We start from the raw sequence: 71,588 nt of genomic DNA, 5'->3' as shown, positions 1-71,588 counted from the left end.
TACTGAGCTCTTGACCGATTCAAAGTGGGAACATAAAATACCAGCTCACAAAACCCTGCTATGAGCAAAAAGGGGAACTATTTCATAATTATTTATATGGATTACATATTAAACTTGAAAAAATTGTAGCAGTGTTATGGTTTGAACTTGACCACAATCATGTGTTCTGTGTGCTTTCCCCTTAGATGGTGGTAAAATATCGAAGGCTGTGGAAGCTTTAGGAGGCTGGCCTAGCTTAGTGGTTCTGAACCTGTGGTTCTCATATCAGATATCCTGCATATTAGACACTTATATTACAGTCCATAACAGTATCAAAGGTACAGTTATAAAGTAGTGACATAAATAACTTTATGATTGGGGTCCCCACAACGTGATGAACTATATTAAAGCGTCATAGCATTAGGAAGGCTGAGAACCACTGGCCCAGCCAAACCCAGACCGTCCACACACTTGCCAAGTGCTCTATTCACTGAGTCATGTCTCCAGTTTCCAGGGTAGGTCTTTGAGGATTATAGTTCATCTCCTGGTTCTGCCTGCTCTCTGTCTGGTCCTCCACGGTGGAAACAGCCTGTACCACAGGCCTCCACTGCCACAAACTCTACCGTGGCAGACTGAGACCCTCTAGACCTGTGAGCCAAAACCAGCCTTCCCTCCCTTACGTTTTTATGTCAGGTGTTTTGTTACAGCTATGCAAAAGGAACTAATAGAACTAGGTGAAATAAAAAAAAATTTTTTTTTAAATGTGACTACTAAGTTGAAACCATGCATTACTTGCATAGTAATCTTTAAAAAAAAAAACAAAAACAATAACAAAAACTAGACTACGACCTTGTGCAGGCTCCTCTCTCTGAGGAAGAGTGTTGATGAGCATAGTCTGTGGATCTTGGCTTATTAGGTTGAAACTCTGGGCCTCCCATCAACTAGCCATACAGTTTAATCACACTGTTTAATTCCTCCACATCTCTGCTGTCAAGTGTTAGCACACAGTAGTGGAGGCTTAAGCGAGGCGTTCCCCAGGCGCATGGAGCCGTGGTGGGCACACGATGAGCATTTCACACACATCCATCACCTACATTATCGGGTCTTCAGTGTTTTTCATAAGAACTGGAAAAATGGGGATGAGGAGGCTCTGGGTTGTTTGCTCTGCAGGCAGCATCTACTTTGAGCCATCTGTCCTGACGTAGTAACTAGTGAAAAGAACCTCCCCTTCAAAATGAGATTCTTTGATGATTACTTTAGAGACTGAAGATCATAGAAGCGCTCTCTCTCTCTCTCTCTCTCTCTCTCTCTCTCTCTCTCTCTCTCTCTCTCGTGCTGTGGATCGAACCCAGGTTTTCATAATTAAGAGGCAAGGACTGTCTCACCGAGGCATACCCAGCCCTCACCGGCTTTCTTAGCAAGGCAGAGTAAGTTAGCCAGCTCAGAATAGGAGTAACCTGCAGCGGACTCTCATGAGTCCAAACCGAGCATAAGGTTCTCTTAAGGCCTTCTCCTCTCTCCATTACTAGGGCACCAGGTGTTGTAAACATCTACTTTGATGTGTTTATGAAAAGATGAAGAGAGGGGGACATGTTCTATTAAGGTGTGAAATATGGGGAAGGGCGTGCTTCAGCAGGCCCATGCTGAGGTATTCCTCCCCAGCCCCCACCCAGGAACCAGCCACAGGATGGTTTAGTATAGAATAGAGTTTATTTGGGGAATGGAGAAGGGAGTTAAGAAGGTAGTAAAAGCAGAGAGAGAGAGAGAGAGAGAGAGAGAGAGAGAGAGAGAGAGAGAGAGAGAAATAGAGAAGGCCATGAGCACGTGGAGGGAAGGGAGGAAGGGAAAGAGGAGTGTCTTAGTTAGGGTGTTATTGCTGTGAACAGACACCAGGACCAATGTAAGTTTTTATAAAGGACAACGTTTAATTGGGGCTGACTTACAGGTTCAGAGGTTCAGTCCATTATCATCAAGGCAGGAGCATGGCAGCACCCAGGCAGGCATGGTGCGGGAGGAGCCAAGTTCTACATCTTCACCCAAAGGAAGCCAGGAACAGACTGAGTATCCTCAGGCAGCTAGGCAGAGGGTCTCCAAGCCCACCCTCACAGTGACACACTTCCTCCAACAAGGCCATACCTTCTAATAGTGCCACTCCCTGGGCCAAGCATATGCAAACCATCACAAAGAGAGAGTGAGAGCAGGAAGGCAAGAGAGAGAGAGAACAAGAGAGGGAGGAGGGGACAAGTAGTCCCTTTTATAGTGTCAGGCCGCTATGTTGCCAGGTCGCTATGGAGCACAGCTTAGACAGAATGCTAATATACTTCAAGACAACAGTACAGAAATCCTGCCTGTTTCCAGACCCAAATCTGTGAGATCAACTTTTAAAACAATCTCTCTCTCTCTCTCTCTCTCTCTCTCTCTCTCTCTCTCTCTCTCTCTCTCTCTCTTTCTCTCTGTGTGTGTGCGCATGCCTGTGCCTATGTGTATGTAATGTATATATACGTGTCACGGTCCACTTTGGAGGTCAAAGGACAACTTAAGGTGTTGGTCCTTGCTTTTTGGCGTATTCCTGGCTGGCTGGTCCATGAGCGTCCAAGGATTCTCCTGTATGTCCCTCCCACCTGGCCCAGGCGTGCCAGGATGGCGGGCCTGTGCTACTGCCATGTGTTAGGGAGATCTGAACTCAGGGCCTCATAATCGGCAAGCACTTTTCCCAGAGCCATCTCTCCAAACACCAACTCCCACCTGAATTATTGTTTCCCCACAGATTTGCATGCCTTTCCCAGGTTCTCCTCGCATAGGTGATGTGAGGCTACCTCTGTGGACCCGGCTGGCAGCAAAGGTTCCATTCCAAGATTTATACACATACCTATTGGGATACAAAGCTGACATCATAAATACATACGGTGTTGTCCACAACATATCTGGGGCACTCTGATGCCATCGAAAGCTTCAGTTCTTGGCCTGCATCCATCCATGACTGTCCTCTGACTGAAGTACTTAGGTCCCACCTCACCCGCGGCTGGTTTTGGTACGGTTTGACTGGTACTATGGAACACATGCTGTTGTGCTAAATCATACATGTGCTGTGTCAGAAACACAAACAAATGTATTTCCGTTTTTCCACAATGCCAGAATTTATCGAATAACAACGGAAAAACAAACGTCAGTGGTTTTTATGGGCATCAGTTTGCTAGATAGCCCCTCTTTCCTCCATAGCGCTGGCTGAGGTAAACATAGGTTCTTTGATTCTAACCTTAATTGATAATATTCGCCCAGATCATAACTCATACAGTAAGAATATTTATATTATCTGTATGTAGGCTATGGCCTATGAAGGGTTCAAAGGTCAGGGAATTTCAAAAGCTTCCGTCACCCAGGAGTTGGTGAAATGGTTTTAGTGGGTAAGAGTGTACTTGTTGCCCAAGCCTGGTGACCTGAGTTTAATCCCCAGGCTCTTGCAAAGATGGAAGGATCAAGCCTAACTCCTTAAAGTTGTCCTCTCCCTCCCCCTCCCCCTCCCCTCTCCCTCTCCCTCCCCCTCTCCCTCTCCCTCCCCTCCCCCTCCCCCTCTCCCTCTCCCTCTCCCTTCCCCCCCCCTCTCTCTCACACACACACACACACACACACTAGTGAACTTTTAAAAAGGAAACGAGGTCTATGAGGCCCAAGCGAGGAGTCTGAGAAACGGAGAGCTGTCTTGGGGGAGGGGAAGGAGCTATCTGGAAGGAAGCCTGGGCCTGGTAGGAGTGCAGCTGCTGTTCAGAATCGGGCATGGGCCTGAGCTGAGCTTCAGGAGTGAGCTGAAGGTTAGCACAGGACAGATAGACGGACACAAGACAGGAAGGCAAGCAGGGCAGGCAGAAAGCCTCGTAGGAGGCCAAGCAGAAACCTCTGGGATATGAGAGGATCCTCTGCCTGTCAGTCCCTTGACACACACATACCAGGTGATCAGATGGGTGGTTGTCAAGGCCATTGGGGTGACAGACATCTACCTCTTTATGGTGTTCATGTTGCAGTAAATATTAAAAAATAGATAACCTTTTACCTCGTGCTAACGTCAGCGTCCATAGGGCCACATGGCACTGTGGGTATCTTTATCTCAGCCACTCACCCTGCCCCCAGGTAGTCCATGGGCCAGACTCTAGACTTAGTTCTGGCACCTATGGGTCCACATGGAACTAACCATAATTTATCTCTGGTTAGTATCTCTCCTGGCGGCTCTCTGCTAGCCGCAAACTCTGGTTCCAGCTGCCCGGTAAAATCAAGACTCAACAAACTGCAACCCAACAGTCAGATTTAAATCTTAAATTCTCAGTCCACAATACATCCACACAGTAAACCCACAACCAATTGATAAGGATATAAACTGCTGACCTAGATAAGATAAATTTGCCTATAGAAATCCATCCCTTAAGAAATATGTGTATGTGTGACCCTAGAGTCTCACCTCACTCTGACAAACGTACATGAGTAGCTCCATTTCTACTCCCCAAAAGACTGTTCATCAGTCTGTGATGTGTGGAGTGCTGGGCAGTTGGTACTATCTGTGGTTCTATGTAGGTGCAAAGACATCCTGCATCCTCAGAACTGACTCAGGAGCTGTTTGTTGAGTGCCGGAGAGCAAAGCCAAACCCACAGAGCCACTGTGGAGGAAGCCAGGGTGGGCTCTGGTGCATGTACAGCCTGGGTGAGCCTCAGTCAAGGCTATGGCTGAATAAAGGCATAAGATGAACACCGTTTCTGTCAGTGATGGTGTCGACCCTCTCAAATGGGGAGATTGAAGTTGTAGCCCAGTGTCAGAAAATGCAGGACTTGGTACCCCAACCAACCAACCAACCAACCAACTAACCAACCAACCAACCAACCATGCTTCTTAGAGATCAGTGAAACCCAGGAAGAAATAAAACAAACGTTTGTTAACTTTTAACTGAGTAGTGTAGAGGGTTGGGAAGGCACTGCAAGCCCCCAGAAACCAGTAACCAGAGATTTTCTAAGTTATTGATCTTAGCACAAGATAATACCAACCAGAACACATTAGGGTCTAGGAGCACTGTGCCAAAGAAACAAGCAGTGTGGTTCTGACAGCTGTCCACGACACAGGAACGTTCAGGAATTCAGTCTGTTACCGCCTCTGGTATCAGCACTGACAGGCTGGTCAAGTGGCCAGGCCTAAAGGCTTGGTCTCTGTGAAGGCTGCCATGGTTTAAAGTAACTTTAAAGTCCTCAGCTCTCTCAAAGTCTCCCCCTGAGAGTGAGGTAGGAAAGCAACTGACTCTTAGTGAGCATGTCCTGGGAATTGTGACTGACTCTTGGGGCCTCCCCGCCATAATCCGAGGAGGAAAGTTTCAGTATGTCTGTCAAGATTCATTTTCAGTTCCCTTGGAGATTCTTGGTGGCAGCACAACGTTTCTTCCTGACACCTTAAGTCAAATTGGCATTTAATAAACTAAAGATTAAACCTTAGTCCTGAGCCTGTCTCTATTTAGGGCGTGAGGATTAGCACCAGGGTAGAGAAACGGAACCATGGCTCAGCGCTTCATGTCTGCAAAGTTCTCAGCCAGTGCACGGGTCTCCAAGGCCTTCATTTTCCAGCCATGCTTTTACCTGTGTACCTTTCCTTGCAAGCTACATTGAAAATCAAACCGGTCACTAATCCAATTCTTTCCTCAACCGTGCACATTTAATTTCCCGTTAGCCCCAGAGCATTTCACAGCATAAATTGGCATAAGGAGACGTCTACTCTGGAAACAGCACTGTTGCCTTGCTGCCGGCGCCCCATTGTTGTCTGCCTCTCTGACAGTGGCCTCTGTGTAGTGACTTTGGGGAAAGAGGGCACGCAGATGCATTCATTTCTTCTCACATCACAGGCCTGAGGTGGACAAATCAGCCTGTGAGCTCACCACACACTCACCTGAGGAAATTAACTTGCTGTATTATCAAGGAAAACATTTGTGGGGGGAGGGGCTCATATAGCTCAAGTTGATCTTCCACTTGCTATGTAGTCAAGGCTGGCCTTGAACCCTTCATTTATTCCTCTGTTTCTTCCTCCCAGGGACTGGGTTTACACATATTCACCTCTGTGTCCTGCTAGATTACCAACAAATTATTGTCCTCCTCTTCCCCCTTTTGGAAACGGGTCTTCTCGTGAAACCCTAGCTGGTCTTGAGTTTACACTGGGATTACGAGTGTGCAATCCCACCACTCTGTCAGTTGATTTTCTCTGTCAGTTTGACTGGATTTAGGATCATGCAGGAGACAATCCTGTCTGTATCTTTGAAGGAGTTTCCAAAAGGTTTGACTAAGCAGGGAAAAACCTCGCCCTGAATGTGGACCAAATCCATGATGAACAGAAAAGAGAAGGGACATTAGGCACCAGCACTCACTTGCCTACTTGTGACTCTAGATGTGTGACTGCTGCCTCCTGCTTCTGCCTGCCCACCATGATGGGCTGGCTGCACCTTCAAACTGTGAGGGAAAATATACCCTTTCTCCCTTCAGTTGCCTTTTGTTGGATAGTCTGTCATAGCTTGGGCTCTTTTCGGTCCTTTAAATTTGAGTAGCAGATTTTCAGCTGGTTGATTTCTCTGTAAGACATCTATTCGTTTCCATAGTCATTTGGCTAATAGTAATGTAGTTGGAGCCTTTTACACAGAGACACCATAAAATAAAACTCAGGGTGAGCACCACACAGTTTCAGATTCCCTTGGATCCAGGAGTCTCCAGTCAGCAGACCCCACCACTATCCCCTAAGAGGTGAAGCCAAAGCCAGACTTGTCTCCAAATAGCAGCAAAACCACCCTTCTGAAATCCCAAGTGAGAACTGTGGAAAGAGATGTGTTGGGCTGGAGGGAAGGAGCTTCTCTTCTCTATCACTCGAACACTAGCAACAGGCCAGATTTGCTAAGTACTAGGGAGATATAGAACAGCCAACCACACATCAACATGTAACCCCGGTGGACACCTCTCAAGCATCTCTCTGGGTCGTCACGCCTTCTCTGCAAACTTTCAGAGAAGATAGGCGGAGTTCTCTGTTGTCATTCAGGAAACTAACTTGTAGGACAGGCAATGGCTACAGAAATCAGCTCTGGAAAACGGAGGGGCTCTCATGCCTGAAGTGTGTTGTTGCTATTGATGTTAAACTGGATGGAGGTGCCCTTTCTAAAAATGATGCTAAGTTCCAATTACCTCAAAGTGCACAGACAATATGGTACTAACTTTGGAACTAGGAAAGATTTTTGCCTCCCAAAACAAAGCTGGGTACCTTGACAACATGCTGTTAACATAGTTATAACATGAGGATAAGTTTAATATAGAAATAAAATAGCGCAATAAACCACTCCCAGGGATTGGAAACACTCATATTCTGGTCACTTTACTGGATTTGTTTTCTGATTATATCATATCCCCGTGTAGTTTCGTGTAGTCTCCTCTGCCCCTTCCAGAATAGACTGCCACACTGAAGAAATAAGCTGCGTTTGAAATAGACGCATCCAGACTTGCTACTTCCCACCTCTAAAATTAGCAGGCAAGGGGTTGACACAGGGAAATTGGCAGATGTTTGAGGACAGCCTGGACTTCCTAGTAAACACCAGCCAGACCCTGTCTCAAAAAAGCAAGCAAGCCAGGTTGGAGAGGTGGCTTAGCCACTAGAAACACTGGCTGTTCTTTCAGAGGACCCAGGTTCAATTTCCAGTAGCCTTGTGGTGGCTCACGATAGTCCGTAACTCCACTTTTGGGGGATTTCCCCTTTTCTGATCTCTGGTGGCACTGAGCACACATAGCGCATAGATGCACGTGTAGGCTAAACACTCCTACACAAAAAATAAAATAGGATAAAAGTGTAAGGAATCAAACTCCATACTTAACCACACATATATATCAGAGTGCATAAAAGCCCAAAGGCTGGAGCATTAACCATAGGCAAGATGGATTTTCTGTCTGAATGTGGGAGTAGAGGAAGAAGAACTGTTGGTGTCAGAATCCTCTTGGCTACAAACCTTTTATATGAATACCACACTGCTATGCCCTTGGTTCAGTGCTAGCGTGCCTGGTGGTTTAGTGGTCATGGGCCCTGCTTGATAGTAGATCTAAATCGAGAGGCAGCTTCCTCATCTACTCACTCTGCCAGGTCCCGCTGATGTAAGCATGGTCAGGAAGACCTGGTTCTCGAGGAGTCGTCAGGCAGCAGAAAACGGTGCGTGTGCGGAAGCGGTGGTTTAGTTATCAGAGTCTGTCAGGCCTGTTGCCAGGTGTTGGTCTCACCTGGGAGGAACCTCATGTATTAGTGAATTTTCACTTAGCTGTGACCAAATCCCAACAAGAAACTACTTAAAGGAGGAAGGCTTTACTTCAGCTCTCAGTCTCCCTCATCGTGTTGGGGAGGGCATGGAAATAGCAATGACTATAGCAGCTGCTGTCTCACATCGGGTAGACCAGAAGGCCCAGAGAGGAATGCCAGTGGCTAGCTGGCTTTTTCCTTTCCCTAGGCACCCCAGCCTGAGGGAGTCTCCCATATTCAGGGTGGATCTTTTCTCCTTAGTTAAATCTCTCTGGAAACACCTCACAGACAGATCCAGAGATGTATCTTCTCAGTGATCCGTGTGTTTCTTGATTAGCCATTCATCTCCTTCCTCACTCCAACATGCTTCTAACGCTGTTGATGCCATCGGTCAGCCTGGCTCTGCTTACCTGCGTCCTCGAGTCTCACAAATTGCTCATGGCTCGCAGGCTGTCAGCTTCCAACCTTTGGAAATCTCCCAGCCAATGACAATTTCAGGCTGGGCCAAATGGAGCCCAAAGTAAAGAATCCAAGCAAGAAGGTTCTTGATCCCCAAAGCTTTTCTTGAGTAGACAGGTTTTCCTGAGAGCTCATAACAGACTTTTTTTTCCAATGGTACCCATCCTTTTTGGAGGTTTCAGTTAGCTGCCCCCATCTCTTCCCATGGTTTGACAATTCAGACATTGCAAGACTTCTTTCATGTGCATTTAAGAAGCTCTTTGTGTCCCGTGAGATGGGATTCTCAGGTCTGGTCCTTGCTTGCCGCATGCATCTTCCACACCAGCTAGCAATGGCTTAACTCTACCAAAATGGTGACTTCAAAAGTATGGCCCATTTAGCCCAAGTTTAATGTGTCCCAATTTTAGTGCTCCTCTGGCAGAAACCTCTGCCCCATTCCCTTAGGCCAGGATGTGGAAGAGAAGGATGTCTTAGCCTAGGACAATTTTAAAATGTGCGGGAAATCATATGATTGTATGTGAGGTCACTGGGCCTTTTGGGGACCTCCCAGGGTCCACAAGGGGTTCTGAGGCTCTGGAGTCAACAGTCATCTCTACTCCTATCGTGCTCCTTCCTGTGGACTTCTGCTAAGCAGGTCCTCAGAGGACCAGGCTGGAAGCTTTTCCTAGGATATACTGAATAAAATCACTTGAGGCCTTCTGTTTTTGAGTCCATGGGGCTCAGATTACACTCGGCTGGGCTGTGCTGGTTTTAGCTCTCAAGGACCAACATGTGTGGTAGAGGAGCAGAAGTCATAGCTGAGTGGTAGAGCACTTGTCTGGCTTTCACACAATCCTTCCTTGGTTCAATCCTTAGTACCGGCGTACCACTGCCAACCAAACCAAAGACTTCTCTCACATTCTAGGAAGACCACAATGGATGACAACCCTACTTTGGGTTCTCAGATGGAATGAACAAGAGGTGTGGATCTAATCTGTAGGTGGACAGGGACCCTACCTGCCTTTGCAGACAACCTGGAAAAATCCTGACCCAGTAAGCAGAGAGAGTCAGTTGGTTGATTTCAGCAAAACGTATTCACTGAAAGGGTATTTCTCCTCTCTCAGATGATTTCTCTTCTTTCTACTTTTGACTCTCATGTCACGGTCCTGTGTGGGAGCATCTGATTTTCCAAACAGACACAGGTATTCAAATTTGTGTCTGAAAGACATTGACTCAGCAAGAAACTGCATTCTCTCTCTCTCTCTCTCTCTCTCTCTCTCTCTCTCTCTCTCTCTCTCTCTCTCTCTCTCCAGTCTCCACATGTATGGTATCCTGTCCTTTCCAGCTGGTGTAATGAAGCACTTTAGGCCAGGTAATTTATAAGCAAGAGACTTTCTTAGTTTTGGAGACTGAGTGTCCAGACTTGAGGCATGTATAGATTTGGCATCTGACAAGGACTTGTTTCCTGCAGATCAATCGTTCTTTCTTTTCTTCTTTTTAAGAATTTTTATGGGCTGGAGAGATGGCTAAGTGGTTAAGAACACTGCTCTTCCAGAGATCCTGAGTTCAAATCCCAAAAACCACATGGTGACTCACAACCATCTGTAATGAGATCTGATGCCCTCTTCTGGTGTGTCTGAAGACAGCGACAGTGTGCATATATAATAAATAAATGTTTACAATTTGTGTGTGTGTGTGTGTGTGTGTGTGTGTGTACATGCTTGTGCATGCTTATGCATGTGCCCCAAATGACTGGAAGTGGGTTTTAAAACCTCAGAGCCGGAAGTTCCAAGTGACTGAGTTACTCGACATGGATGCTGGGATCCAGTGTGGTACTTTGATGGAGGAGGACAACCACTGACACATCTCCACAGGCTCAGATACTGGCCTCCATGGTACTGATTTACGCGGATGGCACTCTCATGACCTAACCACTTCCTAAGACTCCTAGACCTCAACACCATTATCTCAGAGGTCAGGTTCAACAAGCAGATTTGTAAGCGCACACATGCTCAGATCCTCATTGTAGGGATTCTCCAGATTTAGGGATCGAGTTCAGTTGTTTGTCAAGCAAATCGATCACAAAGTCAGACACTAAGAGTTAATGCATAAATGACTGCAGGACAGAGGGGTGGGAGGCGAGCTGCAAGCACCAAGGTCTGTGAGAGCAGCTTCCCAGAGGGCAACGTAGAGGTGCCAGGCTGCGGTCTGTGGGCTCAGACTCTGCCAGAAGGACAGACAGCATGGAGGGTTAATGGGTCAGGACTAAGGTGACAATCTCATCAAAGGCCTGACAGCAAGGGCACTGGGGATTTTCTGGGGACTTACAGGGAAACAAGAAGTTTGATGTCTCTTCAGTGGCTTGACGAGTTGCTCGAATGCTAGCTAAGGCCTTTGAGCCCGCCTCATTGTGGAGATAATGTAGCAGAGGTGGTAAGATTGACCTATTTACATTTTTCCAGAGGGGTAGCCTAATATTTTCTGCTCTTTTGAATTTATCAAATCCATCCATTCCTTAGGACTATCATCAGCCGAAGACAATTTCAGTACCTCCCCAAAGTCAGGGGACTTTACTTACCCACTCTATATTTCTACCCCTTCCCCAGAGTCTGGTGCTTGTGAAGGCCTCAGTGTGTAACTATGGGTCTATCGTTAGCTGTAGAAGTGCACAGACAGGGCTCTAGACATTACCAGAAAACAGACATTGTTGTTAGGATGCAGTCCACGCTCTCGCATCCCGGTTTGCCTGTGGCCACCTCTTGAGACCCTCTCTTGTTCTCCCAGCAGAAGGAAATATTGCCACCTCTGAAGATCCAGAGAACTCCCCACAACCCCACAATACAATGAGATACCTTTTGTGTCCTTACAATCTAGACCTTGACACTTCCTGAGCCAGTGCTGTCAGCATCCTGAGAAAATGCTGACCCTCAGCCTCGCCCCAGCCCTGCAGCCCTGCATTAACAAGATTCCCACAGTTTGTGGAAACCAATGAAGCACTGATCACCATCCCTGCCTTTCAGCCTTGGCTGAAACAGAATTCCCCCACAGTTTAAAAACAAACTGGGTTCTCTTCTTTAATTTGAGGCTACAGCTGGACATTGGCTTTCCAGAAAAATCCTCAAGGGATTCCAACATGTGACAGGGTTTGAGAACAACCCACTTACATGTGACCAATCTAGCCCTTGTCCCAGTTCCTCTGACATCCAATCTAGGGTTTTAGGTAAGATTTCTGTCTGAGCCTGTCTTAGGCATGGTGACACAGGATGTAGGCACATTTCCTGAACCAGTACCTCACCCTTGCTCCCGCTGTCTCTGCCTCTGTGCTCTCACAGTGCCTCTGTGACTATTCGAAGATGGAGAAACTTTTCAAGGCAGAGGCAGGAGAAGAATTCTGAGCTTGGAAAGGCCATGTGTGAGGTTTAAGACTAGACAGACATGTGCTAAACTGTGTGTCGCAATGCTGTCAAGCTCCGAGCACTTGGAAAGAGGCAAATCCAGATGGAGATGTGCTATTAGGGTAAAATGTACCCCAGATACAGCTGAGGTCAGGGGAACAGGTAAAATGGCTCATTGTTGATTCTGTGTTAGAGTGGTAATTTATTTTATTTCTCTTTAAAATTTAAAAATGTTATTTATTATTACTGTACATGTAAATGGTGAACCTGTGAGAGAACAGGTGTGTACGCTGGATGGTACATGTGTAGATGTCACAGAGCAACTTTTGGGAATTAGATCTCTCCTTCTACATTTCGTTTTGTTTTGAGACAGGGTTTCTCTGTGTAGCCCTAGCTGTTCTAGATTCGATTTGTAGACCAGGCTGGCCTTGAACTCACAGAGATCTGCCTGACTCTGCCCACCAAGTGCTGGCATTAGAGGACTTCCCATGCCTGGCTTCTCGTTCTACTTCTAAGCAGGTTCTGAGAGCTGAGCCCAGGCTATCAGTTTTGAACACCAAGTGCCTTTAAGTGCTCAGACATTTTGCTGATTTTGGTATTGATTTTAGATGTGTTGGATTGAACAGGACACACTATTACAACGAATGCCACTTCTTCGTGCCTACTCTTTAATGTGATTACTAGGGAATTTAAATTTATTCCCTATATCTAGACAAATGTGGTGGACAGGGACTGACTTGAAGACCCATCCCTGTGTGACAATACTCCGTGCTGGCCCCACAACCAACCTGTTCCTTCAGTAGTATCTACAGTTTATAAATGACTAAGTGGAGGGCATGAAGGCTGAAAGTTGTGCTCTGTTTTACATAGCTGATAAGAGGAAGGGCTTAGGTGTGGGGATTCTGATGCTCAAAGTCAGAGGTAGCCCCAGAGATGACACCTGCTGGGAAGGCCACCATCCAGCCAGGAGGACACTAAAGAAGTAGGAGATAATAGGTGACAAGGGTCAGGAAACACCTATGAGCAGAGTCTTCAAAGCTCTGGAAGCCATGAGGGCTAGGCTCTCTCTATGTGGCTGTCTGGGGTGGTCCAGCATTGAGGAGAAACAGTTTTTCTGCCAAGACCGAGGAAGGACTTGGCGGCAGGCAGAGCTACCCCAGTTTGGCTTATTTGGAAGGCAGCAAGGAGTAGGTACTGGGGAAGATCAAGCAAAGGGCTTTGATGCCTGGCAAGGTCCCCACACTGTGGCCTGGTGAGGTGGCTCTCTGGCACTGTGTAGGTAAGTCTCATCAGGATCACTTGGGCATGATTTGGAGACACACGCCCAGCCAGGTGGCAGGACAAGAGCGTCTTGCAGGTTAAGCCACGTTGATTTGGAAGGAGTTTTTGCTACTGTGTTGGTGTGCAGCAGGTTTGGGGGCCGCTGGTGCGTAGAGGATACTCGAGCATCTGTTGGATAGTTGTATTAAATGACTTCCAGATCTCTTCCGACACTGAACTCCTAGTTTTACCATGTCAGCCGAAGCCCACCAATGAAATCACAGTGAGTAAACTTGGAAAATAGATAATTTCCTTATTTGGCCTCATCTGGAGTCTCCGTTTCTGTGGTCAAAATTACAAACCTGCTGGTCGCTTACATTAATCAAGATGAATTAGGTTTAACTGTCTGCTGCCTTTGGCATGGCAGAAGGGCAGGGTAAGGGGAAAGGTAAAAAGAAGAAACCTTTTCTGGCTGTTAGAAATGTTAAATCTTTATTGACTGACTGTGACTCCTGGCTCTGTAGTAAAGGCCGGTCTGGACCTCTGGGCTGGACCCTTCAGAGGAGGCCCACAAAGGCATGTAGAATGCTGTGGTGTCGGTAACTTTCAAGGAAGTAGATTTTATAAACTTGGTGCCTCAGACCAGCCACCAAACTCAGAAGTACAGAGCCCCGTACTTGAGGAATTGTTGAAAATACAGCTGGAGAAAAGGGGACACGCAATTAAGAGAAGAGTTTCGTCCTCAAAGCATGTGGGAATCTTTGAGTCCTGAATCTGGGGCCCCAGAATGTCTGAGTCACCAAAGTCACCTTTGGCACACCATCCTCTTGGTTACTGCAGGAACCAGAGAGAGGGTCCCCTTCTGAAGAGCAAATGAAATTGTCACCTCTTTTCCCAGAAGGTAATCAAGGTCTACCATTTTGCTGCCTTTCTCGTTAGTTAAAGGGTTGACAGCATGACACTTGGGCGCTGAACACACTCCATGGAGGATGGCCCTGGCAGATGGGAGAGAAAGGCCAAGCAGCTACTGTTTCTGGCTCTATTCCTCCCTGAAGGGCATTGTTGGGTTCTCTGCTTCACTCGGCTACCTACTGTCATCTGGATCCATGACTTCAAATGTGTCACAGTGAAGCAATTTCTTTTTGCTAAGAAGCGCTCATTTCTCACATGAGATGGCCCGGCCCAATTCCTTGCATCTTTGTGGTGATGCAGAAAGGTCAAGGTCTTCGGTGATAGGAAGGCTTAGGGGATCAGTGTCTAGCTCCACAGTAGGCCTTTCAGACTCAGTGTGTTGGACTGTCTGTGTCTACTTTCTATCTGTAAAGTGGGAACAGGATCAGTCTTATCTCGCAATGTTGCCGAGGGTAAACACGCTAACCAGCTAGGCTGGACATGCTTCTGTGTAGCCTCAGGATCTGACTCTTTGCTTATTATACATGTACTAAGCCTTACTCGAAGAGACGTCTGGGCGTTCTTGAAGCAAAATCTAACAACTACCCATGCAACTCTTTATTACAGCAAGTAAACATTTCACAGAGTGACTGCAGAGATGAATTCAATATAAAAGGTAGGATGGCAGAGAAGGGCTAAACAAAGCTCAGACACTGCTCTAGACATATTTGAGACTTGGAATATAATAGATATTTTCCTACAAATCAGGATCAGTTAGGACAGCTGGCTGTCCAAACAGAAAAAAAAATAAAAGTAGATCTCCACTTTGCCTACCATGTGGAAGCGAACCCTTGGTGGGACTACTGAAGGCTTTCGTGTAAAAGCTAAGACCACAATATTCTTAAACCTGAAGCACAGTCACTGATCTCTTATATGCGGCACACAAAATGTGGAACTCAAAAAGTGGAAAGAAAGCTGGACGTGGTGGTGGTGCATGCCTTTGATCCCAGCACTTGGGAGGCAGAGTCATACAGATCTATGAGTTCGAGGTCAGCCTGGTCCACCGATCGGGTTCTAGGACAACCAGGTCTACACAGAGACACAAGGTCTCAGAAATTAAAAAAATAAAAAGTGGAAAGAACTGGATGTGATGGCGTGTACCTATAATACCAGCACTAAGCACCAGGCAGGAGGGTCATGAGTTCCAGGTCAATAATAATAATAATTTAAAAAGTGGACACATTGAGTTCATCAGAAACATCTGCAGACATCATAAAATGTTAAAAGACTGATGACAGACTAAGATATTTGCAGTAAAACAAATGAACTATTATATTAAAAATATAAAAGAGCATATGTCAATAAGAAAAAGAAACCCCAAGGAAAACACAGCCAAGGTCAGGAAGAAGAGGAAACATTCATGACTATAGGGCTAGCCAGCACCAGCTAAGCATGAACTCAGCCCTCCCAGTCACTGGGGCAATCAAAGTTAAAACTCCAGAGTACCTCCCATCAGATTTGCCACAAACAAAAAAGCCTTACTTAGCAGGGTATGGTGGCTCACACAAAGACCAGGCGCTGTGTAAGCTCAGCCTGGAGAATTGACAGAGTCCAGGAATTCAAGTTACCCTGCATGCAACATAGTAAGACCCCTACTTTTCTTTCCCCCACAAGAGTCTTCCTAGAGAAAGTGGGAAAACAGGCTTATATCCAGGAGCTGTGATGGGTAGGACTGTGAATGTTAAGTACACTTGGCAGAGCAATCTGGTCATACCTACAAGTTGTAAGCAACCTGGATCACCTTCAAGATAGAACGAATCCACCAGAAGATACATCTACAGGGTACAACACTGCGGGGCAGTTGAAGGAATGGATGTTAGCATTTCACATCTGCCCCACATATAGAGGGACACACACACATTCACGTGAAGGTAAAGTGCATTAGACATTTAGAACAGGCAGGTGATTGGGTATGCCATGGAAGTGAGGAGAGTGTGATTCAACTGGGGGCCATAGCCTTTCATTTCATATGTCACATTATGCTGCTTCTGGTTATTATGGTTTTCATGATCTTGAGACAGGTGCTCACTAAACTGCACAGGCTGTTCCCATGTGCGTGCATGCATGTTAGTCAGAGGGCTACTTCCAGGTGTCAGATCTTACCTTCTCATCTTCTTTCAAGAGAGGGGATCCTAGATTCATCTGTTGCTATAATGAAAGGAAGTGGGAATGAAAGATTTATTTTATCTAGAAATTATGGGTTGGACTTCAGAGAGGCCACAGTGGCAGACACTTGAGACTCTAACATCACATCCACAGCCAAAAGCAGAGAGAAAGGGCCACTTACTTTCTTGCTTGGGCTTACCTCCATTTCCACAACTTTCAGAACTTTCTGCCTAGGGAATGGTGCCACCCCACATTGGGCTGTCTTTCCACATCAATGAACCTGCCCATAGACCCACCCAACATAAACTATCCTCTATTAAAATTCTCTTTCCAGGTGATTCCAGGTTATGTCAACATGACAGTGAAAACCAGCTATTGGGGACTTTCAGAAGTGCAGACAAACCTGAGAGCATAGGGGAGACCAGTACTTCTGCTCACATTCCTGGCCTAAGAGGAACCTGCCTAGAGCCCTCTGGACACAGGAACCTAGGAGTAGGGACAGGATCTTTTCAGTCTCTGCCTGTACATGGAGCTGAAAGCCAGTTTCCAGGAGTGCTGACACATCTGAGAGCGGAGGTAAGACCACCACTTCTGCTCCAAAGGACCCACAGGAGCCCTCAGGACACAGGAACACAGGAGCAGTCTGGGTCAGGATCCTTTCAGTTTCCACTTGTGCCCAGAGCTGATCTTGTCCCACAGTTCTCTGTACCCAAATGCCACTAGAAGAAAGCTGATCTCCAGGAGTGCTGACACATAGGCTTACAGAAGGATCAAGCCACTGTAAGAGACAGCAAGATCAGTTAGCAACAGAGATAACCAACCACATGGCTATAGGCAAGTGCAGGAACCTAAGCAACAGAAACCAAGACTATTTAGCATCATCAGAGTCCAGTTCTCCCACCAAAGCAAATACCGGATATTCCAACACACTGTAAAAGCAAGATTTGGATTTAAATCACATCTCGTGATGATGATAGAGGACTTCAAGAAGGACATAAATAACTCTCTTAAAGTAATATAGGACAACACAGGTAAACAAAGTAGAAGCCCTTAAAGACAAAACACAAAAATCCCTTAAAGAATTACAGGAAAACACAACCCAACAGGTGAAGGAAATGAACAAAACCATCCAGGATCTAAAAATGGAAATAGAAACAATAAAAAAAAATCACAAAGGGAGCAACCCTGGATATAGACAACCTAGGAAAGAGATCAGGAGTCATAGATGCAAGCATCACCAACAGAATACAAGAGATAAAAGAGAGAACCTTAGGGGCAGAAGATAACATAGAAAACATTGACACAGCACTGAAAGAAATTGTAAAATGCAAAAAGCTCCTAACCCAAAACATCCAGTAAATCCAGGACACAATGAGAAGATCAAACCTAAGGATAATAGGTATAGAAGAAAGTGAAGACTCCCAACTTAAAGGGCCAGTAAATATCTTCAACAAAATTATAGAAGAAAACTTCCCTAACCTAAAGAAAGAGATGCCCATAAACATACAAGAAGCCCACAGAACTCCAAATAGATTGGACCAGAAAAGAAACTCCTCCTGTCACATAATAGTCAAATTATGCACTAAACAAAGAATATTAAAAGCAGTAAAGGGAAAAAGTCAAGTAACATATAAAGGCAGACCTATCAGAATCACACCAGACTTCTCACCAGAGACTATGAAAGCCAGAAGATCCTGGACTGATGTCATACAGACCCTAAGAGAACACAAATGCCAGCCCAGGTTACTGTATCCTGCAAAACTCTCAATTAACTTAGATGGAGAAACCAAGATATTCCATGACAAAACCAAATTTACACAGTATCTTTCCACAAATCCAGCCCTACAAAGGATAATAGATGGAAAACTCCAACATAACGAGGAAAACTACACTCTAGAAAAAGTAAGAAAGTAATCTTCTTGCAACAAACCTAAAAGAAGAGAGACACATAAACAATAAACATAGTTCTACCTCTAACAACAAAAACAACAGGAAACAACAATCACTGCTCCTTAATAGCTCTTAATGTCAGTGGACTCAACTCCCCAATAAAATAACATAGACTAACAGACTGGATACGCAATGAGGACCCAGCATTCTGCTGCCTACAGGAAACACACCTCAGTGACAAAGACAGACACTACCTCAGAGTAAAAGTCTGGAAAACAATTTTCCAAGCAAATCGTCCCAAGAAACAAGCTGGAGTAGCCATTCTAATATTAAATAAAATTAGTTTTCAACCAAAAGTCATCAAAAAAGATAAGGAAGGACACTCCATATTCATCAAAGGAAAAATCCACCAAGATACACTCTCAATCCTGAATATCTATGTCCTAAATGTAAGGGCACCTAGATTCATAGAAGAAACCTTACTAAAGCTCAAAGCACACACTGCACCTCACATAACAAGAGTGGGGGACTTTAACACCCCACTCTCATCAATGGACGGATCATGGAAACTGAAACTAAACAGAGACACAGAGAAACTAATAGAAGTTATGAACCAAATGGATTTAACAAATATTTATAGAACATTTCATCCTAAAACAAAAGAACATAGCCACTTCTCAGCATCTTATAGTACCTTCTCCAAAATTGATCATATAATCAGTCACAAAACAGGCCTCAACAGATACAAGAAGATTGAAATGATCCCATGCATCCTACCAGATCACCATGGACAAAGGCTGGTCTTCAATAACAACAGTAATGACAGAAAGCCCACATATACATGGAAGCTGAACAATGCTCTACTCAATTACAACTTGGTCAAGGAAGAAATAAAGAAAAAAAATTATATACTTTTTAGAATTTATTGAAAATGAAGGCATAACATACCCAAACTTATGGGACACACTTAAAGCAGTGTTAAGAGGAAAGCTCATAGCTCTGAGTGCCTCCAAAAAGAAACTGGAGAGAGCATATACTAGCAGCTTGACAGCACACCTAAAAGCTCTAGAACAAAGAGAAGCAAATACACCCAAGAGGAGTAGAAGGCAGGAAATAATCAAACTCAGGGCTGAAATCAACAAGATTTCAAGGGTAGAAATAAAAAGCACTATACAAAGAATCAACAAAACCCGGAGCTGGTTCTTTGAGAAAATTAACAAGATCGATAAACCCTTAGCCAGACTAACCAGAGAACACAGAGAATGTATCCAAATTAACAAAATCAGAAATGAAAAGGGAGACATAACGACAAACTGAGCAAATTAAAAAAAAATCATCAGATCCTATACAAAAGCCTATACTTAACAAAACTGGAAAATCTGGAGGAAATGGACAATTTTCTAGACAGGTAACAGGTACCAAAGTGAAATTAGGAACAGATAAATCATTGAAATAGTTGTATAACTCCTAAAGAAATAGAAGCAATTATTAAAAGTCTCCTAACCAAAAAGAGCCCAGGACAAGATGGGTTTAGCACAGAATTCTATCAGAACTTCATAAAAGAGTACTACTCAGATATTAAAAACAATGACTTCATGAAATCCACAGGCAAATGGATGGAACTAGAAAATATCATCCTAAGTGAGTTAACCCAATTACAAAAAAACGCACATGGTATACACTGACTGATAAGTGAATATTAGCCCAAAAGTTTGGAATACCCAAGATACAATACACAGACCACATGAAGCTCAAGGATGACCAAAGTGTGCATGCTTCAGTCCTTAGAAGGGGGAACAAAAATATCCATAGAAGACAAAGTTTGGAGTAGAGACTGAAGGAATGACCATTCTGAACCTGCCCCACCTGGGAATCCAGCCCATATACATACAGACAGGAAACCCAAACAATATTGCTGAAACCAAGAAGTGCATGCTGATAGGAGCCTGATATAGCTGTCTCCTGAGAGGTTCTGCCAGAGCCTGACAAATACAGAGGTGGATGCTTGTAGCCAACCATTGAAGTGAGAATAGGGTCCCCAGTGGGGGAGTTAGAGAAATGATTGAAGGAGCTGAAGGAGCTTGCCACCCCATAAGAACAACAATACCAACCAACCAGAGATCCCAGTGACTAAACCACCATCCAAAGAGTACACATGGACAGACCCATGTCTCCAGCTGTATATGTAGCAGAGGATGGTCTTGTTGTGCACCAATGGGAGGAGAAGCCCTTGGTCCTGCCAAGGCTGGACCCCCTAGTATAGGGGGATGTTAGGGCAGGGAGGTGGGAAGGGGTGGGTGAAAAGGGTGAGAGAATACTCTCAGATAAGAAGGGGGAGGGAGGATGGGATGGGGTTTATGGACAGGAAACTGTGAAAGGGGACATTTGAAATGTAAAAAATATCAGAAAATCAGCTATTACTTTTCTTTTCTCCCGCTTCCACCCACCAGCTATTACTTAAGTGGGAATTTCTGGTTTTGCTGGAGGCTCAGTTGTGGTACCTGATACTTTAGTGGATACTGTCTGATGAGAGGGTGTTTTGCTGAAGGAGACACACTGAGGACGTTTTGCCAAGAACAGATAAATGGTGTTTTTCTAGAAGTTGCCTGGTGACCAGCAGAGAGTGGACAATGTTCTTGCATTGGTCCACCTTGGTTCTTTGCTGATCTTTACTTGCTGTGAAGAGAAGTGCACCACAGAACTTCTGATGGCATTCCCACTGCTTTATGTTGCCTCTTCTGAGTTGGGCCAATCGGCTGAGCCCTTCTGGATCAAGCAGCTGCTACTAATTCATGTTTGGTGTTTTGCTAGTGGACTGGGGTGTTGACAACGATTAGTATTTTCCCCAAAGAAGTATTTCTAAACAGGTCTACAACACTCTTTTCCTATTAACCCTTCTTTCCCCCTACCTCTGCTGAATGGTGGGCTAGAAGGGAGGTTGAAATCTTAAAGAACCATAATTAAAGTAGGTTTTGAAATTTTTCATCCTACATATCGCACAGGGTCTCTTTCCTGCAAAAGCTAAGTACCAGCCCTTGAGAGTCTCCTGTCTCTGTTTTCTACCTGACCACAGGGTGAGCTGAGATTATAGACATTTGAGATACTACACTGGCTTTTATGTGGGTTCTGGGAATCTGAACTTGGGTGGTCAGTCTTGTGTAGAGGCCCTTTCACCCACTGATCTGTCTCCCTCCCCACAAGCTGGTCTAGAACTTGTAGGATCAAGGCTCTCCTACCTGGTTGGGATGACAGCTAATGCTCACCTTTGTCATGATAAAATGTCAATGTCTGTTCATTCTGGTTCATGGGCACATTGGTTATTTGTTTATTCTTGTTTGTTTGGTTTTGGTGACTGCTTTCTTTCTTTCTTTCTTCCTTCCTTCCTTTCTTCCTTCCTTTCTTTCTTTCTTTCTTTCTTTCTTTCTTTCTTTCTTTCTTTCTAGTAAATAGAAAATCCTATGTAAAACTGCAGAACTTAGAAAATGAACAATGAGGATCAAATACGATGTTTATCTAAGGGGTTCCATTCACAATGTTCGCAGGAATTTAAAGTTAATTTTCAAAATTTTTTGTGGGGGGACAAAAAGAAAGCAAAGGGATAGAGATAAAGAAGATAGGCAGCCTGGGGGGGGGGGTGTCAAGCTCTAGCAAAGCTGACGGGCGCCAGGAGTCACCATGTTGAAGCTGGGAAGGCAGACCCTGATGCTGCTTTCAGGTTGGACGCAGTGTGATCATCCACTGGCAACTTCCTCCCACCAGCACGGAGCCCGTTAACGGTGCATTTAACCTACCCATTCATTCCTTTGTTTCTTCAACAAATTGGATATAGGCTTTAATTTGTTTTACCTTAATATTTCTAGTAGTTTATAACCAGAGTTTTTGCAATTGCTTGTAGAAAAATCATTCTGATATTCACCGGTATGGCTCTCCATGCTACTGCCGAGAGCCCCAGCAGGGACAACATGGCAACCGGAAGAAGCAAGGAATGAACACTGTCCTTAGCTCTTTATAAAACACAACAGGTATTTGTTGAGCATAATCAGAGAGTCGCGTGACTTTGTCCTATAGAAGGAACATCCCACAGAACTGTTCAAGGTCTACAAGGACAAATGGGCACCTCAAGTTCACCCAGGAAAAGGGCCCAGAGGAAGGAAGTGGATCTGAGTGAGGGCCAGGCCACAGAGATGAGCTGAGCGCTTGTACACTTCTGTGCATAAAAAACCTTTGCAGAGAAAAGTCCTGTTATTGTACTCTAGAGTTGCTTAAAAGATCATCAATTTATGCTTAAAGTCTTTTAATGCTGACTTAAATACAGGCTAGGAATTTGATACTGCCCGGAGAACATCCTCCATCATCAACATTCCATAAGTGCTTCCTGGGAACGCTCGCTGGGGGCTCTAAGTGCACAGCATCCTGGCAGAACAACTCCCATGCTTTCATTTTGAATCTTGATTCCTACGAAGCACCTCTCCTTCAAAGCACCCAGGGATCTAATTACATGGTTCTAACAAAAGACGTAAGTGTGCAGTAGGTCCGATAACTCGTTATTAAGAATAAGGATATGCTAATCACTTGCACAGAGCAGTAGGGTCTCAGAGTTTGTTGTGAACCAGGCAAAGGAACCTATCAAGAAGTAGGAATCTCTGGCCACTTCACTTCTCACACCTCAATAAAGCATCCCGTGTTTGAAGTCTTTGTCATGTTGAACACTTTGCTTCAGTGGGAAGTAACATACAACAAGAAGAGGAAAAGCAGGGGCTGGAGAGATGGCTCAGTGGTTAAGAGCACTCACTGCTCTTCCAGAAGGCCTGAGTTCAATTCCCAGCAACCACATGGTGGCTCACAATGAGATCTGATGCCCTCTTCTGGCGTGTCTGAAGACAGCTACAGTGTACTCATCTATAATAAATAAATCTTTAAAAAAAGAAGAAGAAACTAAGCAGGACCCGTATCATACTTATAATTTTGTTGTAGATAGTCCAGAGTGGGGTTTGTTGGGGGTAATTGTATATATCTGTAATTTTATTCAGTTTATTTAATACATGTACCTAAGAGTTTTTTTTTTAATTGAAAATAGATCCGTCTCTCTTACAATACATCCTGACCATAGGGTCCTGGCCCTCCAGTCTCTTCAGCTTTTCCCCACCTCTCTCTTCCCTTGGATCCACTGCCACTCTGTCTTATTTCAAAAAATAGCAGGCCTCCAAAGAGTCAACAACCAGACACAATAAAACAAAATACTATAGGACAAGGCAAAGGCCCTCATATAGAGGCTGGATAAGGAAACCCAGCAGGAGGAAAGACGTCCCAAGAGCAGGCAAATGTGTCAGAGACATACCGGTTCCCACTGTTCGGAGTCCTGTAAAACCTCCAAGGTAACAGCCAGGACATGTACACAGGGGACCAGGGGCAGACCTCTGCAGGCACAGTTTTTGCTGCTTCAGTCTCTGTGAACCCATACATGGCCTGTTTAGTTGATTCAGTGGGCCATGGCAGTAGGATGGTCCTACTGTCCTCCATACCATCTGATGTGTACAATTTCTTTGACCCCTCCTCCATGGGATTCTCTGAGTTCTGAGGGGAGGCACCCAATGGAGAATTCCAGTTTAGACTTTCCACATAAAGTCTGCCTGTGGATCTCTGAATCTGCTCCGGTGTGCAGCCAGAGAAAGCCTGTCTGCTGATAACTAGACAAGGCCCTGATCTATGAGAATAGACTATCATTAGGAACCAATATATCGATTTTTTTTTCCACCAGTTTGGCTCTTCCCTAGGTCTCTGGGTTATCTAGTCTCTGGTTCCAGGCCACCCAAACAGTATTCAGCGTGAGCTCCCTCTTGTGGAGTGGGCCTCAAATTAAATCAGACATCGGTTGTCCACTCCCACAAGTTCTGTGCCACCATTGTCTCTAGCACATCTTGTACGCAGGACAGATTGTAGGTCAAAGGTTTTGTAGCTGGGTCCGTGTCTGGTTTTCTCCTTCCATAGCCTGCAGAATACCTTCTCACACTAACGAGATTAGAACATGGTGGGGGAAGGCTCTATGGAAGCACCAGCTTTCCCTCTCCACATTGTGGAGGAAGCCCTTTGTCCTAGCATCAGCCTGGGTTGTTTGGAGAATCCCCGTGGGATCCCTCAGTCAACAACTCTCAGTCCCAGCACTGGAAGCCTTTTCTGGCTACAAGAGATGGCCGGTTCAGAGTCTGTGTCTTGTATTACTAGAAGTCCTTGCTAGGGTCACCCATAGACTCCACCCTGCAAGTGTCCCCCAGTTCTAGTCCCCTCACAACCGGATCCCATTTATTTCTGTTCCCACCTGCCTCCTGTCCACTCACAAAATCTATTCTATTTTCACTTTCCAGGGAGATCCATGTGAAGCTGTTTAATTCCTTTTTTTTTAAAGATTTATTTATTATTTTATATATATGCATACACTGTAGACACACCAGAAGAGGGCATCAGCCCCATTACAGATGGTTGTGAGCCACCATGTGGTTGCTGGGAATTGAACTCAGGACCTCTGGAAGAGCAGTCAGTGCTCTTAACCTCTGAGCCATCTCTCCAGCCCCGGTGGTTTAATTCTCAACTGAAATATTCAGCTCAGCTCCCTTCTGGGGGAGCTGCCATAAATCTAGACTTCAATTCCTAGCTCACAGGTCACAAGTTACGTCGCTTTATGAACGACACGGATGTTCTCTCAGCCTTTTTGGGATATCTTAACTTCAGAAACAGGCAAATCCCTCACGTCTGGCCCTCACTCTGGTTCCCAGAGGGAGCTGGTTCACGAGAAGAGTTAGGCTGAAGCGGTTCCTAGTCTGAGGGTTTCTGAGCAGCTAGAGATCCGAGGTTTGCTTTGCCTGTCCTTAGGACGTGGATGACGGAGTAAAACTCCATCATGCTGCTATACTCCATCCTTAGAGACAGAAGTCATGTTACCTGAAGGAAAATGGATAGAACTAGAGATGCCAAATGAACTGTGCCAGTCCCAAGAGACATTTGAATGGTTTTTCATTCCTTTCCTTCTAGGAAAGGAAGGAGAAGGGGATAGAAGGGGATCATGGAAGGTAAATGCTAAAGAACAAGAGATAAGAAGGTGGGACCCTTAATTTTTCCCACGCTGGCTCTAGGCCTCTGGGCCTTCTGATCTCTTCAGATGGTCTGCAGGCCTCTTGGGGAGGGGATCAAGGCAGAAGAGACGAGAATACGCCAAGCTCTCATTCTTCTTGGGTTTCCCACCCACTCTATACATTAGCCCTGGATTACACTGGGGGCTGAGGCTTGCCTTGGGAATGACCTGGAGCCACCAGGTTAGGCCTCAGACTTGGAACTGGGGAAAGCGGCTGTACACGCTTAGCCTGCGTTTGTCTGACTGGGCTGCCTTTGTGTAGCTGAAGAAGCCTCAACAGGAAATGAGGGGTGAGGGGATGCTGGTCTGATCTTCTTTTCTTTTACCTTTTTGCATTTTCCCCTGGTGCTAAAAGCAAACAGCTAGGCAGGTGTGATCTGTTTGCTAATTCCTAAACCGCTGTCCACCAACTGTGTACTCATGGGAAGGTCTCTGAGTGTGTGTTCTGTAGTAAGAATAAGACTACAGACATCCCTTCAGAGTTGCTGAGGTGATTAAATAAGCGTTAGGAGTGAGGGGCCAATACACAGCACAGAACAAATGTCTCCCTTCGCTGTGCCTCATGACGCTCCTATGAGTACTTGGGCTTCTTTTCCCACACACTGAAAAGAAAGATATTCACTAGCTGTGCAGTAATAGCTGTTTTCTGAGACGAGTCAAAGAAATATGAACTTCATTAGTTAGGGTTCCCCTTCAGCCTTGGCAGAAATTCAGCCGGAAACACCTTGTTATCTATGAACGCTAAGAAGCGTTGGGTGGGACGAATTCGGAAAACTGGTATAGAGGTAATCCCAGGCCAGCCTGGGTGCAAAATCAAAGTCTGATTAAAAAACCAGGGACAACAGACAGCCAAACAAACAGCAGAAAGTAAGTCTGGGCATGCCGATTCAGGCCCGTAATTCCTTCCAGCCCTTGGGAGGCTGAGGCAAGAACACAGCCATATGTCATCGTGCTCTCCTGGATTATTGGTCCATGAAGGCAGTGGGAGCCTGGGGGTGGGGGTAGGAAAGTCGGGGGTGGGGGTGGGGGTGGGGGTGGGGTGAAAGGGGATCAGAAGTCCTGTGAGTACATCTGGTGAATAACTACACTGAGACCAGCTATCAGGAGGCAGTTCATTTTTTTTTTTTTCGAGTGATCCGAGGCTTATAAAGTTTTGGGGACTGAGGGTAGGAACATCCGGGATGGGTGAAGGTCATCGAGACTGAGGGCTTAGAGCATGGAGATGTCTCATTAGCATGGAGAAGCATTTCAGGAATCGGCGGTGCTAGCTGAACAGGTTTTATCAGGAGAAGGAAATTGATCCTATAATGTCACTGGGGCTGTATGACATTCCTCAGGTAGAGGCCTACGTGGGGGATTAGAACTCGACAGACAAGGTCAGAGGAGGAGAAACCCTGGTAATGAAGGGAGTCTACCATATTGGGCCTAGCTCAGGTGCTATCTGACCATGGTGGACTTCTATCTGAATTAGCAGTTTTCCCACAGTGAGTGGGAGGCCAGCCTGGGCTGCACAGGAGTTCAAGGTCAGCCTAAAACAGAGCAGGACTCCATATTAACCAAAAACCAAACGAGGAAGATGGCTCAGTGGGTCAGAGGGCTTGATGCCATGACTGACAGCCTGAGTTCGATCTCTGGTCCTAAATGGTCCAAAGAGAGAACAACAGACTCCTGAAAGCTGTCGTTGGACCTCCACACGTGTGCATGTGTACACACTTGTATACACACACGATGAATAAATTACCGTAATAAAAACAAAACAAAACAAAAACCGAAAACCAAACATACAAGAATAAAAAGCAGAGAAACAAGAAGAAATGAAGGAGGTATGTTAGGGCAGGCTAAATCTGTGCTTCATTAACACAGCAGACCACAGGCAAGCCTACTTCTCATAGAAAGGAACTTGAAGGAAGGAACTCTCTTAAGAAATTCGGTTGTTTAATTTATTTCAAATAAACAAATTACTCACCATTGTCCGTTGAATGCCTTGAGTAGGAAACCCAGCCTGGTCTCCATTTGGGGTTAGGGGTATGCACGACCATACCCAGCTCTGTGTTTTGACTTTTAATAATACTTTATTGAATGCTTAAAATAATAGTTGTTCCATCGATCACTTATGGTATACACTTAGGTATATGTGCCTAGTCCTCGCCTTCCCCAAAAGACAAACATGATGGTGCTTGTTTTAGCAGGGTGGTAGGTAGCTCACAGTTCAGAGGGTTTGGTTAGTGCACGGGCACTTGGCCTCTGTACACTGCCTGTGGTGAGGCAGAACAACATGGTGGGTAAGGCCTGGTGACGTGGAGCTGCTCACCTCATGGCTACTGGAAAGCACAGTCCTTCAAGGACATTTTGTCAACAGTGTTCTTCCTATAAGTAGATCCCGACTCCTAAAGATTGTGCCCCCTGTCAACAGTGTCTCTGACTGGCAACTAGGCCTTTGGCACATGACCTTTGGGAAATGCTTCAGACTCAAGCCATAATAGTAGGTCTGATCGTTGTACAGGGGTTGTTCAGTGGGTGCAGGAATATAGGGTGTTATGCATATAAGTATTTGTGCCCATGTGTGTGTGCCCATGTGTACACAGGGAATCAGAGAAAGAAGCCAATTCATCTATTACTCTCTGCCCATTCTCTGAACCTGGAGGTTCACTGGTGACCTGTCTGCCCTTCACACAGGTTTGGAGTTTCCAGGCCTGCACAGTCATGCCTGGCTACACAGGTACCGAGAATTTGAACTCAAGTCTTCAAGCTTATGTTCTCTCACCCTCCAAGTCAACTCCCAGCCCCTGGAGTGTCTCTTAATGGTCACTCCTTGGGACGATTTTCTTTGACAATTTGTCGCTGTTTGTCTTTGGTTGGCTGGTGTTCTCTGAAGAGCAGTGACTTTATAACAGAGTGTGAGAGGTCCTGGGTGGTTCGTCTCTATTGCCCTTTCCCCGCGGCATCTGAAGGGCAAGCAGGGCGACTGGCTATGGAGATCTCCAAGGAGCTATATTTGCTATATGTGGAGGACTGACCAGCTGCTTTCAATTCTGCGTTTGTAAAACTGTTCTAAAAAAGGTCTTTGGCATTTGTTCTCTCTGCTGCTGTATTTCTAAGGCATTTTATCCACAGCATAAAAAGCCACTGGGGACCCATTGCCTCCTCACCCACAATAAGGTAGGGAACTTTTCCCAGTGTGATGATAGAAAACCAAAAGCCTCTATCTGCTATATATCTGTCTTATCCTCTATCATCACCACTGCCCGCATTAAACATGAAGAAAAGTCTTAATGTTGCCCTGACCTTGGTGATAAGTGTGCTTTGACACTTAGCATGATTGTGAAGTCTTCTGAGCTTCCAGAAGACACTGCTACCCAGGAAAGAGCCCAGCCCCAAACTCGCAGGAAGTGTAACAAGCCCAAAAGCCAGCTTCGGAATAACTGCCATGTGTCTGAGCTCTTCTTACAATCTGGAAATCCACGAATTAGCTCTTCCAGGGTATGGAGGCAACAGTCTGTGTCCCAGGCACAGCATGTCTCCTCCGTCCTCCTGCTTTCTTGAAAGGGCAGTGCACCTGGCTGGGGCAGCTAGGATGTTTTCAGTGTAGCAGAAACACCAATACCGCCTGCAGGATGGTTTATCGGATAAGTTCACTTGCTGCTCTTGCAGAGGGCCTGGGTTCTGTTAGTTCTCAGCATACATATGGGCTCACAGCCCTTCATAGTTCCAGATTCAGGGGATCCAAAGCTCTTTGGCCTTCTTGTGGGTACCAAGCACACACATGGTACACTACATACATGCAGTAGTGAAGCAGGGGCTGGTATATCTGGGCATTTGCACATTTGTAGACTTGGGGCAGTTCATCTAGCGTCCTGGCAATGTTTTCTAGGATCCGCATTCTGACTGTAGGCTGCAGCCCAGAGAGTCAGCTTCCTTACAGAGTCACCCTTCAGGGTCACAGGATGGCAGTGGGAAACAATCAGCATTGCTGACTTTCTTGTTCACATCTGCTGAAGGTAGAAACGAGTCACTCCCAGGGTTTCTCTCTAACCAAAGACGAGAATTTCCCAGAAGCCCCAGCAACCTTCCCTTTGAATCTCAGTGAGCCAGCTCACAGCCTGTTTTCACACCAGTGACTGCCAAGAGAATGAGATCACCTTCATTGTTCAGCCTCATCAGGACCACCCAAGACACTCCCCCAAACACCTGCCACAACTGTGGCTGCCACAAGGGGGAGGAGTAGAGCAGGAACGGACAGACCAACCTAAGTGCTTAAACTAGCACCCACCTTGTACACAAGGTCCTGGGGAAGGAACACATCACTCAGGGGAGTGTAAATCCACATTCCTGGGTCAGGGCCATTCATATCCGGCCCAAATAAACTTCATTTAAAGAGTTCTTTTAAAAACAAAATGTGGGGCTAGCGAGATAGCACAGTTGATTAGAGTGGTGACTGGCTTTGCAGAAGACCTGGGTTTGGTTGCCAACCAATGCTGGGCAGCTCACAGCCACCCATAAACAGCTGTAACTGCGATCGAGGGAATCTGACGCACTCTTCTTGCCTCTTCAGGCACCTGCACTCAAACACACACGCACGCGTGCACGTGCGCGCGCGCGCGCGCACGCACACACAAGCACACACAAAATAAATGTACTGGCACAGTGGGCAAACAACTTGAGTCTCTTTCCTTCCAAGTCCATAGTTTTAGCTCTTCCTGGAAAATATAAATACACTCCTGAGAGGGGAAGTGTAAACTAACTTGTGTGGTATGCTGTACCAAGATGACCTAGAGGAAGCTTTCTAGAGACTTCCACGCTGCACGTCCAGAGATCCTGTTAAAGCATAGCATATGAAGACAGGTTTAGCTGTTCAGTGTAGCATCTCTGTGGGCTGGAGACACCCACTAGCCTTCTTCAGGGCTCAGTGGTAGCATCAGGTGGTGTACCGGTGTTACGCCCAACTCAACACCTTTCCTGGTTCCTTCTCCCTAAGCCACTTTCCGGCACGACCAAGTTCTGGTGAGTGAGACATGAGAAATGATTTCCGAGAGGCTTCTGAAAGGTCTGTTGTCTGATGGACATGACCACTCTACTTTTCTCCCCGTGGCAGGAGATATAATGGCTAGGGTGGCTCCTGGGCCTTGGAAGCATGTGGAAAGTGGGTGACCCTGGCCTTGGGGCCACTAAACACATACCTAATGAGGACCCATTCCATCGCTATGGAAGGTCGAACCTGACCGTGGTTCATCCCTCGTGATGCCATCCGGAGCACTGCTGGGGTCCACTCCTGGAAGACTCACAGCATACTGATGCCGACGCTGATGCCTAGCTCCCTCCGCTGCAGGCCCCTTCCTTGTGATGGGAAACCCTGTCAGCTCTGGCCCTGTTCCGGAGTCCATGGCCTGATCAGGAAGGCAGAGAGAGTGAAGTCTGTTGGTATTCTGCCTAAGCTCCGCCCTCACAGCTACCTGGGAACAGCCAGGTATGCTCCGCCCCACAGTTGCCTGGCAACAGCCAGCTGTGCCTGACACTATAAAAGGGGCTGCTTGCCCTCTCTTACCCTCTTACTTCTCTCTTGCTCTTTGTTCTTCGATGCTCTTGCCCCCTTCCCCACTCCACAGGCCCATGGCCGGCCGCCTTTCCGCTCTTCTACTCTTCTCTCATTAAATCTCTCCACGTAGAACCATGGTGGCTGGGTGTGTTCTGTCCAGGCACCGGCTGAGATTTGAAACCCTAACCAGGTCTACCCCCCAACCCCGAACCCCAGACCTTCCACTGCTCCCTCTTCTAGCATCATGTCTGCAGGCTACCCCCGTTGTCCCTTTCTAGAGCCTACAAGCAAGCTGACAGCAAAGTGCACGTCTCATCTTGTCCTGTCATCTGCATTTTTGAGACACCTGAATCCATCCCGCCATGTGGGTTGCCAGTTTCTGTTATTTGAAATCAGTTTCTCTCCCAACAGACACGGTCCCTGACCTCCTATCTATACACTAGAAAAGCTTTGAGAAAGGGAGTTATTAGTTGCGATTTCAAAGTCTAAAACCATATATTCACTCATTTTTTGTTGTTGTTTGAACCTCTATTTAAAAAATAGATATAAGTTAGTTAGGGTATAGAGCATACACCTTTTTTTCTGGGGGAAAAAAAAGATCTGGAGCCAAAGAAGCTAGCCCACGAGTGTCCTTTCCGATTTTGGTGGACCCTTACACATGCAAGGCAAGCATTCCACCAATTACTTGCCTGGAAAAAACCTGCCTCCTACTGAATTGACTGTGCCTGCCTGAAACAGCTGAAGGACCTTGGCGTCTTCCACAGCGTTCCCTACCCCATTCAGGGCAGAGCCTTACAGCTCAGCAGCTGAGTAAGCTCTGAGAGGGGCTACCCTGCCCCAGGAAGTAGGGCCTTTTAAAGACTCAGCCCTACCTTGCAGAGAAACCTTTGCCAACAGGGCTCAGCCATGGAGCTCCTCTCCCTCCCCAGAGAAGAGGACAGAGAAGAGGACACTTGTCTTTAGAGTCAGACTCGAATAAATACTGTCCGATGTAGGATACGGGAGTCCGCACTGCCGACAGCAAACTCCCTGAAGAGGCCAAGTAGCACAGAGGCACTGGTGAGCTGAGCACAGCCTCTTCCTTCACCCCAGGCCTCTGCTGGGCTATTTCGTCCTTCTTGTCCTCAAGTCCCGTTGTCCTGACTCACTCTGCTAATCTTACACTGATCTTCAGGTGTTTTTGAGAACCACGGGAAATCCTTTCTGGAACAGGGTGGGGCTTGCGTAACTAAATGCATAAGCAGTTCTTGTTAATACACGAATGCCTTTAAGCCTGCAAGGCTCAGGTTGCCTGGGTTCAGTAGTCAGTGCTGCTCTTTGCTGCCCTGTGACTGGGTGTAAATGTGAGCCCTAGTTTCCTGATCTGTAAGTGCCCTGGTATATATAGAGGTGACAGTTTGGGGAGGTAACTACACACACACACACACACACACACATACACACACACACACACACACACACCTCAGCATAGTGAGGCCTCTATAAATGCTCCCCTTAAAATTCTATGACTGCAGGCAGACAGCAGTGCCTAGCCCTGCCTGGTGGATTCCTGTCTTCAATAGAACAAGGCAGGACTTCCAGAAGGTGGCAGACGGATGACAGATGATCAGTATTACCACATCCTTGATAGATATTGCACTAGCTGGCCAGAGGGAAAAAAGCAGGCCCCAGAGAGGATGCCTGCAGGAAATCAGGGGCAAAGTGGATCAAGGGTATTGATCCAGGAAGGCATAGAAAGTGAGGTCTCCTCCCCTCCCCTGCCCCACCTCCAGAACATCAGAAGAGCAGTGTGTGTGTGTGTGTGTGTGTGTGTGTGTGTGTGTGTTGCTTGTGTGCATGTATGTGTATGTGCTGCTTGTGTGCATGTATGTGTGTGTGTGTGTGTGTGTGTGTGTGTGTGTGCAATTACAAGATAGTGATATAATTTCTTAGCGCTGCCAGCTAAAGAATTTGAGATAAGAGGAATCAAAGACTTGGGGGTATTGTTTGAAGCCTGGCCTGCCGGACACTACTAAGTTCCAGTGAAGTTTTGGTGTGAGCAACTGGCCCCAGACTTCTCTAACAGAAGCTCCTCAGGCCTAGGAAGAGACTCCAGCTTCCTCAGTCTTTTAATTCAACTGAGACTTCTCCATAAAATATGCAAAGCGCCTTGGAAGGAAAAAAAAAAGGCAAGCCAGATCTGAACAGTAATTGTTGTTGCTAATTCTGTCTCAGGCATCCTGTGTGAAGAACATGAACAACTGGGAGTGTTGTTTCTCCAAGGCCTAGAACTACAACCAAGACCCCCCTCCCCCGCCCCCCAGCAAGAGTAACAGAGGCTCTCTTGTTCGAAGTTCGAATTACAGCAAGTTTCCTTTGCACTGAAGGAGAGACTTAGCTGCCGTGTGTATCTGAGTGTTAGACATTGAGCACACACATATACTTAAAGCTATTTCCAATGTCTTCTGGAAATAGAAACAACTATAAAAAAAAAAAAAACCAGCTTAAGATCACAAAAGCCCTTTAAAGGCTCTTTCTGGGATATTGGAAGCTTCCAGGGCTGCTGGGTATGGCTAATTATGTAACTTCTTCCACCATAAATCGCTACCAACAAAGTCAGCGGGTGAATCACACCCCTTGTATTGTAATGGCAGGATACACATGACTGTAAAGCCTTTCAACCCCTAAATTTCAAAGAGATGCTTGCGTAGGCCTTGCTTGCCTTTCTCACCTGCAGTTCATAGTGTGATGTCACGTGTTTGCATTGTACTTACAAAATGGAGAAGTCAGTCCTGGCTCCTGACCTCTGAGGAAGCTCACAGGGCTCTTCTAGTTTTTTTACAGAAGCCAAAGCTCTAGCTTAGCTTTAGAGTAGAGTCTTTGGATTTAAAAAAAAAAAAAGTTTATTTTTAGTTTATGTGTATGAGTGTTTTGCCTGGATGTGTGTTAAATGTACCATGTGCATGCAGTGCCCAAGGAGGCCAGAAAAGGGTGTGGGGTCACGTGGAACTGAAGGTGGTTGTGAGCGCCTGGTCTGGGTGTTGGGAAGCAAACTGGGATCCCGAGGAAGAGCAGCAAGTGTTCTTAGCAGCTGGACTTCTCTCCAGCCCCTGGGCGGTTGATTTGCAGTCATCGAAAACGAATCACTGTTTTCATAAAAATGTAGATGACTCATCAGACCGAGCTTGAAGCTGTCTCCAGCTTTCTTGTGGCCTTTCTTGTGCATCTGACTTCTGGGCCCAGAACCCAGGCACAAACTGGGTTCACACCCAGTTCTGGACATCTCTGAGTTAGCAGCCCCTGCACAGTCCACTTGGTGCTTCCTACCAGGTCTCCCTGTGAGCTCTGCTCACTCAGTCTTGCCTCAGGCCTTGCCACTCCAGATTAGTCTCTGCCAGTTGCCATTACGTGACACGAAGGGCCAGGGGCTTTAACTTGAGAGCGCTATTCACCATCCTGGAGGCTGCCAGTCCAAGGCATCTCGATGGTTTGGTTTCCTCCAAGCTCACTGACCTTGCTTCCCAGATGGCTGCTCTCAGGCTGCCTAGTCCTGGGGCCATCTCTCTGTCCTCATCCCATTTTCTTATTAGGACCCCAGTCAGATTGGGCTAGGCCCCACCCCAACAACCTCGTTTTAACTTAATTACCTCTTTAAAGCCTCATCTCCGGGACACAGTTACAGCCTGTCGTTCTGCAGACTAGGATGTCAGTGTATAGGTTTTGAGGGAGACGTGGGTCAGCCTCCCCCATCAGCAAACTCACCTAGTCTCTCCCCAGTTCCTCTCAGGGGAGTACAGTCTTTCCTTTGGATTTTCGAGAGACGAATGCTTCCTGAAGTTTTTAGACTACATCACTCCCTTCTTGAACTTGGGCAAGTGAACCGGTCTCTTCAGAGATTACACCACACAGCTTCTGTCTCTGTTGGTTTTGGGCGTGAAGTTCCTACAGTCCCCAAGGCTCATGCGTTAAAGAAACAAGCCCCAGAGGGTGGCACTATTGAGCAGTGACTCAATCACAGGAGTCTCAACCGAGTACAGTGATCAATCCACTGAGGGATTCACAGACCAACTGGCTGTTAGGAAGCAGAGTCTAAATGGAGGAACTGAGTCCTTGAGGGTCTTCCTGGAAGCCCCTTCCTGTCTGCTTCCTAATTTTAATGAGGTGAGGCCAGATGAAGGCATTAGGTGGCCTGGAACTGGAGTTACAATGCATAGTTATGAGCTATCTTGATGTGGGTCCTGGGCAATGTAGTGCCCTCTCTTAGACACTGGGCCACCTCTCCAGACAAGAACCGGAGTTTACTTTTCTATCTAAAACTAGTTCCTGATACTGAACTCTAGGGGAAAAAAACAGTGAATATTTTCCTCACCTCGGTTTCCCCAGAGATTACATTTTAGCATTCTATAGTTTTCTAGAACGTTCCTGTAAACATCTGGCAGGTTGCTATAAGCATTATGAGACAGCTGCCCAGTCACCTATGGCTGAGACACGTAGGGACATGGAATGGACAAAATTATCAAAACCGTCTTCAGACTGTAGTCATATCTACATGCTACACACTTAGGTTATAGAAAAAAAAAACCTGGAAGTTCTGTGGACGGAAATTCGAAGTGCTCTGTTAGATTTATATCGATTTTTAGAAAAATTAATTCACAGCTTGGGAGACTCAGGCACAACCATGTCAGCAGAACAAGTATAGCACAGATCATTAAATACTGTGGTTTCATCAGCCTCAAAGAAGTACTTCCCAAACATTTTTAAAAACAAAACTGACATAGTAACCACTTTAAGGTAGAATTTTTTTTTTTTAATTTTCAAACGTTTTCAAGTGTCTTTAAACTTCAAATTGCATTTGGATTGGAATTCACAATTTTTGCTGATGTGCTAGAATGTTCTAACTGATCTCTTTGTCTGAGACTCTGTGACTCAGGAAAGAAAGCATATTCTTCGGGGGACGTAAACCTGGGTGGACATGGCTGAGTAAGGAGTAAAGTGTGCTACCCTAAGCCATGGCTGCCTTGGAAAGACCGATTGAAAGACATCATCTGTTGTTTGGTTCTTATTTCTCATTTCATTCAGTACAATTGGAAAGCCGGAATAGCATGCCGTCCTGTCCTCTTGGGACCCATGTCCTCATTTGTCCAATGTCTTTCCTGCTGACTTCAACACTATATTACACCTTTGTATGAACGCAATGCCAGGCCAGATCGGTAGCAGGTAGAAGCGAGGGAGCGCATGGTGCCACTTTGAATTTTAAGAGGCAACCAGAATTTTTATTAAGAAACTGCTGGTTTTAGGTGACACCCACCAGTCATTACTTCTTCCTCTCTGCTCTTAATGACTGTCTTAGCTTTTGGTCTTCCCCAGCGGAGGGAGCCATCACTCATCAACCCAATTAACTCTCAAGATCAAAGTATGCAGGCAGAGCCAGGACTTCTGGGATGAGAAGGGAGCTTAGCAGGCTTTTCAGACACTCACAGCTAAGGAGGGGAAAATGGGAGGGGGCAGTAAAAAAAAAAAAACCTAGAAAAATTTAAAAGGACCTACAGGAAACAGGAGCGGTCACTCAAGAAAGTCTATGAAATCTTAAAAGTGTGGGCTGTGAGCTATATCCTGCCTCATCTACTGCCTCTCTGGCTCTGTGTTATGAAGTGTTACCTTCCCTTGGCCCTCTTACCTCGCCAGCTCCCAGCCTGGTCCTGTCTTAGGAAGCTCTCTTCCAGCAATGCATCTTGGGGAGAAGGGCCCCTCTCTGCCCGCCCACCTCCCTCAGATGATACAGGTTGAGAATAGATGGGTCTCTATTGCTTCCACCCGCAGCAGCTCTCTCACTGAGAAGGCGAGTTCCCATGCTGAGGAGAACAAGTCGTTTTCACTCTAGCACACGCACTAGAAAAAGAACATTTGTCACTCCGGGGAAAGGAAGCCTTGACAAAATTATCCAGTTGGACAGAGAGCTCAACCATTTACTCTAGGGATTAACTTCATTGGAAACAGGGAGAAAAGTCATTTGAAAGCGTAGAGGGCCTGATGAGCAGCAAGGATGAGGCCCAGGGAAAGCTCTGAGAGGAGAAAAAGTGGCCAGGCAGCATAAAGTTTAGTAAAAAGAAGCAGTGGGGAGCCGACTAAGAAGAACTTTCTCGGAACGCAGTAGCGAGGGAAGGCCACAGGAATGCATGGTCAGGGTTGCACCCATGCGGGAGCTAAGGGTGTGGACAGACTCCAAAGCTTCTCAAACTTCAACAGGAAGAGAGAGATACTGGGCCTGGTTTGAGCATTTGAAACTCTAAACCCGACCCTCAGTGACACACTTCCTCCAAGCATCTAAATACATTGAAAGCCATTCCTATTCAAATCACCTGACATACAAACTATTGAAAAGAATGGACTAGAGGGCTGGAGCGATGGCTCAGTGGTGACTGACTGCTCTTCCAGAGGTCCTGAGTTCAAATCCCAGCAACCACATGGTGGCTCACAACCATCTGTAATCAGATGCCCTATTCTGGTGTGTCTGAAGACAGCTACAGTGTATAATAAATAAACAAGTAAATCTTTTTTTTTTTATAAAAAGAATGAAATAGAGAATTTGGACTCAGAAACACAGGCAGAGGGTCCAAAGAACAACTGAAAATGCTTTGATGCAAACAGAGGCACAGCTTATCAAAACTTACAAACACATTTAAAGTGGTGCTCAGGGGAATTTCATAGCCGAGATGCTGTACAATGATAATATAAAGGCTTTCAGATCGGCAGCCCGGACCTGCCGACAGACGGCAGAAGAAGGAAAGGAAAGGCCAGTCAACCGAGAGGGAAGAGGGAAGAGCAGCGGGGATTCCAGCTCTGTGCTTCCTCCTCAAAAGGCTCGCACAAGATCCAGCAAGTTACACGGAGAGATCACTCGGCAAGCCAGGACTGGCTATGGCAGAGGACCTGGGCTCCATTCCCCACGCATACACGGGAGCTCACAGCTGTCTGTAGCTCTAGTTCTTGAAGATCCAATACCACCACCTTCTGACCTCCCCAAGCGTGCATGTGGTACACATACGTGCAGGCAAACACACATACATTAAAAAAACAAAACCAAATAAATAAAATGTATTTTAAGCTAGCATAGAATGGGGAGAGACTCTAGAGTCCCTCTTCCCCCCTCGTCCCCCATCTGAGGAGATATTCTCATGTACAACTGCTGGGGAAGGAGGACTCTTTCTCTGGGAGTGTGGCCAGAGTAGGTTTCCCATTCCCCAGGGGATGACCCAGACTCATATACAAAAAGGCAGCAATAATTGGACTCAGTGATCTAAAACTTTAATTAATTAAGCCTTATAAAAGGGGGAGAGACATGAAAGGGAGATCCTAGAGGAATTGGAGAGGCTGAATAGTGGGTATGATCAAGATATGTATGCATATATAAATTTGACAAAGGATAAATAAAAATGTTTTAGGTTATAACTTTCTGTCATTAAAAGATTAACACTCTTTATGAACATAGGCATGGATTGCCAACAAAACACTAGCATCATAAGACAGCAGCATACTGAAGAAGAGGATGTAGCCAGTCAAGCCAGGCTCACATCAGAAATGCAAAGGGAGTTTATAGCCAGAAGTCAATGTCAACTGGGCGTGATGGTTCAGGCCTAGAATCCTTCCACTCAAAAGGCTGAGGCAGAAGGAACATTGCACATTTCAGGCCAGCCTGTGCCACATAGGAAGTTTTGTGCCAGCCTGGGCTATAGAGTATGACCTTAGGGAGGAGGAGAGAGAATATGGTATGCACTATTAATAGAACACAGCATGTGTAAACAAGAAGAATTATAAACCATTTCAGTTTTACTGACAACATGATATTGAATATAGAAGATTTTGAAGAATAAACATTAGAACGAAGTAATTAATTTATTGAGGTTATAGGGCATATAGTGGATAAACAGAAGCCAATTTCATTTCCTTGCACTGAAAATTCCTAACAACAGTTTCACTGACGATAGCATCAACAAGAATAAAAAGGCATACATTCAACAATTAGAAAAAGAACACAAGTCACACACACCCACACACACACACACACACACACACACACACACACACACACACACACGTGTTAAAAGATAGAGAAGCTGGCCTGCATTAATGTATCGTTGTCTGGAAGTTAAGTTCAGTGTCCTTAGTGTGATAAAATTCCTCAAATCAATTTGCAGATTAAATGCAAAAGTTTCAGCAGAACTTCATAGACTGATATAAAATGTGTACAGGACTACAAGGGACCCAGAATAAATAAAATTACTTAGAAAAGATTAAAGACAGAGGACTTGTCTTCCTTGACTTTAAAACTTGATCCAGATTCCTGATATTCAGAATAGTGGCAAAATGCCAATGGAACAGAACTGGATGATGTCCCTCCACATTTATAACCCGTGACTTATCAAGAAGGCTGCCAAACCCACACATTATCTATACCAACACCAGAGGAGGTGTATTTTAACAGAAAGGTTTCCTTTGGTTGACAGTTCCGAAGTTCCATGGTTGAGGGCTGTGTCTTGTAATTGCTTTCTTGTTGGAAGAGTCCAGAGAGGCTGTAGGACCTCAGACAGCAAGCAACAGGAAAACCGTGTGCCCCCTGGGATTCCTCTCCCTTCTTAGGAAGCCCCTGGGATTGCACCATGGGTTCCACCCTGATGACTGTCTAATCCTAATCCGCTCCCCAAGGCCCCACCTCCAGACAACACAGATCAAGTTTCTACTTTCGTGTAACCTCTCACTGAGGATTAGGTCTATACTCATGAACCTTAAGGAACACACGCCACATCTAAACACTCCTCCCTGATCCCCCATGACTCATTTCCTTCTCATTAAAATAATCTATCTCCCCAAATCCCAAAGTCTAACTTGTTCTAGAATTCAACTGTCAAATGTCTCATCTGAGACTCAAGGCAATTTCCTTGCAGTTATAAACCTAGAGTGTTAAAATACGTTATCTATTTCCAATATTCAATGGTGGGACAGGCACGGAGCAAATGTTCCCATTCCAAGCCAGGGGGCTCTTCTCTGCCAGGCTAAGGTGCTCAGGTTCAGGCCAGGGGAGAGAGAACTCAGGCAGAGAGGGAGAACAGCTTCTGCTGCCCCCACTGCTGGTCCTTCTCCTTACCGCTTGGGTTGCTTGGGCAGAGCTGAGACAGCAGGAGGCTGAGTAGCCAGGGGGCGGGGGTGCAGGGGGTGCTTCTGGCAGCGATTTCTGGAGAGCAGATCTCTTCCCCGAGCCACGGTGTTACAGCTCTTATGACAGAAGCTCTCAGATGATGGAATCATTTCTGCACACCTTTAATTCTGTTCTGGACACTTAAATACAGTTTTTTGGATGAGTCAGTGTCTGACAGCAGGTACTTCCTATTGGTTTGGCCTGAGAGTTTGGGAAGACCTCATCTACATATTTGGGGGTGTGGTCATTTCTACTGATCGTCTTGAGACTACATGACCTGTGGTCACGACCTCACCTGTGGAGGAGGGGCTTGAGGCATTGGCCTACGTGACAGGTCTGTCTCAAACCTCTCTACAGGGGTCTTTGGGGGGGGCAATGTGAGACCCTGATATTCTGGGAGCCTGGGAATGCACTTGCCGCCCCTTTTAGGGTCTCCCGGGGATTTGACCTATCTCAGTCAGGAATCAGGGTACCTTTCACTGCCCACCGCCCCACAAAATACAATTCGAAAATGCAAAGGGCTTAAAACACAACACAACCATAAACCTAAACTCTAGCATCCCGTTACACAGTGAGGTGAGAGGTGGGTACTCCAGGCCTGAACGTGTCCTCCCTATGATTTTGCTTGTTAACTCTTTGGGTACATACTGATTTGTGTATCTTTGCAAGGTCTGCCTGACAATCTGCTATTTGCATTGCCCCTCCAATGCCTCTGTTAAGGGTCCACTAGGCATCACTCCATGGGGGATTCTCCAGCAAGCCTGGACGCCCGTGGAATGCTTTCTACCTTGCTTCCCATGTTTTTGTGTGAGATCTTTGTGGAAACCATTGTGATCCCATAATGGCTGCATTTTGTACACCTGCAGACCCATGTCTGGGTGGACAGAGAGGCCTGTCATTGTCATGAGCTATTGAAACACGGCTACAGTGCCACTGAACCCTTCTTCAGGAAGAAAGTCAGAATCAGAAGCTGTCTCTGTTTCTCGTGTAACTCACAGCAATGGAGAAAGAAACTCAGTGGTGCTGGGACACATGGGTGCCGGATGGCCTACAGTGTACCTGTACAATCGTGTTGGAAGATCTAACTGTGGAAGCTGAAACTATAAGCATCCTACGACTGCCACTTGGTCGTCTGTTCATATCAAAGGTGACAGGGAAGACCTTTTGTGGTTCTGTGGTGCCTCATGTCCCTTACTTAAAAAAAAGAGAAAAAGAAGAAAGAAAGAAAGAAAGGAAGGAAGGAAGGAAGAAAGAAAGAAAGAAAGAAAGAAAGAAAGAAAGAAAGAGAGAAAGAGCGAGCGAGCGAGCAGAGTAGTTTTGTGAGCTTCAGTGAGTGGTTGATTATTTTTAGATAAGGCACCAAAAGTGTCAGGAAATATTTTTAGATATGGTGCTAAAAGTGTGGGCAACATGAGGAAAAGCAGATAAATCCAAAATTTAAAAAAAAATTGTTTAAGAAAAGATATCAACAAAATGAAAAAGAAAAACCCCACGTACTAAGCAGATTAAAATATTGGCTCATGGGGCTGGAGAGTTGGCTCAGTGGTTAAGAACACTGACTGCTCTTCCAGAGGTCCTGAGTTCAAGTCCCAGCAACCACATGGTGGCTCACAACCATCTGTAATGGGATCCCTCTTCTGGTGTTCATGAAGACAGCTACAGCATACGCATAAAATAAATAAACCTTTAAGAAACATTGGCTCATTATATAGTTGATTTAGGATGTATTTCCAGAATTTTTAAATAACTTTTATAATTCAGTGATTATTTTTAAATGGGCAAAGTATTTGAACCTTTCCCCCATATTGGATAGAAAATAGCCAATACACTCATGAAAACATGCTAAGGAAAATATCAACCAAAACCACAGTGGAGAGCTGGTTTGGTGAACACACACTTTAACTCCAACATTCAGGAGGCCAAGGAAGGAGAAGCTCTGTAGGTTCAAGGCCAGCCTGGTCTACATAGAATGTTCTAGGACACTTGGTGAGACCTTCTATCAAAAGAATAACAGAAACAAAAACATAACTGTGAGCTATCACTCCATACCCACTAGGGTGGCCATAGATACAACAAAACCAGGAAGACCTCGGGGTAAGAAGAGAACTGTTGGTGGGCTAATGGCAAGATGTCGAACCACACATTGCTAGTAATGACTGAAGCAGGACTGTGACTACAGAAAAGAGTTTGGTGGGCCTTAAGACTTCAATACAGAGCTGCTTACAATCCCTCAGCCTCACCCATAGGCACATGACCAAGAGAAAGTACACACAGCCGAATACGCGCTGTTGTAAACACACATCGGCACATGGACTTGTCCACAAAAGCTTTGGGCAGCACCGCTCATGGTGACCCGTGAGCTGAGTGTTTTCAGGGGGAGGAGCGGAGAAAATGCACGTGGAAACGTGGAGTCTTCCTTGGCAATTCGAAGGAACAAATTATAAGCATCTATTAATTCTTCCTCTTAGATAACCTTAAAAAAGGCCACGGGACACATTCGCACCTTTCTTGCAAATGCTCGGGATTGAAATGAAATCAGTCAAGGGGACCTGTGGCAGGGGTTAGGAGAGAGGTAGTCACCCTTAGGAAATGCTGGTGGTTTGGGGTTTTTAGTTATTCTAAAGGTTGACCCGATAGGTGAATGTACAGAAAAACAAAAACCATAAACCAAAAACCAAAAAACCACCAAAAAACAAAAACAAAAACAAACAAAAACAAACAAAAAACCTGAGTTCATGTTAATTCTGTCTTAATCAAAATGCTTTTTAAAGAATAAGTGTTTCCTTTAATGAAGAAAAACACCCAATTATTATTCTTTCAAGTAGTTTAAAAACCTTAATTCCCCTTCTTCAGAAACCGTTCATACTAACATAAAACGTCTCTACTTTTCCAGAACACTCTGTTTTTTTTGTTTTTTTTTTTTATTATTATTAACTTGAGTATTTCTTATATACATTTCGAGTGTTATTCCCTTTCCCGGTTTCCGGGCAAACATCCCCCTCCCCCCTCCCCTTCCTTATGGGTGTTCCCCTCCCAACCCTCCCCCCATTGCCGCCCTCCCCCCATAGACTAGTTCACTGGGGGTTCAGTCTTAGCAGGACCCAGGGCTTCCCCTTCCACTGGTGCTCTTACTAGGATATTCATTGCTACCTATGGGGTCAGAGTCCAGGGTCAGTCCATGTATAGTCTTTAGGTAGTGGCTTAGTCCCTGGAAGCTCTGGTTGCTTGGCATTGTTGTACTTTTGGGGTCTCGAGCCCCTTCAAGCTATTCCAGTTCTTTCTCTGATTCCTTCAATAGGGGACCTATTCTCAGTTCAGTGGTTTGCTGCTGGCATTCGCCTCTATATTTGCTGTATTCTGGCTGTGTCTCTCAGGAGCGATCTACATCCGGCTCCTGTCGGTCTGCACTTCTTTGCTTCATCCATCTTGTCTAATTGGGTGGCTGTATATGTATGGGCCACATGTGGGGCAGGCTCTGAATGGGTGTTCCTTCAGTCTCTGTTTTAATCTTTGCCTCTCCCTTCCCTGCCAAGGGTATTCTTTTTCCTCATTTAAAGAAGGAGTGAAGCATTCACATTTTGATCATCCGTCTTGAGTTTCGTTTGTTCTAGGGATCTAGGGTAATTCAAGCATTTGGGCTAATAGCCACTTATCAATGAGTGCATACCATGTATGTCTTTCTGTGATTGGGTTAGCTCACTCAGGATGATATTTTCCAGTTCCAACCATTTGCCTACGAATTTCATAAACTCGTTGTTTTTGATAGCTGAGTAATATTCCATTGTGTAGATGTACCACATTTTCTGTATCCATTCCTCTGTTGAAGGGCATCTGGGTTTTTTCCATTTTCTGGCTATTATAAATAAGGCTGCGATGAACATAGTGGAGCACGTGTCTCTTTTATATGTTGAGGCATCTTTTGGGTATATGCCCAAGAGAGGTATAGCTGGATCCTCAGGCAGTTCAATGTCCAATTTTCTGAGGAACCTCCAGACTGATTTCCAGAATGGTTTTACCAGTCTGCAATCCCACCAACAATGGAGGAGTGTTCCTCTTTCTCCACATCCTCGCCAGCATCTGCTGTCACCTGAGTTTTTGATCTTAGCCAATCGCACTGGTGTGAGGTGAAATCTCAGGGTTGTTTTGATTTGCATTTCCCTTATGACTAAAGATGTTGAACATTTCTTTAGGTGTTTCTCAGCCATTCGGGATTCCTCAGCTGTGAATTCTTTGTTTAGCTCTGAACCCCATTTTTTAATAGGGTTATTTGTTTCCCTGCGGTCTAACTTCTTGAGTTCTTTGTATATTTTGGATATAAGGCCTCTATCTGTTGTAGGATTGGTAAAGATCTTTTCCCAATCTGTTGGTTGCCGTTTTGTCCTAACCACAGTGTCCTTTGCCTTACAGAAGCTTTGCAGTTTTATGAGATCCCATTTGTCGATTCTTGATCTTAGAGCATAAGCCATTGGTGTTTTGTTCAGGAAATTTTTTCCAGTGCCCATGTGTTCCAGATGCTTCCCTAGTTTTTCTTCTATTAGTTTGAGTGTGTCTGGTTTGATGTGGAGGTCCTTGATCCACTTGGACTTAAGCTTTGTACAGGGTGATAAGCATGGATCGATCTGCATTCTTCTACATGTTGCCCTCCAGTTGAACCAGCACCATTTGCTGAAAATGCTATCTTTTTTCCATTGGATGGTTTTGGCTCCTTTGTCAAAAATCAAGTGACCATAGGTGTGTGGGTTCATTTCTGGGTCTTCAATTCTATTCAGAACACTCTGTTTTGAGGAAGAGATGGCGTGAGCCGTTTCCCAGCTCTGGAAGACTGAACAGCTGTGGGAACAGGGGCCTGAGTTCAGTCCCATCAACTGCTACCAGACGGACTGCAGAGAGGGTTTCTGGAAAACAATCCAAATTTAAAAAATACTGTATATGTTTACAAATAAGACAATTACCAGGAAGCTGGGGTTTATATCTGGAGAGATCATTTTACATTACTAGCTCTGGTTTGAAATGAAATCTCAGCTGAAACTTCTGGCAGATCCTCCCACCCCTTGGGGACCTAACATTCTTATGCACATGCGTTTTAGAAAAGGAGAGAAGCATTGCTATGAACATGATCTGTCCCCCCCTCCCTTCCAGAGGCTGATTGCATCCACATTGTTAAGCAGATGGTGGCTGAGGATACTCACCAAAAGCAAACACATTTTAATTTCCTTTATTAAATCGAGGTAGGGAGATCATCTTGAGATGATTAAATTAGAGACCTTAAATAACTCATTCCGTAGGAAACTTACGGCCAAGCCACAGAGCTATTTCTTCAGTGACAATAGAAACCACAGAGTCACAGGAAATGGAAGAGTCTAATTTTCCTTAGTAACAAAGAGACAAGGATGGCCACAGACAGCTCCCAGTAAGCCGTACACTGCCAGGGGGCTTAAGGGTGTTCTCACAGGAGACAGATGTGCCTGAACTTGGTGATGCTAGCACCTTCTTTTTCAACCAAGGAGAGCATTACCTGTGCAGTCCACACACCTGGAGCACCTTCACAGCAAAGGGGTCACGGCCTCTTCTTTAAGAGGCATCTGTCCTTCATGACAGCTTCCCGCTTGCTTCTGGGAATAGATCTTTTCCCGTAAGGATAGGCTCTGACCGCTGAACTGTTGAATGCGATGTTGGCTCCTGTCTTCAAGACAGGAGTTACTGGTGCTTCATCCCAGGAATACGTACGAGGAGCCTAACTAGTTCTGCCTTCCCACGTACAGGAACGGTGCAGCACGGCCTCGCCACCCCTGACCTCAGTCAGACCCGTTCATGGTCACTGACTTTATTATTGATAAAACCGTGGATAAAGCTGGGGCAGGTAGATCTGTCTAGGCAGACTGAGCTGTAGGTAATGAGTGGGTCCACAAAGCTCTGATGCGGAAAACCTGGCCCCAGTCACCCAAGAGAATGTTCTCGAAGTTGGAGAAAGAAGACTTAGATGTCCGGAACTGCCTGTCTTCCGATGTTAAGGTAGGGATTCCGTGAGCACTGGCCAAGTAAGGGAAAATCGTGGTAATAGTCGTGCGGTTGTGGAAGCAGAGACTTAGTAGCAGCCTCGCAAACACTCAAGAGACCCAGTTAGCTTTTTACTGATCAGCACGGGAATTTTGACCTGCTCTGTTTCCGACTTGGGCCAGTTCACCCTCCTTAGGCAACCTGGTGGTCCCGTCTTTGAGGAGGTCACCACATTGATGCCGAACTTAGTGTGGACCCCAGATGGGCATAGCGCGCTTACAGCCCAGAACTGCTGGACTCGAGCGCCCCTCCCATCTCAGCCTCCGGGAGAGCCGGGACTATAGGCCTGCCGGCTTAGAGTCAATTAGTTTTTGTTTTTGTTTTTTGTTTTTTAAACCAACCTACCAAACAAACAAACACAAAATCCCAAACAACTCCGAAGCCAAGTGTAGGACAGAGTTGTAGGATAAGTGCTTTGAGGGGTGGAGGCAGGAGGATTGCAAACTCCAAGCCAGCCCGAGCTGCACAGAATTTGAAGCCAGTTTGAATGAAAGAGTTGAGAATCCGTCTCACTAACCAAAACATTATCACCCTTTCAGGTTGGTAAGAGAATTACATGGCTTCCTGTGCTCACCTCCAGCCGATGGTTTTCTGTGTAATAGGAACTGCGTGCCCCTGGTTGAGAAGCAGGGTCTGTGCCCTTGAACCCACACAGGCCTTCACAGCTGCTGTGACAGCAGCAGGAGGCAGGGGTGACGTGAAGTGTGTGGTTTTGGAGGTCATAAAGGCAAGATGGCTTTGATTTGATTTTGATTTGTGTGGCTCTGGCTTTGATTCTTTCTCTCCAGGTCACAGCTACCAACCTTGTGGTTCTAAGGAAGTCCACAAGGACAGTGGCTGGACCACTACAAGCATCGGCTGCCACTTATCGCACTGCTGCTGGTGAGGATGTGAACAGACCTCCTAGTAACTGTAGCGTGCAGAGAGCCAGAAATCCAGCGAGGCTGGAACCCCCACCTCTACAAGACTTCGTGTGTTGGAATCTGTTGCCTCGCAGGAGCTGATCACGAATTCAAGAGTGATCCATACCTCTTCCTGGCAGAAAGCCACAAAGCACAGGAGATTAAGAATTCACAGGACCCACAATAACAGCGGCTCAGTGGGAAATGTTTGATCTTTATGGCTTTGAGCATTTTACAACTCCCATGATGCAAGTCAGGAACGAATCTGGGAACACAGCAAACTAACGAGATGATTAGTCATCCTTCCAACCAACGTCTGCCATCATTCTGAACATCTTAATAAAGTACAATAGAAACCCGTATCTGGTCTAGTGTGTCTATGCTCAAATCCTGCCTCTAACACTTAGTAGCTGTGTGATTTAAGGCAAGTTACTTGATCTCTCTGTTCCAGATTCCTTTGTCTGTAAAGGAAGACAACATTAATTTCTGCTTTACAGATTTTGTGAAGTTGAAAGTGTTAATACACATGGATATTTAATGAAGGTCCAGCACACATGTACTAATCTATGTATATATGCATGCACATATGTATGCATGTATGTATCTATTAATCTATCTTTCATATACCTATCATCTATCACCTATCTATGTATCTATCATCTATCTATCTATCTATCTATCTATCTATCTATCTATCTATCTATCTATCTATCTATATATCTATCTATCTATCTTTCATATACCTATCATCTATCACCTATCTATGTATCTATCATCTATCTATCTATCTATCTATCTATCTATCTATCTATCTATCTATCTATCTTTCATATACCTATCATCTATCTATCACCTATTTATGTATCTATGTATCTATCTATGTATCTATGTATCTTTCATATACCTATCATCTATCTATCACCTATCTATGTATCTATCATCTATCTTTCATATACCTATCATCTATCTATCACCTCTATGTATCTATCATCTATCTATCTTTCATATACCTATCATCTATCACCTATCTATGTATCTATCATCTATCTATCTATCTATCTATCTATCTATCTATCTATCTATCTATCTATCTATCTATCTATCTTTCATATACCTATCATCTATCACCTATCTATGTATCTATCATCTATCTATCTATCCATCTATCATCTATCTATGTATCTATCATCCATCTATCATCTATCCATCATCTATCTAGTTTGTGTGCATGTGTGCACTCAAGTGTTAGTTTGTATAACGTGCACACGTGAATGTAGGCACACACATGCCATGGTGCACGTGTGGAGGTCAGAGGACAGTCCTTAGGAGTTGGTCCTCTCCTTTCCACCTTCACATAGGTTTGAGAACTGGACTCAGGTGTCTGGGTTTTCGCAGCCAGCACTGTAACTCGCTGGATCATCTCTGCAGCCCTTGTTCTAGCCTTTTCTATCTGTACTAATTACTATTAGTATTGTGCATGTTTCTGCGGACTAAACTCAGGACTCTGTGCATGTTAAGCAAATGTTCTACCACTGACCTAGGTCTCAAGCCTTAGGCTTCTTAGAATAAGACTCAAAGCAAGATGGAAAAGTGCTAACATCCGTTAAGTTCAGGAGACACGTATATCCCGTATCATTTGACACGTTGCTGTAATTTTAAAATGATGCTAAAATGAAATTGCACACAATGGTATCGGTCTATGGTAGTGCACCCATTAGGGAGGCAGAAGATTAACCTGTCCTGGGAAACAACCTCTGCGCACAATAAAATGTCTGCTCGCCTCCAGCACCTGCATTCCTCTCAGGGAGAGGCTGTTGTTGGCTTGAGAAATACAACTTCAACTTGAGGTGGAGTGTATGACCTTGAGGTTGGTGCTGGCAGAGTCCCAATCCTAAGAGGCAGCATGAGGCTGCTCCGAGTGGGAAGCAGGGGGAGGAGAAGTGAGGCCAGAGAAACACTGCAGGGAGGCTGGCTTCCATGCTGAAGGGTATGTGACTGAATGTGCAGGAACTAGTTCTTGAGACTGAGACGGGGTGGACCTGAAGAGCTTGTTTCTGTGAGGGCAAGCATTCCAGAAGTTCATCTTGACGTTGGCTCAGACATGGAGGTGGGGCCGTGAAGCATGCCTCAGGATATCCACCTCCATACAGCCTTCCAGGCTGGGGCCCCAAGTCTGCTCCTCCCAGTATCTGTGCCAAGGCCTTGCTTTTCACAGTGGCTTCCAGACATGTTCTGGGTACAGTTGCTATCATGGGGCCCATTCCCAGGAGACTCCTCTGACAGTGACAGTGCTTCAGACCCCACAGTGGCTTTGCTAGTTTGCCTTAGATGTCCAGAGTGGCCTGGGATCTTCCCCTTCCTCTGTACTTGGTTTCACACTAGAAGGGAGGAGGAGAAAAGGCTGGACCCGTGGCATCCAGCCCTTTTGTCAGGAAGGCAAAGGGCCCCCTTATGGTCTCCACAGACTCTATCCTATCAGCGAACCCCATCAACCTGAGTTGCCTTCCTGAATACCTTAGCTGTAACATGAGGCACTGAAGAAACAAGTCAGGCCTGATATGGCTGTGCAGATCGGAGATTCCAGCATTAGGGAAGCTGAGGCAGGAGAGTGATAGGTTCTGGGCCAGTCCGGGATATATATACATACACATATACATATGTGCATTTCACATATATGCATATATACACACATATATAATTATACACACATATACATATACAGTGAGATCTGTGTCACTAATATGAAATGTGCACACACACAGTAGAGAGAGACAGGCAGACAGAAAGAGAAACAGAGACAGGGCTCAAGCATATAAGTCATCTCTGAGTACTTTATGCACTGAAAGTTTCCAGGAGAGTGTTAGTTATGCTGGTACAGAGGAGACATCCCGTGATATCAGCACTTGGGAGGCTGAGGCAGAAGGATCAGGGATATGAGGTGAGTTGAAGGCTGGCCTGGTTAGCTTAGTAAGACCCTGTCTCAAAACGGAGTCATTTTTGAGAGGAGTGGAGATGAATGCAGCCCAGTGGTTCAAGCATGAACCTAGTGACACTGGGTTCAGCCCCGAGTGAGAGAGAGGGGGATGGGGCTCGAGTGAGGAAACTGCTGAGACTTCCTCAACCCTGCTAACACTGATCAGGTCTTAGCCACTTGGCTGCCAGCTCAGCAGCTCAGGAAGGGAGGAGGTACATGCGAATTTCATCAGCTCCTGTAAGAAATCCCCATGTTACACGTGTGACTTAGAAAGCCTCATTAGGGTTTTTACCATCTAGTAGGAACAGTCCAGGAAACCGTCAAAAGGCTAACTGACCTGAATCCAATCCTTCAGAAACAAGCCTTCCCAAACGCCAGCCTCCTAGGAGAGTCTAAAAGGTGTCTTTTCTAAGGAATTTGTAACTGGTGGACTTTTGAAACACAAACTGTTCTTTAGAAAAAACAATTCTGGATGCCACAAATATTTGCTGAGAAACTTCCACATGCCCCACACTGAGCTAAGATGTACATGAGTCACACAGACTAGGTCTCTGCCCCCAAGGGTGCTGCTTTTCAGAGGCCAGACAAGCCAATGAGTAGCTACAGCAGTTAGTCATGTGGAGGGCATTATGAAGCAGAGGGCTGGAGTTCTGGTGGATTGACATTACATGCTGTTATGGTGCCTCCGCCCCCTCGTCCCTGCAATGACAATCTGAAAGAGACAGGCAGACGCTCTTCAAGATCTGGTGACTATCCTGCTGCCATACATAGGAGGAGAGAAAAACCAGCGGTGACACCGTCTGTCTGTGCTGGACTGGCATAGACCAGGCAGAGGAAGAAAATCACTGGCAGGGGACAGCAGTGGGACTGGAGAGGTGTCCGTGTATTTTTATTGATTTTCTCCCCATTGTGTGCACCCAGCTACACACTCCCTTTCTGCTTTCAGGTCTCAACTGTCCAATTGCTACCCACCTTACCCAACATCTCTTTTCAGCCTTGTGTTCTCCTTTCTATCTCCCTAGCTTGGACCCACACTCCTTCCCACTTACATTTATATAGAAAACATGGTAGGCTACGATCTGCGTGAGAGAGAGAGAGAGAGAGAGAGAGAGAGAGAGAGAGAGAGAGAGAACGTGGCTTTCGTCTAAGCAAGCTTAATGTAGCACATTCTGTTCTGTCCATTTTCCTGTACATTTCACTTATGTTTCAGCTGAGTAAAATCCGGTTGTGTGTACACAGTTTCATTATCCGTCCCTCTGCTGACACACATCCATGCCGGTTCCGTCCTGTTGTTACTGGGACTGCAGCAGCAGTAACTATGGAAATACAAGCATTTCTATGGTAGGATATGGGCTCCTTTGGCGTTTTTTGGGTCGTGTGGCAGTTGTTTTTAACTTCCTGAGAAACTTCCAGACTGTAATAGCCTCACTAGGTTACACTCCCACCGGCAGTGAATGATGGCTCTTTTTTCCTCCAACCTCGCTGACGTCGATTGCTACCTATTTTCTCGATGATAGCCGTTCTGACTGGGGAGAGAGGGAGCTGCACAGTAGCTTAGCTTTGCAGCTAAGGATGAGGAAAATGTTTTTACAGTGCTCATATGTCATCCATGCTTCTCGTTTTAATAGCTGTCTACCTGTCTTATATACACCGATAATGAATTTGTCGAGAGGGGATCGGGTCGAAGCACACCCCACCCTCCGATAGCTCCAGAAACAAGTAGGTCAAGGCGACAGAACTGAACTCAACCCAGAAACGAAGTTTTCTACAATGAAGACGTTCGCACCGAGAGAGAAGTTAAAGATGAAGTCAGACCGTGAAAACACCCCAGTCTCCGAGATTGTTATTGGGAGAATAGCTCGGATCACGCCCAGACAGAGCGCACCAAGCCAACATGGTTCCATGTGGAGCGGTTTAATGGGAGAAGAGACGTGGAGGAGAGGAAAGGCCAGCCATGAGCACGTGGACAGAAGTGGGGTGGGGTGGGGAGAGAAGGGACAGGGATGGAGGGGAGCAGCCCCCTTCTAGTCAGGCACAGCTGGCTGTTCCCAGGTAGCTGTGGAGGTGGGTCTTAGACAGAAAACCAACACTGCCGAGTGCAGTCCACAGATTCAGTGCAATCCCCACCAAAATACCAATGAGCTTCTATACAGAACTAGAAAAAAAATCAATCTAAAATTCATATGGCAACACAAAAAGACCCCAAATAGCTCATTTGATCCTTAGACAAAAGGTCACTAGAACTGCCATAATATCTGGGCTCGAATTACCCTACAGCGCTGTAGTTACAGACGGTGCAGTGCCGGCCTGAAAACAGACATGTGAATAGAACAGAACAGAGAGCCTAGAGTGAACCTGCACAAGCTATGGGCAAGACGTCAACAGTGCACTGGAAGATATTCAGTTAGCAGCACTGGCAAAACCTGCGAAGAATGACGTTAGATTCTTATTGTTCCCTTCGCTTAGAAGATTCATTTACACGGCTGCATACATCGATAGCTTGCTCCTTTGTACTGGCAACAGCCATCTGCCATATGTAGCAAGTATGTTTTTAACACATCCTAACCATTGTTATGAAGAGAAGCTGGCTCAGGTCCAGAACCTTGGTAGTTGAGTTTCTAACTCAGTGGCTTATGCCTCTATTTCGGCTCTGCGGGGGCTGAGAGACGGAGGCCATCTTCAGCTATGTAACCGGATATGCTTGGCCTTCAGATTGAGACCCTGCTTCAAAACAATACACAAAATGAATAGTACACAAGTAAACATATAGATAAGATAAACAGATTGGAGTTCTGAAGAGGTGACTCTAAGTCAGGTTGTCAAAACCCATGTACAGACCTGGGCACGGTAGCATATCTATAGATGTCTGCGCAACTCTATCCTGGGGCTGGGGAGGCAGAGACAGGAGCATCTCTGGCTTGCTGGGGAATCCAGCTAAGCCAGGGAGTTCCAGGTCCAGTGAAGGAGTGTGTTTAAAAGATAAGGGAGAGAGTGATTGAGAGACAGACCTGATGATAGTCTCTGACTTTCAGAAGCATGTATTCACACACACACACACACACACACACACACACACACACACACACACCCCACATACACTCACATACACATAAATGTTCACACACATGTGCACACACACATGCTCACACACACACATCTCTCTCATTGCGCATACATCACACATGGGTACACAGACGTGTTCACACACATACATGCACACATGCATACATGCACACACATATACATGCTCTCACATACACCACAGTACATACACACTGTAATAAACCAGTGACTGGAGCTTGGAGCCATGGTTATGCAGGGAAGACTTATGACGAGTCTTACTTCTCAGGAAACTCAGTCAGGACTTTGCCAACGTCATACTCGTGAGTCACAGGGTTGAGTGTTGAGAAGTGCTTCAGTCGGGCTGCTTTTCCCACTTTGAAGGGTTCACATATGGCCCAACTGCTTTTCTCATGGCACCTTCTGTCCAGTCTCTCATGTGGAATTTTGTCCGATTTCAGTGAGTGTGACTTGAGAGAGCAGGGCCTGAGCCAGGACAGGGTCAGGAAGTGTGGAGTTCATTGCAATGAGACCTTATGTTTTCAGGGACTTTCCAGGGTCCTTAACTCAAGCACGGGACATCGTCCTGTGTCTCAGATCCTGTGCATTCTGCTATCCTATGTGGCAAGCAGCTCCGTGGACCGCATCTCAGCTGTCTCCCAGCTCAGCCCTAGTGCCTCCTGGAGTTTCTCAGTCTCATACTCCTGCCCTTTGCCTGGCCTTTTCCTGCAGATAGAGTAACGGGCTCAGTTCCTCCCCCTCTGTCCTCCATCCCCTTCCGAGCCTGATCCCCCACCCTTCCTCTATCTGCTTCTCTCCCTAGCTGCCCACCCTCCTCTTCTCTCCGCCTGTTCCTGACTTTGGCTTCAGCTGTGTTACTTGCTGTGGCCCGTGGCTGAAGAGATAAGAGGTTGGAGGTATACCTGAGCAGCTGGAGTAACCCCTCGTCCCTCAGAATCACCAAGTGAGGAACCAAAATGACACAGGCATGGGCTACACAAACAAAGGAGGCCAGCTCGACAAGACCATCAGCGTAGCACAAAGCTCTCCAGGCAAGTCAGCCTGCTGGCCGCCCAGGTTTACCTGTAAACACTCGAGGGCCATGGTGTGCTGAGATGCCTGTGGGAGTGCTTCATCAGCGAGCTGCCCTCCATCCACCCTCTCACCCTGGCCTGTCTACTCCCTACCGTCTCTCCTGGCCTGGACAGCACATTGGAGGATACAGGCTGCACCTCAGTCATCTAAGAATCCTGCAGTGTCTGCTGCCTGGGGCCCAGCAAGTCTCTGTTGGACAGGGTCGAATCTGGTCCTTTCGATCAATACCCCTAGAGGAAAAATGGACGAGGCATTTATATTTAGTTTCACGGTATTTAGTGAGACCCCCTTTATGAATTTTCATTCCTGTTTGGTCTAGTATGGGGTTCTTCTGTTTCCCACTTTGTGTAAAAGATGTTGTGACACCCACAAACAGCCTGAGCTCTAGACAGAAGTGACAACCCCCACTCTGGCCCGCCCTTCTGCCAACAAGGCTTGTACCTCCATACAGGTCCTCTCAATGGCCTTTCTGTTGATTCTGATCTGTCCCTTTTAGGAAACCTTTAAAGGAAAATAGGATATGACATGAGAAACAAAGTTAATCCTGGCCAGTCTGAGAAGGTGCAGCCACAGCAGCGCGGTCTCCTCATGCCGGGCACAGGAGAATGTGTGTGCTTTATTTTTTATCTTAAAGGGCATAATTTTGAAGACGGGGCCATTGGCCTTCGTAATGGCTGCTCTCCAAGAACAGATAAGTGTGCATTACCATCTCAGCAGCGAGCCATTTGGAAAGGCCCGAGTTGTTCATTTCCAGAGTTTACTCAGACAGGGTCTTAGGGATGGGCTCTGGGTCCCCATGAGGCTGCCTGACTTTTCCCCCCCTCAGTGCCACACCAGCACACCATTCCACAGGTCACTCGTAGGGACAACGATCTTGGGGACAATATCCATTGCTTTAACTTACACACACCCCGTGGTGGTGTAAGTTAAACTCTTAAACAGATCCCTTGCTTTCAAGTCTTCATCGTCAAACAGCCAACTAGAGAACGCTGCAGAAGCTGAAGAATGGGGGAGTGGTATGAGTCCAGCAGTCTCCTGAGGAAGCCGCACTGAGCCCCCTCTATTCCATTATAGTTCTTAAAAGTTATGTTTATTTGTGTGTGCATTCGTGTGTGTGTGTGTGTGTGTGTGTGTGTGTGTGTGTGTGTGTGCATACATATGCATGCAGATTTGTGCGTGTAAGTTGCTCATGAAGACCAGGAAAGGATGCTGAATTCCCTACAACAGGAGTTGTAGGAGGTTAGGAACCCTGACATCACGCCGATGTTGAATTCAGGTGCCCTGTGTGAGCAGCATTTATTGCCTAGCCATCCTCCAACCTTTCACTCCCATCCTGATTTCCCCCTCTTTATTTAGTGCAACCCCATACGTAAGCAGACATGCTCACCCAGGAAGGCGTGGTGTATTGGCCAGATCCAAATGACATTTTGATGTACCCTTGTCCTTGCATTCAGGGAACTGTGTAGAGCCAACCCCAGCCTTGACTGGCTCATGAGACAATGTGAACATGAAGGGTATTACTGGGGCCTGGAAATGGCCCCATGATGGAAATGGGGTTTAAAGGAACCCCAGGGGTTTCCCAGTCAGTCCATGGTGGCCGGTCTATGGAACAGAACAGGGACAAAGCACATTGTGGGTCACTATCTCATGAGTGTTGTCCTACAATGCCACCTGAGACACACAGATAAATGGCCCATGGGTTAACCTATAGACTTGCAGAACCTCGACTCAAATCTACAAGCTGAACTTCTAAGAAGAGCAGAGAGAAAGTTTCAGTAGAGTTCTCACTGTCAGAGTGAGAACACAGTGGTGACTCAGAGGAAGACCAGATCTGAGAGTGGAGGGAAAGCTCATGACTAAGTCTCTTCTCCAGCTCTGGCATGGCGTGGCGACCCTCTTCTGCCTGGAACTCACTCTGTGGAGTCAAACCAGGTTCAAGGCCAGAGTTTTTCGTTTTTTCCATCATGAAATCGACTTGGGTCTGTTTATGTTCCTAGCTCATGGTTTTGCTTCGTTTTGTATTTTGAAGGTGAGTTGGAGATTGTTAAATGATATTTTTAGAATTGGGATGTGGCCCACTCAGTGAGGTGCTTGCCTAAAGCACATCTTTAGGGGTGAGGTGTTATGGAGACATACCTGGGAGTATGGGGCGGGATTCTCAGGGTCGCCTGCTCTCCCCTCCTCTCTTGTTTTATTTTGTTCTTCGAGGCATCATCTCATATAAGCTGGGCTGGCCTCAGATGAAACTGTCATGTTACATAGGATGAGGAGGATCTTGAACTTATGATCCTTCTGTCTCCATCCTCCAAGAGCTGGGATTTCAGGCATGTGGCCCAATGCCATGTTTCCATGCTGCTGGAAGTCAAGCGCAGGGCTTCATGCATTCTAGGCAAGCATTCTACCAGCCGAACCAAATTCCCAGCCTCCCCGGCTCAGTCTGAAAGACAGTGAGGTTCAGGGGAGCTTCTGCACACAACGCTGCAAAATTAACATGCAAAAAAAATTGTTTGCAAAAAGAATAGCTGGAAACTCCTGCCCGGAGTTCCTGACAGGAGCCAAAGCACTAGAGTGTCATTATCGTACCAAAATGCACATCTTTTGGTGAAGATTTGAAATGCTAATGAGATGCATGAGTGACACATGAAGCTGTGTAGAAGTACATGTCACAATCATGAGAGAGCCTGCACTATGCAAATGAGCCAGGAAGCCTGGCTATGCAAATAACCCTGAAGTCCAGACTACGTGACATAATGCCTCTCGCTGTGTACAGGGCTGCGGACTGAGCTTCTGCACTTTCTGCTCTGGCCTGCTTCTTTCTTCCTGAAAGTATACCTTTCTGTAACACACAACTCCTGCTGCTCTCCTCACGTCTCTTTCCACTTCCTCGTTTATGGCACAAGAACCCAGAGCCCCTTCAGAAGTGTCCAGTGAACTCCAATTTCCACCAGTATCAAGTCATCTAGGGAGACTTTGTAAAGATTTACCACTTTCTGGGCTAATTCTCCAAACTATAATAATTTTGTTCCCAGAACTAAAGCAACCTGTTTTTCCTGCCTTCTCCACTGATTCAAAGATGGCCGGTCTGCGAGCAGGGACTATGAGCTCACATATCACAGGGCTCAGAACATTCCCACCTCCTATAAGAAGGGAAACCTGGGTTCTCCTCAGCGCTCCTGCCTGTTGGTCACATTAATAAGTTTTTAAATAAATCTCTTACGTCTGTGTCAGTGGCTCCCCCTCAGGTTTTAAACCTGGAACCTTTCAGAAAGGAAGTTCAGGTCTTTTGTAGAAGTTGAGGTTGGCCCATCGTCAAGGTGTTGGGGTCTTCATCCTGGCAGTCTGTCCCTTCATGATGCTAAGGAACCAGCCTCTACAGTGACCCAGAGGCTTAAGGAATAAGCCTGCAGCATTCCAGAAAAAACTATGTGCCATTTTATCTAGGAATATATATATATATATGAATATATACACACATATATTACATATTAATTACATTTATATGCATTTATATTACATACGCTACATATACATACACGCTACACATACACATACATATATATTATAAATATATAGCAAGCTGTGATGCCCATAACATTGGTGTTATATAAATAGGGAAGTCAAAACCAAAATGGAAGCTATAGAAAGTCAACAGGGAACACCAGTACATGAAATCTAAGAGGAGTGGTGCCTTCCCTCCATCCCGTATGCAAGGCTCATTTCTTTTCAGACCAGTCAACTCAGAATTTAAATAATGCCTCCCTTCTGTTATGACAAGGTTGCATATATTTTTCTGAAAGGCTGGTGCTTTATAAATGAAAGAGGAATATATTCGCCAACTGAACATTTCATTTTCTCCAATTTCTGCATATTCTTACTCTATATAAGTGGAGCATTAGTTAGCGGCATGCCTGCCTTAAAAGCGAGAGGAAATCAGGCCCTCGGTGACGAGAACTAGAGAGACAACCTGAGAAGCTGAGGCTTGCCCTGCCTCAGAGGAGGGACCTTTGCAAACCAGAAGATAAATCCAGACAGAACTAGAATTTTTTTCCTGGTATTGAAAATGTTCGTGGCCACAGGGATGGCCTAGTTTCCTGTCAGGCACAGTCAAATCTTGACAAACTGCTCTTGGAACATCTGTAGCTGACTGCGTGTTGACTGTCTTTGAACGGTTAAAACACCGAAGCTGGGCTCCTTTGACCCAGCTGGGCTTTGGAAATCCGACCTATCCCAATTGCAGATGTTACTTAGAGCACCAAGAGCAGGCCAGGGTAAAGGAAGGGGACTGGGACTAGAGAGAGAATTTTCAAACTGTGGCTGGTCGGGATTGGAAGGATGGGAGTGAGGCTCCCAAATCCGAGTTCCCCATTGACCCCCATGTTCTTTGGTAGGGTGCACCCTACCAAAGACTTGGTAGACTGTGGTAGACTGTGACTGGGTGCACAGTCCTCGGGAGATGCTGCTGCTGGTTGTACAGAGGTGATGTGGGGCGAGTGGAACTGTGTCACCAGATAGACATACTGGTAAGGTTGAGTAGGTTACGGAACCCCAGCAATCCTTACAATTGAGAACGATAGGTGTTTGAATCAGCTCCCAATCAGATTCCTGTCCTGGAGCATGTGACCACGACACCCCACTATGACAACCATGACAACATAGCATAGAGCCCAGAGTTCTCCATGCCAATGACGTATCTAGATGGGCTGGCCCTGAGAATTTAGCCAGTAAGCTTCCCTTTCCAGACATTCCTTCCTGTAAAAAGTATTTTAATCTCTAGTCCACCCTGAGTAAGTCATATGCAGCTCTTTCCACCATGAATAAACAGTTTGGACAAGCAAGGACTGTCTCCTTCATCAAGGACTGCTGTAGGGGGGAAGCCTTCATCATACAGATACATAAGTCCCTGCAGAAGGTCCCTCCACCCTGCTGATACTCACCCTGAGCTAAGCCAGATCCCCCCTCATCCTCCTCCCTTCCTCAACTCCTCTTGGTTCCCAGCACCTCTGGGTGCCCAGGAGTTTCAGAATCACAGCCTCCCCCCTAGCCCCAGCCTGCACTGTTTCTCACCAGGAGAAACATGGGGCTGGGACCCGTAGCCTAGCCCCCGGCTTCATCACCTTCCTCACCCCCAGAGGCGTCCTGACACTCCAGCAGCAAGGTGAAACGCAGATCCACAAGGTGGCAGTCACCTGGACACTGGTCTGGAAGGATGGACAGTACAAAAATAATGCTCCTCTTGAAATCTGTGAGGCGGGTGGTAAACAGGTTCAGTAGGGCTCTGAGAAACACCTGCTGCTCTTTCAGGGTGAACTCTGTGAGGCCAAAGGAGGGGAAGATGGCTCCCTCCAAGATCCAGGGACTTCAGACCAGGGCTTCAATGCTAGGGTCTTCAGAGTAAGGTCAGGGGCATGCCCCCATCTCAGGGAAGCATGCACCCAGGGACCTGGCTATAGACTGATAGTGTGTAGTCATGGGTTTGAATGAAGCCTCAAGCATGGTGTCCAGCGCCAGCCAGCCTTGTGATTGGACTATAGAGAATTGATGCCTCTTAGGTAGGGACATCAAAACCCAACCCAAGGCCCCCTTCCCTCCCCCGAGGCCAGCAAGGATAAGATTAGCAACCTTCTGCATAGCCTATTGGGACTGCACAGAAGTTACTCAAGAGAAAGTGCTTTCTAAACTAGAAGCCACTGGCTATCAGAATAGGAGCTAGCACCCCACAGGCAGCAGCAGCATGGCCCATCGGAGATCATGAGCTAATCATATAGAGAGTGACTTGTCATAGCCTTCAAAACTAATAGACAAGTTGAGAGAGTGGACACAGGTGGCCATAAGGTTTGACCCCTCCCCGGATTGGCAGAGGCCTGTATAATGGCTTCTCTGGTTAGGTGAGGGGACACACCAAGGCTGTGCAGGCCACTCACTGGTTTGACCCTCAGTGTACTCAGAAATAAAAAAACAAAAAAAAAACAAAAAAAAAAAAAACAAAAAAATCCAACAAAACCCAAAGCAACAAAAACATCTCTAGAATCGGCAAAATCAGGTTTTCTCTGCTCAGCAGAGAATGCACAAAGTACTGGGTTGCGGTATGGGAGAAACAGTTCCACAGGTGCACTAGAACTGTTGGTTCAGGGCCTGTTAACTCCCCCTTCCCTACAAATGAGTGAAGTTTGCCTGACTGCCAGGCCCACAGCTTCTGGAAAGCAATTTCCAGGGGCTGGGGGAGGAGGGACTTCGGAACATCAGAAGAGGAAACGCTACAAAGCCCAGAGATCAAAAAGCGCAAACAAGATCTTACCTGGATTGCTGAAGGCCTGGGAGGGGCTCTGCACCTTCTCTGTATCTCCAGAGACCTGGAAGAATCTTGATGCAACCCAGTCTTACTTGTCTTTGATGCTCGAAGGCCTGCAGGCGAGCCGAAACTGGTTGAGTTTAAAATGGCTGACAGTGACAGCCAGATGACCTGAAGCCCCATTATAAAGCCGTCTGACGTGCGTGACATGCTCACATCCTACCATGATGAAGCAAGCACTGGATTACCAAAGAGGAAGGAGCTGGCGGAGATCCCGGAAGTCTCCGCCGGGAAGACACACGATGCTCCTTTTGTTAATTTATCCCTATTTTTTTCTCACTCTAAAAGAACTGAGGTGTTTGCCGGCTACTCTCTTCTCCATTGTCTGGCACAGTATGAAGTGGTTTGTTCTAAGAACGTTTGTTACTGATTTTACTATTGCCCATGGGAACACAGACAGGTAAAGGATACATTTAAGGTCACCCTCACCCCAGAGGAAGCTAGAAAATTTGTCTCCCACAGCTCCAGAATGCAGGATAATTTCGGAAACAACACTTGGCTGTGTTGGGGGCTCAGGCGAAGGCTATGGCCTGATGCTAGCCCCTGCCCCATGAATGGAGAATGCTGGGTACTCAAGGGGCAGTATGGCTGCCAGTCTGTGCAGCCTACAGCCTACGGTGAGCAGTGATGGTGGCGACAGAGGAAGTGGAGCTCAGGAAAGAGTCAGCTTTGGGTTCCAGAGGTCGTTATCCCTTCACACTCATTATCTAGCCATTATTCACACCGAACACAGAGAAGTCACACCTTTGCTGCTAAATGAAAAAAGTAAGCATTAAGTTATAGAGCGTCCTAGTTTTCTTTCCGGCGATAAAACAGCCTGACCATAAGCAACTCAGGGGAGGAAAGAGTTCACATCAGCTTATGCTTGTCGGTCAGACATGGAGGGAAATCAGAGACTAGAGTAGAAACCATGGGGAAAGGCTGCTCGCTGGCTCATTCAAAGGCTTTCTTATACCACCAGGACCTACTACGTAGGGATGGTACCGCCCAAGGTGGACTTAGCCCTCCTGCATCAATTATAAATTAGGAGACTCGCTCACAGACATGCCTGCAGGCCAGTCCGCTCCAGGTACTTCTCCCTTCAGACAAGGATAGGTTGTCAGACTGATATTTAAAGCTTAGTAGGATAGTTAGTTGTGTAAGAGTGAAGCAGCAAGTTCCTGTGTTAGTAGTTATTCTATTGCTGTGAAGAGACACCATGACCAGAGGAACTCATAAAAGAAAGTATTCGATTGGGGCTGGCTTACAGTTTCAGAGGCTCAGTCCCTAATCATCCTGGCGGCAGGGATGGCAAGCATGTGCTGGAGAAGTAGCCAAGAGCTTCATCCTGATTCACAGGCAGAGTCCACACCCAGTGATACACTTCCTCTGTCATGGCCACACCCCTTAATGCTTTCCAACAGTGCTACTCCCAGGTGACTAAACATTCAAACACATAAAACTATAGAGGCATTCAAACCACTATACGTTCTTGTGAGAAACCATCGCAGGTAATTTGAGTACCTATCCCCTGTGTACCAGGAGACACCACTTTACTCTCACTGAGAAATTAACAACGGGGCCATGGAGGAGGAGCAATGGACCTTCTGTAAAGGCATCAACAAGGAGGGCAGTTTGAACTTCCTCAAAGTTAAACTTAGTCGCGTGTGACGATGCATGCTTGAAAATCTTAGCCCTTGGGAGATAAAGATTGAGGTCAAACTGGGCAGCTCAGTGAAACCCAATCTTAAGAAATTAATTACCATAAACCCACTGACTCTACTCAGGCATATTTGATGGAATTGCAAATACAACCACATAAAACTTGAACGGGGATAGACCCAGTGTAGAAAAACAACAGATGTTCACCAACAGATGAATAAAGAAATGTGGTATAGCTATACATGGAATATTATTCACATAAGAAGTATGATTCCTGCCATCACTTGGATGAGCCTTGGACACATGTTAAGCTAAAACAGCCAGTCATAAAAGAATCGAACAGTTGAAAAAAAAACAAAACCAAAAAACATGTCCAAGACCAATCAATAAAGCTACAGAGGTTGAAAATAGATTAGAAGTTGCCTGGGGCTAAGAATTGACTGCTTATTAATGAATAAACTGTTTCTTTTGGGGGTGATTGTTTTCTTGGGTAAGACAATGCTCTGTGACTTGATGATAATATTAACACTAAATCATACACTTTAAAATTACTTTTGAATTTCACGTTATGTGAATTGCCTCTCAATCCCCCAAACTGCCCACTTTAAGAATTCATTTGTACCCAAATCACCCCATCCCCCCACCTCTACCCTAAAGCACACGTAGTTTCCTGACAGCAGTAACTTCTATGAAGGACTTCCGTTTCTCTCTGGTACTCACAAGACCCCTTCCTAGGTGGCTTCCTACAGGGGCTGCGTTTGATGGCTGCTGCTTCCTTTGTCCTGTGGGTTATCTACTGAAGAGGGGGGGATGGTCGCACAATCCTGCTTCTGTCTTAAGAGGGATTTAAACAGTCCTCTGATCCTTTAAATATTCAAAAAGATTATTTTTGAAGCTGGTGTCTAAATGGAGAAGGCAGGATGTAAGGGATCTGGCTTCAAAGCTGGAATTCGCCAAGCCCTGTGAACTTAATAAAGGCGACACGCATCATAAAATTAAAGTGGACCAAACAGTTACCAGGGGATTCACCCCGGACTAGAAGACTTTCTAACCTCGAGCAAATGTGCAGTTCCTTGCACTAAAGGGAAGCGAAGCCATTTGACTTGTAGATTTTGTTTGATAGCAGTGGCAGCACCTTCTGGATCTCAATGCACTTTTTTTTTTTAAATCAAGAAATTGCATACAATTTCAGTATGAATGTTCAGCTCTAAGAAAATGTACCACGTAAACTTGAAACACTATTACCTTAAATCGTAAACGTATATAGAAATAACATACAATCACCTGCTGAGTTCTAGGTGGCACTCAAATTTCTGACACAAAACATTTTTCATCCTCCCCCCCCATAAAACTCCCACCCCCCACGCTCTGCTTCCTCTCCGGGTTGCAGGGCGAAGCAGCTGCTTGAGGGAATGGGCCCAGGGTGCAGCGGGGCAGGATGCTGGGAGGTCCGAGGCTGACTGCAGGCTGAGCTGCCTGTTTTCTTCTCTTCTAGTTGACATTTCTGCTTGACGAGGTTTATTACAGCATTTCAGGCAGCGTATGGAGGAACTGTAGGCTTGGTGCTTCTCTTTGGAGAGAGTACCCTGGTGCTTTGTCTTCTGAGCCAGGCTGCAAGTTCAGGGTGAAGAAGGCGAATTTCTCAAATGTGGGAAGCCTGGAGAGGGCTCTCCCAGCTTGGGTTACTAGAGTCCTTGGCTCTCCTACCTGGGTCCTCTTATATGTTCGCAGGCCCCAAGACTTTCCCCAAGAGCCCTAAAGCTCTTCCAGGCATGGGCTCAGCACATTTGGACAATTTAGCAGGGCCCCTGGGTTAGCCCCGTACTCTTGCCTGGATTCTGCTTCAGTGCATTAAACTCCCTATGCTCCTCCCTCCTGTGTGTTAGGCATCCTACTGCAGCGGCAGACACCCACATCGTACCCTCAGACCCCTGCTATCACCCTTTCCCCCTCCTCCTCGCCTGGCCGATGCTCTGGTGGTGGTTGTTTGATTTTTTTTTTTTAAAGCAATGTTTCACTAAGTTCTCTGGATAAACTCGAGGATGGTCTCAAACTTGTAATGTCTCAGCCTCTGAATGATGAAATGGTATGGCTCAAAGTGAGTCTTTTTTTTTTTTTTTCTTTTCTTTTTTTCAGAGCTGGGGATGGCTAGGCATGTGCTCTACCGCTGAGCTAAATCCCCAACCCCTCAAAGTGAGTTTTAACTACCAGGAGACCCCCCCCTTCCCCCCCCCCCCCAAGACACGAAATCGGAGTTCAATGCAAACGCAAGAGGTTTATTTTCCGGCCTGTCTGGGTCGACCTTCAATCGGCCCCTCGTTGTGAGGGACTGGAAGGTGACCCGGAATGTCTATACCAAGCAGTTTTTATACTTTTATACTTTTTAGGGGTACAGGTTGCATCAGCAAGGTTACAGTTTAAACTTATTGGCTAAGCATATTGACCTTTGAATCTATTGGCTAGCAAGCATAGGACATGCATTAGGGCTCTATCTGGGACCAGAGGGTCAGGTGACTATGTCAGTACATTCTTCAGAGTTTCAAGAATGTCCCTGCTCCTCCCAAGAACTGTGGGTGGAGAATGGAACTTGGCCTAGCCTTGATCTGAGGCCAGAAGCTGGTACTTGGCCTAATCTTGACCTGAGGCTGTGGGTGTAAAGCTGGTGAAAGCCCTTGGGATCCTCATAACCTGTCTGCTTTCTACCAGACACACTTCAGTAAGAACTAGGGTCCTTCAAAATTACAGGTGAGCATTACCATCCCAGTGTCCTAAAGGTCCCTCCCTCCCCCCACCCTTCTCTCTCTCTCTCTCTCTCTCTCTCTTTCTCTCTCTCTCTTTCTCTCTCTCTCTCTCCTCAGCCTTTTTTTTTTTTTTTTGGAGACAGTGTCTCATTATTCAGCCCTGACTGTCCTGGAACTCACTGCACACAGACTCCCTCCACTGTCCCTGGGTCTAGTTTGACTGGCTAGAGTGTTAGCGTTACGATCTTTCATTCTCTCCCCCAGAAGCAGACTATTAGAGGTTCGTGCAGTGAGTAGCCATGGCCATACTCCCACGCTGGCTCTCGTTCTCTCGGGAGCGGTTTCATGGCAGTCTCCATGGGCTGGCTATGTGTTGAACTTTAATTTTTCTCATTTGGTCCTCAAATACTTGTAGAGGTTAGTTCACCTCCCTAAACCTCACGGCAGCTGGGGCTCTGGGCCCTCTAAAGGCAATGACCATACATGGCCAGAGCCCTGTGACAATTGCAGATGACAGAAGTTGAACCTGTGTATTCAACAGTCCCTCTGCAAATGTCTCCAGGCTGTTTCTGCAAGTGTCAGCCATAGTTCTTCAGCTGTAGGTATTTCCAGCCAGGTAAACGTGGGTGGAAAAGGAATTTATTTATGAACATATAAGAACTGGTGAAGTGATTTTTCCAGGATTGGAACATTTGCTGAAGTTTTGATAGTTAAACATGTCTGCAGGCTTAGATTTTTTTTTCTCCATCTTTATTAACTTGAGTACTTCTTATTTACATTTCAATTGTTATTCCCTTTCCCTGTTTCCCGGCCAACATCCCCCTAACCCCTCCCCCCTCCCTTTCTCTATGGGTGTTCCCCTCCCCACCCTCCCCCCATTGCCGCCCTCCCCCCATAGACTAGTTCACTGGGGGTTCAGTCTTGGCAGGACCCAGGGCTTCCCCTTCCACTGGTGCTCTTACTAAGATATTCATTGCTACTTATGAGGTCAGAGTCCAGGGTCAGTCCATGTATAGTCTTTAGGTAGTGGCTTAGTCCCTGGAAGCTCTGGTTGCTTGACATTGTTGTACATATGGGGTCTCGAGCCCCTTCAAGCTCTTCCAGTTCTTTCTCTGATTCCTTCAACGGGGGACCTATTCTCAGTTCAGTGGTTTGCTGCTGGCATTTGCCTCTGTATTTGCTGTATTCTGGCTGTGTCTCTCAGGAGCGATCTACATCTGGTTCCTGTCAGCCTGCACTTCCTTGCTTCATCCATCTTGTCTAGTTTGGTGGCTGTATATGTATGGGCCACATGTGGGGCAGGCTCTGAATGGGTGTTCCTTCTGCCTCTGTTCTAAACTTTGGCTCCCTATTCCCTGCCAAGGGTATTCTTGTTCCCCTTTTTAATTAGGATTCTCAAATGCTTCAACCTCCTCCTATCTCATCATCCAAAGGTAGGGGTGTGGACCTGTTTAGAAGCAGTGCTTTGGGGTTATTCCTATCTCTGTTTGCTAGGACACCAGCAGTCCAGTTCAGTAGTGTCAGGATACCAAACATGAATCAGCTGTGGCAGCACCATCCAGCAGAAACTGCCAGGCCTCTACCAAATCGGCACAAGTCGGTGGAAATCAGCCAGGACACCAGGAGGAGTTCTTGGCTGTGCCTTTCTCAACGAAGGGAAGATCAGCCAAGATGTGAGACGAAGGAAATGTTGCAGCTGGCTATGAAAGAACCCCTTCACGGTCCATTGACTCCTATTTATGCTCTCTCAAAACATCATGTGTCCTCCCATGGGTCTTACCTCAGTAAAATACCACGTGAGTCTGTGTCACATGTCACAACCAGAAACTTCCACTGCACATGTCCCAGTAAAAATTTTTGAATTACTATCAATAATTTCTTCAATTCTGTTTAAAAAAATAGGTAGATAATCCTTAGACACAGGGCTGTTAAGACAAGACCACCATTAGCAGGTTTACTTTAGACAAAATCTGAAGATGAGATTTCATGGGTGAATTTTCAAGGAGTACCCCTTACCTCTGGGCGCTGTGTGCTCATGGCCATCTGATTTTTTTTAGTCAAGGAGCACCTTGCCTTTGCCATTATGGCTTTGCTCCAAGCCTGTCCATGCCAAGGTTAGCTCAACCTTACTTCTCCTCAGGCATGGCCATCCTTACCTCTGTTGGTATCAGGAACTGCTTTCGCCTCTGAACCCAGCAGTGATGTAACCCACAGGTGACAGACCCTCTTGTCTGTTGCCATGGCAATGGCCATACACTCCTAGTGTTCGTTTGGTTCAGCTCCCACCTTTACCTGGGAGTGGTTACGTCACAGTTTAAATAAAAAGCAGACCCTTCCTGACCTTGCCCCTTTTTCCTTCTTCTTTTTCTCTCTTTTCCCCCTTAGTCTCCGTTGCAATCCCCCCAACATCTACCCCAATAAACCTCTCCCATGTGGAATTGCTTTGGCCTGGTGTGGTCTGTTCAGATGTGAGAGGTGATTCTATCACAACAACCTCTGTGTGGTTCCCTGGCTGCATCTTTCTCACTTGGGTGGCAGTACAGGGGCTTCAGACAAATGGCCCTCCTATGGGTTTGGGTTGAATGAGAGAACAACATGAGGGCTGGGCCTCAGCCAGCTGCTCACTGAGATAATTACCAAAGCTGAAAACTTCTCTGTAGTCCTCTATGGCTTCCAGAACCCAACCTCACTCCATGGTTAGGTTAGTTGGACTGTAGACTGTAAGTCATCTCACTAAGTTCCCTTATTATAGACATTTCATAGGTTCTATGACTCTAGAGAACCCTGACACATCTCTAACACTGCAAAACAATACCAAAAACCCTAATCCACATCATGACATTGTTTCCACACCAAAAATGAAAATCTCTTCAGATAGCTTCATTTCCCTACTTGTCCAAAACAGAATTCTTTTTGTGAGGTTCCCTGGGGAGGAACCCAGGGCTTCAAACTTGCTAGATAAAATGTTCTACTTTTAAGTCGCAACCTGCCCAAGAAAAAGTTGTCAATTTTTTTTTTGATTAAAAGAGAATTTAAATAAAGCCCATGCCATGGTTAAGTGACAGGTACTTTCGTTCCTCTCCCTTGTGTAATGTCTCTGCTGAAGACCCATAGGTCTCTCATTCTATGCAGTGCTCTGCCCCTTGTGAAACAGGATAGCCTTGGATTTGCTATACAACCCCGGCAGGCCTCAAATTCACCATGCTTCTGCTTCTGAATCCCCCAGTGCTGGGATAACAGCAAGTATGTGTCACCATAGGCTGCTCCAGTGTCTCCTTCTGACTTGGCACTTTGGAGAGGCAGGAAAGTGACCTTTGGGAGCCCACTGAGGATTAAGGAAGAACCGAGAACACTAATCATGATTGCTATTGATAAATCTGGAGACTTGCTCAGGAGACAGGGTCCTCCTCAAGGGAAGGTTCTTTTCCCCCTGACTGATCAGAGAGATACTCTTAAGTCTGTAGCAGCAGTGATTCAGGCTCCCAAAGCCTAAAGGGATCAGCAGTGTCCCTACCATAGAAGGACCTGAGCTCCCATGCATCAGGAAAGCACCTTTTCCCCACTTTACTGAACAGAGACAGCTTCTCTGGCCTGTGTGGAGGGTTGGCTCCATTGCTTTGAACTGCTTCTGGGACGGTGGCTCAGCTTAAGTCATGCCAAAGAGATGGGTGGGTTAACTCTTTAATGAGACACTGTATTGTTGTGGGTTGCTCTGGTGCTGTTTGAATTTTGAGGCTAATTCCGCTTCTCCAAGAGGGGCTGCCTGGGATGAGGAGTGAATCACATACTCAGGTGACTTCCTGTGAACCTTTCTCTAATGAATAAAGATTTCTAGGAACCGATCACTGGGCAAAGAGTAGGTGGGGCTTCCAGGTTGGAGAGGCAGAAAAAAAAAAGAGCTTGCTTTTTTGGACAGGGGAAGAAGTGGAGGACAGAATGTTGGTAGGGAAGACATACACACACACACACACACACACACGTGTTCAGGTGACAGATCTTTCAAATTAAGAGCCCGGCATTTGTGTTACCTGTTGATTCTAAACTAAGACGTGTGTTTTCCTTCACCCTGCAGCAAAGTGTGGGTTTGCAAGAAGTGCAAAACATCTAGCCATGTGAATTTGGATGTGTGGGATTGGCGTGGCAGCAACTCACCATGGGTGCTTGGAGGCCATGGAGGCAGAGAGACCGCTGGGGCCAGACTAGCCAGAGGTAGTGTGGTGGCTATTTTTATTACTTCACACAACACTGTATCTTTCCTTCCCACAGTCTGTGCCCCTAAGTGCAGAAGTGTAGGAACTTCTGGGAGCTCTGTAGGGTTGTAAGTCAGCCTACTTTTCCTCTTTTTCTTTCTAGCTCCTTTCCAAGCAGCTTTCCCTTTAACACTCTAAGCTTCTTCTCTATCTTAAGGGTTTCATTGCTGTGAACAGACACCATGACTACGGCAACTCTTATAAAGGCCAACATTTAATTGGGCTGGCTTACGGCTTCATTGTCTCTGTGGGAAACACGGCAGCATGCAGCATGGTGCTGGAGGAGCTGAGAGTCTACCTCTCACAGGCAGCAGTAAAAGAGAGCCACACTGGTCCTGGCTTGAGCATCTGAAATCTCAAAGCCCGCCCCAGTGACACACTTCCTCCAACAAGGCCACACCTCTCAATGGTGCCACTCCCGATGTGTGTATGGGAGTCATTTTCTTTCAAACTATCATATTCCCCTAACATTTTTGGATTTGCTTACTTTCTCTACAGCCTTTCTTCCCACCATGCATCTGACCTCCTGTGGCCTTTTTCTTCCTTTTCTCCTCCAGGCAGCCATTGTCTGCCTGCAGTTTTTTCTTTAAACGTTAATACAATTATCCCTGTACCCTTAAAATCTTTTATTAATGAGACTAAGAACCCCCAAGGGGACCTGATTTCCTCTGTATCACTGTAGCAGAATCTAATCATGGGGAGGCCCCTTCCATACAGAGTCAGAGGGCGATCGATAATTTCAGCTGGCTGTCCTTGGTGAAGCTGGTGTTCAGTTGGCTTGGGGTAGTCAGTGTTCTTGTGCGCCTTTCTCCCTGGCCTCACCTTTCTTCCCTGACCAGACCTAGTGGGACTGAATTCTTGGAGAGAGAATAACTCCCATTTCTCCTCCATTGCTTCTCTCCACCTTTACTGCACCAGGGTCCCAGATGTGTTTCTCCCCTTTGGGTCTCAATGGCTCTCAAGTCCTAGAGACTGATCGCTGCCTGATCGCTGACTGATCGCTGCACATGGAGGTACATGCATGTCCCAAGTGGAAGGCACTTGTCCTGGCTTACCCACCAACCATTCCTGGAAGGCACTTGTCCTGGCTTACCCACCAACCATTCCTGGAAGGCACTTGTCCTGGCTTACCCACCAACCATTCCTGGACACATGGCTGCTGGGGAGACTGAGGAGAAGCCCTCCCCTCACTAATATGTTAATATATTCTTAGGAGAGTTACTGTTAGCACTCAGGCATTTCCACTGGCCTACCCTCAGGGTGCCATATAGGTGAGGCACAATATAACCCCTCCCCCTCCCCCAACAGCCCTCTTTCTCCCTCTCCCTCCTCTTCCCTCTCTCTGGCTCCCTGTCTGTTTGTCCATACTCTGAGATTACCTCTTGTTCTCCTCCTCTCCCCTGTAAACCCCTTACACTAGATCTGTCCCATAATGCAATTTCTTATCAGCACTCCTTGGTACCACTGTTGGGCCAAAGGTACCCATCTCCTTCGCCGGTCTATCCCATCACTTCCCTTCTTTATTGAAGATGTCCAGTAAATCTTCTCCAATGTTTGGACTCTTGGGACCCTCATGGTTTTGTGTTCAGCTGTGCTCCAGACTGCCGGTACATAAAGACTGTCTAGGAAGAACAAGGTGTTAGAAGCCCCTCTCCCTGGCTTGGGACAGGCAAATTGAGTTCATGTCTGGTCCATCTGCCTTTCACTGACTCGACACTGCTGTAACTGCTGACTCAGGGGTGGTTTTGCCTGCTTGGATGCCAAGTATCACTGTTTATAGCGTGCTTGCTATGCTGTTTGGATAAAGGGTTCTTGGGTTGGAAAGAGAAAGAAAAGCTGTTGTCTAAAACATGGCTCAGGAGCAGAATGTTGGAAGACTGACTCAGCCGTCATTACCTTCCGTCTCTCTTTTTCTTGCCTTTTCTTCCAGAGTCGATTCCTTTTTCCTCTCACAGAAGTATTTGCTTGAGGTGCCACACAGCCAGGAGGCTGGTTCTCCGGAAGCCTTTGGGACCAATGCGGTGCAGCAATGCTTTAGAGATTCCTAGCAATCTCCCTGCTTCTTCCGGGAAGTCTGTAGGCCCTCAGGTTAGGAATGTGTGCATCAGCAGGGGTGAGTCCCTGAAAACATGCTGAGAGAGGGAAGTCAGATGGGACCTAGAACCAACAAGCCCACCGAGGAGAGAGGCAGATGCAAACCATCCCCAGGACTCTCGTGGGACTCACAAGGCACATTAAGGACATTTCTGGGATGAATGACACGTTCCACCTCTTGTTTGGGGTGTTGTCCCAGGTGAGCAGGACTGTCCAAGTTGCCAAGCTTACTGTCTACATTTGATGCATTTTATTATGTTTCCAAAGTTTTGAAAATGAAACACATCAAAATTC

At 46.1% G+C, this 71,588-nt stretch overlaps 3 long non-coding RNA genes and 1 pseudogene across 6 annotated transcripts; all 4 read right to left on the bottom strand.

Moving 5' to 3' along the window:
* Positions 1-27,348: 27,348 nt before the first annotated feature.
* LOC120096911 (uncharacterized) lies at positions 27,349-34,871 on the bottom strand. Of its 2 annotated transcripts, none has more exons than XR_015638221.1 (3): positions 34,701-34,871; positions 30,604-30,810; positions 27,349-29,544 (listed from the first exon to the last, which is right to left on the bottom strand). It is a non-coding gene; the product is annotated as an uncharacterized LOC120096911 (long non-coding RNA). The 2 variants fall into 2 exon arrangements; XR_015638220.1 differs by having other exon boundaries at positions 27,483-29,544; positions 29,697-30,810.
* An 8,162-nt stretch (positions 34,872-43,033) lies between these two features.
* LOC148000815 (uncharacterized) lies at positions 43,034-45,766 on the bottom strand. Its single transcript, XR_015638219.1, has 2 exons — positions 45,664-45,766; positions 43,034-45,026 (listed from the first exon to the last, which is right to left on the bottom strand). It is a non-coding gene; the product is annotated as an uncharacterized LOC148000815 (long non-coding RNA).
* A 440-nt stretch (positions 45,767-46,206) lies between these two features.
* LOC148000814 (signal recognition particle RNA) lies at positions 46,207-46,482 on the bottom strand (annotated as a pseudogene).
* Positions 46,483-51,962: 5,480 nt separating this feature from the next.
* Positions 51,963-61,897, bottom strand: LOC148000813 (uncharacterized). 3 transcript variants are annotated; one of them, XR_015638218.1, is made up of 8 exons: positions 61,816-61,897; positions 60,515-60,621; positions 59,334-59,459; positions 56,356-56,656; positions 54,661-54,720; positions 54,357-54,449; positions 52,903-53,850; positions 51,963-52,785 (listed from the first exon to the last, which is right to left on the bottom strand). It is a non-coding gene; the product is annotated as an uncharacterized LOC148000813 (long non-coding RNA). The 3 variants fall into 3 exon arrangements; XR_015638217.1 differs by lacking the exons at positions 51,963-52,785; positions 61,816-61,897 and adding an exon at positions 57,437-57,620 and having other exon boundaries at positions 53,337-53,850; positions 59,343-59,459; positions 60,515-60,668; XR_015638216.1 differs by lacking the exons at positions 51,963-52,785; positions 61,816-61,897 and having other exon boundaries at positions 53,125-53,850; positions 54,312-54,449; positions 59,343-59,459; positions 60,515-60,665.
* Positions 61,898-71,588: the final 9,691 nt, after the last annotated feature.

The sequence above is a fragment of the Rattus norvegicus genome, chromosome 15 (assembly GCF_021556685.1).
Source record: "Rattus norvegicus strain SHRSP/BbbUtx chromosome 15, alternate assembly SHRSP_T2T, whole genome shotgun sequence".
NCBI lineage: Eukaryota > Metazoa > Chordata > Mammalia > Rodentia > Muridae > Rattus > Rattus norvegicus.
This window is presented reverse-complemented; position numbering and strand designations above follow the sequence as displayed.